This window comes from Mastigoproctus giganteus, chromosome 6, assembly GCF_048544385.1.
Source record: "Mastigoproctus giganteus isolate SK-2022 chromosome 6, ASM4854438v1, whole genome shotgun sequence".
Lineage (NCBI taxonomy): Eukaryota > Metazoa > Arthropoda > Arachnida > Uropygi > Thelyphonidae > Mastigoproctus > Mastigoproctus giganteus.
In genome coordinates, this window is record NC_143580.1 from 226,586,368 (window position 1) to 226,658,456 (window position 72,089).

The 72,089-nt window shown below is 39.1% G+C and overlaps 1 protein-coding gene across 1 annotated transcript; it reads left to right on the top strand.

Annotated features, from left to right (window-relative positions):
• The first annotated feature begins 13,195 nt into the window (after positions 1–13,195).
• LOC150085047 (uncharacterized) lies at positions 13,196–40,148 on the top strand. Its single transcript, XM_090376445.1, has 7 exons — positions 13,196–13,249; positions 14,027–14,133; positions 18,574–18,664; positions 20,539–20,697; positions 26,677–26,817; positions 38,537–38,695; positions 39,882–40,148. The coding sequence occupies exons 1-7, from the start codon at positions 13,196–13,198 to the stop codon at positions 40,146–40,148; spliced, it is 978 nt and encodes a 325-aa protein (XP_090232571.1).
• The last annotated feature ends 31,941 nt before the right edge of the window (positions 40,149–72,089 follow it).

Sequence of the window (72,089 nt, forward strand, 5' to 3'; positions counted from 1 at the left end):
AGTAAAGAATCCAAGAATATTGGTTTGAAGATATGAGTGTTGAAAAGTGCGTCCATCTCACCTTAAGCTTTTCGAGCTTTCTTAACTTTGCGTGTTTGTTTTTATGACACAAGTCCCGTGGCTACCTGCTACTTAAAAATGTAGCTGCAGATTCTTTTCTGTTGATCAAAGTTCTAATTGAACAGGAGAGCTTAGCGCTTGAAAAATTTTCTCCAATAAACCTTGCAGATTCTCGAAAACTTGAAATCTTCTCGTGTCGTGTGTGGAAGGAATTACACATTTATAAAAGGGAGTATCGAAACCACATGAAGAATACTTTAGAAGCTCATATTAAATGGACTTTACCTTTGAATGGACTTTACCTTTACCTTTGAAGAAACTGTTTAATGCTTACCTAACCTTAGATAAGGATCTCACGATCTTCAGATTTCTGAATCCTGCAATTTTCCGTTATGGTTTCTATGTACAGAACCACTGATAATATTCATGTTTCTACAATACCAACAGTGGACACAGCCCCACACCATGATCAGTGCAATTCGGTTCTAAAGTCATTATCACCAGTCCTAATCCGGTCGGCTTTTTTTTGGTCGATTCCCTTCTTTTTCAGAACGAAAATACAGAGTTTCCAGTGAAAGAAACCTTGTCATCCATTCCTCAGACTGACTAACTCGGCCATGGAGGGGAAAAAGCCCATAAACGTCCCTCGTGTCATTGAGAGATAGTCTTCTCCCAAACAGACTTTATGCGAGAAGACTTGTGTTGTGTGTTCCTCTGACTTCATAGATGACTCCAGTACCGGATTTTGCAGGATGGATTCTCGTCTGGTCTTACAGTGACGTTAAAAAGAAGCCCGCAACAGTCCTGTGTATGTACAGGAACACAAATATTCGATGGTGTGGCTTGCTTGTATGGGGAGGTGGCATTTGTTTCTGTGGAGATACACAACGTCGTCAGGGAACGGACCTTGGCTGCACGCGTTTCTAGAGACGAGCTGCTAGTGGCATTAGCAAATAAGGCCATATTCCTCCGGGGATATGTGGTGGTCATTCCCTGACCTTTCCGCATCCTCCGTATTTGGTGATCACGGGCTCGAACTCCTGTCTAAACAAGAAGCGTGTGCTACCACTACTGCTCCTTCCCACTTGGCTACGGGATGGGCAGGAGCAGCAGTGACCACATGCTGACCACCTACCTAATACTTCGAAGGTCCTCCTTTTTGCCCTCAGTACAGTAGCTATCGGTCGTGGAATTGATTCAATAAGATGTCGGAAGCGATCGGGAGGTATGGCCAATCACGTTGTGTGTAATGCACCCAGCAATGCAGGTATGGAGGTGGTTGGTTTATCCAGACGCCTGATATGTCTTTTCATAGTGTCCCACAAGTGCCCTATAGGATTGATAGTGGCGGAGTTCTGGGGGCCAAACGATGTCCTGGAATTCAGAACTGTGTTCCTCAAACCATTCCTGCACAAAAAGTGCCCGATGGCTCGGCGCATTGTCATCTTGGAAGACACCATCGCCAACGGGAAAAAGTGACATATAGCGGGGTTGCAAGTACACAGTCAGCAAGAAGTTGACGATAGCGGAGACCACTGATACGTCGTTCCATATGCACCAGGAGTCCAAGTTAGTCCAGGAGCTACTATTGCAGACCGTCTGCACTGTTCAGAAAACTTCATATCTGCCTGCACAATTACCCCAAGGTCTTTTTCACTCTTTACCAACGACAATGTAGTACCACACAGTTTATACATTACTCTGGGTTACTGTTTCCCATATGCAGTACTTTACATTTGCCAATGTTAAACTTCATTTTCCACCTCTCAGCCCATCTGCTCAACCTTTCCAGATCGTGTTGCAGCAGCGTACTATCATTAGTGTCCTTAACAACCCTGCCAACCTTTGTATCGTCTGCAAACTTGGACATTGTGTTTGATATACCATCATCAATATAATTTATAAATACAGAAAATGATAATGGACCCAACACTGAACCCTGAGGGACTCCGCTAATAACATTAGTCCACGATGAGCAGTGTCCATTGATTGCCACTCTCTCTCTTCTGCCCCTCAACCATCCCTTTATCCATAGCAGGAATTTGCCTCCAATGCCACTTTGCTCCAATTTGTACAGCAGTCTTCCATGTGCAACAGTATCAAAAGACTTTCTAAGATCCAAGTATATAATATCAAAGTTATTCCCTGCACCAGTTCCTTTGTGACTGCATCATAGTATCCAATCAAATTGGTCAGGCAAGGATTCCACTTAAGAAAACCATGCTGTGTCTGAGTTATAACTGAAGAGTTGTCAAGATGATCCTGCAGTGCTTCTTTAACCAGTGCCTCCATTAATTTTCCTGGAACAGAAGTTAAACTCACAGGTCTATAATTATTTGTGTCAGCCTTTGATCCTCCTTTGTGAATTGGGGTCACATTTGCACATCTCCAGTCTGTGGGTACCTACCCTGAGTCCAAGGAAGCTCTCATAATTATGGCTAGGGGTTTGATTACTTCCATTGCTGCCTCGTTTAATATAACTGGATAGATTCCGTCCACCCCAGGTCCCTTTCTTATGTTTAACTTTAATAATTTCTCCTCCACTTTACTCTCAGTTATTACAAAATCATCTAGCTCACTGCCAGAACTTACTTCACCTCTGGCATTCCCCTTCCTCGTGTGAATGTAGATGCAAAATACTCGTTTAGTTTCTTAGCCACCTGAGCAGGATCCTCAACTGTAGAACAATAAATATCCAATGGACCAATCTGATTCAATCCTTTCTTTCTAGAGTTTACATAGGTAAAGAACACTTTGCTGTTTTTCTTTGCGTCCTTTGCCAAAGATTTCTCATAATCTGCCTTTGCCTGCCTAATGTCCTTTGTAACTTGGTTACAGAGCAGGTTATATCTTCCGTGGGCTTGCATGTCACCCATTTAGACCTAAACCTTGAACAATATTTCTTAGTTGGTATGTAAAGCCTAGTAGCTTCCAAGATAATTTCTTTGAATGCTTCCCATTTTGAATTTGCTGTTGGTAACATCATCAGTTGGTCCCACTGTACAGAATTTAAATACCGTCTCAGTCCGTCGTAGTCGCCTTTACGAAAGCAATAACCCTTCCCTTTACCCCTAATGGTAGTTACCTCTTTGAGTAACTCCCACTTCAGCACACTGTGATCACTGCCACCCAGTGGTTCCTGTATCTGCAGATTCTCAATGCATGAAGAATCAATACTGATAATCAGATCAAGAGTATTGCTCCGTCTAGTTCCCTCCCGAACATGCTGGTGTAGAAAACAATCATCCAATAAATCCAGAAAAGCCTTGCTAGTGTGTGAGTGACCAACCCACAAATTCCAGTCAATATCTGGGAAATTAAAAGCTTCCATTATAAGACTCTCTGATTTACTGGCCCACTCTATTTCCCTGTACAGTTCCTTATTATACTCATCAGAGTCATTAGGCCTATAGCACACTCCTACTCTCAATTTTGATCTCCCAATGCTTATGTCACACCAAACTGACTCGACACTGCACTGTCCAGCAATGTCTACTGGCTTCACTTCCTTGGATTTTATGTGTTTCTTAACTAATAGCATAACCCCTCCTCCCTTCCTATCCTGTCTATCCTTTCTGTAGACATTTGTACTCCCCAAATTCCAGTTCTGCATTCCTTATATCTGTGTGACACCACGTCTCTGAAATCCCCACGATATCTGCCTTTGATGTTTTGAGCAAAACCGCAAATTCATCAAATTTATTTACTAAACTCCTAGCATTGGTGTACACGCAAGTATACATGGACCTATTTCTATTCTTAGCTACCCTAACACAACCCATGTGTTTACTTGTTCCGCAATGACTCCCATCAGTTCTGAAATATCCTGCATCTTATTTTCCAGGCTTCTGCTCATTCCAATAGAAGCAGTGCAAGAATCACTTCCACCTCTGCTAGTGGCTACTGTTAATCTATTAGTCCTTGTATCCCCCCAAGCTAGTAGTTTTCCGACCCACCTAACACTGCCTCGATAGCATCAGCAAATATTGTTGCACCCTTTCTATTTAAGTGTATCCCATCCCTGTAGAAGCAATCTCTCCTGTTAACAAGTACAGTCCAGGCTGAAACAAATTCTACCCCTTGAGCCCTGCTCAATCTTTCCAGGGCCGAATTGATCGACAAGGCTCTCATCATATACATCCCCTCCTATCGTGTCTGGGCAGAATTGCAGACACTTTCAAATTCAACCCTAATTCACGGCTTTTTTTCGACAGTGACCTGTACTTGTTAAGTAATTCTGCCGTTGTCCTACTCTTGATATCATTCGTGCCCAACGTGTACAACAATAAGGAGATGGCTGTGGTGAGATGTTTTAGCAAATAGGAAGGAATGAAAAATTAAACAGAGTATGGGGATTGGTTTCGGGTTCTTGGGGGGTGGCTTTCTAAACTTGAGGGAAAGAGTAAATTTCGGTGAGGCGGAATGAAGAAAGTGTCCACTCTGTATCTGATTTCTCTGTGGTCTAAGGAAAAAAAGTCGTGAGTTCTGGGTTGAAGTGGGAGTAGAATTTTTGGTGGTCCAAGTTCACATCTTGTGGTAGCAAGATGAAGAAGCGTGGTGCGGCATCCGAGGGCAGTGATAGAATGATCGGCGTCTCCAAGAACGAAATCGCAAGATGTACCTTCGAAGTTTTGTCGTGTAAGGGAATACACTTGTGTCTAGGGTCCAGACGGTTGAGAAATGAGAATAATTTGCTATGAATGTTAATGATTATGAAATAAGGTAAGGATGGTACAGGGGTAATAAAAAAGAGAGAAATAATAATAAGGAATTAGTGAAGAAAACATAATCGTAGGGGTAGTAATTCGAGGATATGTTAATATGTATCATTAATTTAGATAAGGTGTCCACAAATGATAACTTAACAGATACCGGTTGTAGAGAAAGAAAGAACGTAGACTACACGTTGGTAAAAAATACAATCCTTATAAGATAGAGACCTGGCCGCTAAGCCTCCTTTCTTAGATGAACCCTATTCATAATTATTGGTATGCACCAATGGTGGAATTGCGTGTTCCAGTACTGGACTTATAATTAATGCAAGATTCACTACCGATCTGTTTATGAACAAATCTTTCACAACAGCATATGCTATGTTCATTTTGATTTTTATTTCTGAAACAACGTTCTATTTTATTGGAGCTTATTTTAAACAAATGTATGCATAGCAACTCTACTAGATAATTCCAAAAAAAAACACGAATTTTAAGCATCAGTTAGAATAAAAAATAAATATGTCACGAAATCCACGACGAGTAGATCATGTGACCATGCAAAGGTCAGGTAACCATGGACACACATGGAACTCTTTGATGTGTTTTGCTTAGTTGTCCACGTTCTAAAACTGCCAGGTCAATATAAAGCATGGTCAAATAGCTGGGCTGTTGGCTAGTAGATTCTGTGTTCTGTACAAGGCTGCAAAGAAAAACATCACAGGGGATTCGGGTCAGGTGACAAAGCAGGTGGAAAATTGTCCCTCATTTAATCATTGGTGAAAAAGAGGTTAAAATATATTGCGCAGCTACGCACTTGAATTATGAATATTCTTAAACTATTCTTGAATCTATCTGGTTGTGCTATAAATAGTGATTTCTGCATCGAATTACTACAAGGTGGAGGTTCATATCTCAATCCAGCCTAGAAAGCAAGATGCATATATGGGGAACGGAAATGTTCCTTAATTTTCTTTTAATGTTTTTAAAAGATCTCCTACTGAAGCCTGAAATAATAATCGTTATCAACCCTACACCAGGTATGTACACATTTTATTCTTTGGCACTCATTTAAACTTATTTGCATGAAGACAACAAGGAGGAATTTCCACATCACACCCCACTCAACTGAATATTCACTTAAAGTTTTAAGGCGCGTTATCATACATTCGTAAAGGATCTGCATCGAATTACTACAAGGTGGAGGTTCATGTCTCAATTAGATTTATTATGTGGGGGTGGCGTTTTAATGATGAAACAATCTATCTCTATTTATCCCTAGCTGGGTCGCCAATTGTGGGGGTGGGGTTTCTTTTTCTTATATATATATATTTATATTACTTTTTATTTTGTTATTTATATTTATTATTAATTATATTCTTAAAATCCCCACTTTGCATCTGACTTGTTATCTCACAGAAGAATTCCGGCTCTGAGGGAATTTCTATATTAGAGCACTCCTCCTTTGGGCTTTGCTGTGTGTTCAGAAATGACCAAACACTATTTGCATTAAGTAAAATACAATCAGTTTATTATACATACTTACAAATAAAAGATAAGACAAATCATTACACATTATTCACTTCATATATAGGTACAGGGCATGGATCACGTTCCTGGTCATTAGGCTCTCCCATCCATCATCTTCTTCTTACTATAGGCCCACTAACATCTCGTACAATCAGTTTAATTTAACTCTTTCTTAATTACAATTGACATTTATTATTTATTTATTTATATCTTCCTTTTTCATACCTATCTAGCACAATCCTACATTCTTCTTCATGGTTGAAACAATTCTTCTTCTGGAATCGTGTCCACTCTACAAACTATTCTATTCTATTCTATTCTCTCCCCAGTACTTTAAAGTTACATGTAAATGAAATATACCTGGGATTATTTATTTCTTCATTCCCTCAAGTAAACTCCAGCATTTAGCGACTAATTTCTCTACATCAGTGACATTATATAAGTAACATACAACTGTACCTGCTCTATAGGCTAACCCGTCCAAAATTATTACTTTTCCTCCATTAATTAATCAGTAAATAAATCATAACTGTAAACCAGCCTTCATTAAACTATTTCTATGATATTTTCTTACTTATCTATACCTTAACTTAACTCTTAACTGTATGCTTCCCTAAATCTCACTTAATATCTATCTATCTTCCCTGCAGTCCTTTGCAATTACATAGAGGTAAATTCGTTGTTTACCCACTTACTTCTGGGGATTTGGATCTTACCGCTAATACAAAGTGTGGCCAGTGACTTTCTGCTCTGCATCGGGTCCTCCATTGGTTTGGGAACTTTCATCTGGAATGCTCAACTCTGCCAGGGACACTTTTCGCTTTGCCGATCATCCTGGTCTCGTATCCTTCTTTGCTGTGCCGGATCATTCAGTAGGGGCCGCTTCCCATCGCTTTATTTCCACAGGACGGTACGGTGTTCTTCTCGCTGTCCTCCTTTCAAATATATCTCTCGGTGGACGCTTTCGGACTTCTATGTTTCATCTCGAGAAAGTTCCCCTTTCTGTAACTCATCTATACTTCATTAAAACTATCATAATTTAGTGAACTCACCATAACTGTTTCCTGGGCCTATCTTTCCAAAAAATCACTCTCGAAGAAAACTTTATCACCTTCCGAAAAACTTTATTATCTCCAAAAAAACTTTATCACATCTCGAAAAATCATCTCCGAAAAACTTCATCACATATCTAAAACATCTTATCACACATTTTCACCCCCTTTTTTTTTTCTTTCGCGCGCTCTTCCCCTTTTATTTCCCAAAATTTAGTAACGCCCCTCCTTTCCTCGACCAATCATTTCTATCTGACCATCATCGTCCCCTTCCGGTGTAGAGATAACTTCCGTTTCTAGAGAATTCTCGAATATTCTGGAAATGACCAGAATTTTCTGGAGCTCGGTACCCATCCGGAAATCATCTGCGTCCATTTTCTTGATTCGTCTCGCATTATTATAAAATGACCACACCTGCTCTGTTTGCAGTAAACAAGAACGCCCCCGCTGGTACCCTTATTGTCATCTCTGGACCAAACCGTCCCTTTGCGTACTATCAGTTGACCCCCCACTGTTCCGTCTTGCTATTTTCGCTTGCTGTTTCCGGTGTGGGCACTGATCGTATATCTGTTTCTAATGTTTTTCTTCAAGGTATATTTGCTTGTACTTTAAATTTAACCTTCTCTTAAATTAATTCCATTAGCGCGAGACCCATTATCTTAAACAATATTAGTGACTTTAAGTGTTTTCTTTTGTGGTTTACCATATCACTATCTAGCGTTCTTTCTTAAATTATATTTAAATTTAACTTGTAAGACTTTGTGTCTTTCAATTAGATTTAATATGACACAGTTAATCATTGAGAATTTATATTTTAGGGAAGTGTGCAGATTGTGAAGATTGGTGATATTTCTTCGACAGATAACTAATTAATTTCTACTTATTCTAGAATTTGCGCACGGTATTCTGTCCCTGCTTCATGAAATGAACATAAAGACAATTTTCCTTTCTTCTTGGACATTCGTTACTTTGCAATCTATAAGAAGAAGGACCATTGGTGATCATATGGATTCGAAAGATATCCATGTTTTCCATTTCTTGGATGACACTTCTTCAGAGCCAAAGGTTTTCAATGACGTAAGATTTATTGCTTATGTACTTACTGATTCCAGCTTCATTTTTTTATATATTTCATACAAATGGTATGCACGTTACATTCTTTCAATAGTATTCGTTAAATTTCGGCATTTTGACATTTTTGTAAATAAAACTTATCCCAGCGTTTTTCCTACGCAAATGATATTTTGGTTGATGGCACCTAGGTTCCTTAATGCTGCAATGAGTATATTGCCATCCATGCATTAGGAAAAAGGAAACATACCTAAGACAGATATCCACAAAACATCAACATCCAGGACAAAGGACAGCAGTTTACCTTGAGTGTTCACTTGTTTAGGTGCACGTAACTAATAGCGAGCAGGCAACCATTTAGCCCTCACAGGAGCCTGAATTCGCCTGCCATACCATACACATTTGCGAATAAAGAATACCAGAAGGATGTCAAATCACTTTGAATCAAATGTTACCCACAGTTTTTGCAAATTGGATGGTTGCAGATCCGAAGATTCCACAGGTGCTCAATTGAACTGAGATCAGTGGCTCGAGAGTCTTCCACAGTAGGTTTAATTAACTCTACTGTTCGAAACCAGTTGTGCATAGTTCGGGCATCGTGATATCACGCATTACCTTATTGGTAGAATCTATTTGGAGATGGACGGACTGCAGCCATGAAGGAATGCACTTGGTCGGATACCATCTGCCGATGATATCCGAAATGGTATCAGATTGTTTCACGAAAGTATTCCTCACACCATTAACACCACCATCAGCATGCATTTTTGATATCTGGAGGGATGTGTGAATGGATTCATACGGTCATCCCAACAGTGTGAAACAACAGAAACCGGTATTCGTCAGACCAAGTAAAGTGTTTCCAATCCTCCACTGTTCTGTATTGGTGTTCGAGAGCCCGCTATAAATATACCTTCTTGTTTATTGTTGACAAAAGTAGACCAAATTCTTTCCGTGACAAGATCCATTGTGCCATACCACTGTTATATACTCAGAACAAATCCATTAACATTTGCCTGGATATTCTTAGATTGATTTAGAAATTTTGATTACTAAACAAATTTAGTTTTTTTAGTTCCATTGCATGCACAGTGTCATCCTCAGAAAGACAAAAAATAAGAGTGCATGGTTTCCAACTTTGAAAACGGCAAATATCAAGTTGATATTAAAAAAACCCAATGAAACCACCGGAAGCCCCTGTTTGTTATAGACCAAATGAACTGTCTGCGCGCACAGTGGTATCGTCACCGTCCACTCCACACCGGGTGGAAAAGGCCTGCATTCGAAACAACAACAAAAGTTGTTGTTTCGAATGCAACAAAAGTTGACGAAGTTAAAGATCTGGGAGTTACTTTTACCGCTACATGTGGGTTTGAAAAACACGTTAGGAATATATTGAACCAAGCGAAAAAACAAATTGGCTTAATTAAACGGCAGACGTACAGATTTCAAGATCCTCAGTTCTCTGTACTCCTATTTAAGACAACTATACTCCCTATAGTGGAGTTTGCTTCGCCTATATGGAACCCACACTATGCATACTTGATACAGCAAATAGAATCGCTCCAGATGAAATTTATCCACTATCTTTCCAGACGTAACCCCATGTTTTACCACAGAATCTTCTACCGGAATCTCTGTTCCTACTTCAAGCTTCAATCTCTGGAAACTCGGCGAACTGTTCTTGATTTAAAACTGTTGTACCACATCTTCGCTGGATCAACTTACCTGCCGGATCTTCTATGCCATATTGACCTTCACGCTCCAGTGGTGGCTACTAGACAGAAGACTACTTTCCACATTGGTAACTCCAGATTAGAGATATCCAGGAACTCCTTCTTCAAAAGAACATTGGCACTCATGAACAAGTTTGACTTGGATATGGCTGTGAACAAGAAACAATTTCACAGATCTATTTGGAGTAAATTGACCGATTGACGGATGAGTTCTGGCCCAAAGATGTCCTCATTAATTCGTGTGTGTGTGTGATGATGTCTCCTGCAGCAAACTGCTTTCTGCGAGTTTACATAGCGCTGGACTTGACGTCATGAATATCTTTTTATTTTTGTGAATTGAACTTTTCCCGTTTCCATTGTACAAAGTATATTAGTCTACCACTTATTTTTATGTTTGTACAACCTTTGCTCTGTTATACACTTTAACTGGGCGAATGCCTGTTGTGTATATTATATGTTAAAAAATAAAATAAAATAAAATAAAAATCGATCTCAGGCGTAGACAGCAAGGTTTTCTCCCCAAGAAACTGGGGGTTTTTATTCAGAAAAACAGACAAATCGACCAAAAAACAACGGCAATTGACAGACATAAGAAACACAGGACCGGCTGATGAATTTAATGATTCGGATGGCCTAAAAATAATAGTTTTTGGTTTGTTTTTTTAGACCAGTTTCATTCCTATTTGTCAGCAAACTATTTGAACGCCTTCTGCACACCCGCATACAGCTAGATTACGAATTAACAAACTTGGCCTCGTCCAACCAGTTCGGCTTTAAGAAAGGTTGATCAACAGTTGATGCACTTCAACATCTCCTGTAAAACGCTAGAAGATCAAATAACAATTACTTTCTTGTGATTTCAGTTGACTCTGCCACGGTGTTCGACTCCTTATGGTGGCCGAGAATCCTGGGTCAACTCCGTAGGGCCAACATCCCCAGCAACCTATTCAACACAATCAAAACTTATTTGACAGAGAGATACATATTATTCAACGCACACAACCGGAAGGTGACGAGGAAAGTATACAAAGGCTGTCCTTAGGGTTCGGTCCTGGGTCCCTTGCTCTAAAACCTGAAAATGGGCATGTCCTTGGCAATTCACCTCGCCGAGGTTCATTCACAAGCCTCCTCCGATGACCTTATTCTCACCATAGCTGCAGCTTCCAGAACCCAACTTGAGACCCTGGAAAACCACTTCCTTTACATCCTGCAGGAATTGCACGGCAACATTATCTGACCATATCACTAGCAAAGACAAACTTAATTCTCCTGAAGGGATAACTAAATACACGAAGATCTCCCCAAATAAAGATAGATAATACCACCATAAAATTTCCAAACAACTAAAATACCTGGGATTAGTGCGGGACCAAAATCTCTCCTTTCAAGAACACTCGAAACGCTTATGCTCCAAAATCAGAAGGTACACAACACTGGTTGCCAGAGTTTCTAGAAGATATTGGGGACTTGGCCGAAACTTTACATCTATTTTACAAAGCCGTTTTTATACCTGCTATTACCTTTGCATCAGGAATCTGGTACATCAAGGCCATCATGAGAGTAAACAAGAGAATCATCGACTACATGCAAAGAGCTATCTTAGTCATTATCACATGCACCTGCTGCACGGTGAGCAACTACGCACTCTAAGTCTTCGCTGGCGTCCTCCCTCTAGATTTGAAGATCTCTCGCGCGCCCTGGGCTTTTGTTTCACCATGTCAAGGGTACTTCACACACTCATCTTAGCTTCACGATAGATCCTACAAACAACACGAATGCGGAGAAGCGACTCGTGACTCACCTGAAGCAGACATGGCATACCAGATGGCCAAATTCCCCCAACCGAGAGATAACCAGGAAATTCGTCCGTGATGTCAGCCTTGTCTTCCCCAGACTCCTTTCTTGGTTTTCGACGGGCTCCACACCACAATCTTTTTCACAGAACAAAGCTCCATAAAAGCCAAGCTTTCAATGTTTGGCCTAGAAGAGGACACATCATGCCCCTGCAGTGAACTTTAGAGTGAATTCCAGCTCTATGAGGATCTCCGCTGCCAGCTCACCGCAAAGCTAACTTAGTGATGGTGCTCCTGTCTTTACCCGAAGGACAAGAGCACCATCTGCTAGATAGCAAGGAAGAATATTTGGCCTTCTCTCGCTTTGCACTAGACCTTCTTGCGAGGCGATGAACCTACATCTCCCTCCCACTGCGACAAGGACTACACCTCCTACACCTTGGGCAACTACCCAGCATGGACAACTACCGGATTTGACCAATTCCGGTAGTTCTGTAAATTACAGCTGATCTATCTGCCGCCATGACTCCTGGTGATCTGGTCAGCCTCCCTTGACTGGAGTACTATTTTCCCTTTCCCACTTCCCCTCTTCTCCTGATGGATCTTCACCCATCCTAGGGGATGCCTTCTTCTATATCCCCTATATTACTCTCTTTTTTTATTAATTTATTTTATGTTTTATTTATTCTTATTTATTAATTATTATCTTTGTTTTTCTTTACTAATTATCTGTCCAGGAAGCTCAGTAGACCCTGGCGAAGAGACCAGCCAGAGAATTATGGGCAGCCTGGCTATCTCCTAATGGTGTGTACGGGCCACGTGGGATCCCAACAGGGGGCCTGCCTACTGCCAAAAGCCAGAACAGACAACAGACCCGAACGCCCTACTTCACATACAACACGTAACACTTTTTCTGGTTTTCACAGTGAAAGCCAGGAAAAGTTTGTCTCCACAGACAAACTCTCTGGAGACAAACTTTTCTTTTTTGTCTGTCTCCACAGACAAACATATGGCGCAGATGTGGGAAAAACTGGAGGCCCTTTTCCCCTAACACAGTGCAAATTATAATGTAGTGTATGCGAATGGTTTTTACATTGCTCACGTTTTTCACATTTTCATTACAGTTTGGAAGGTGCAGGACATTGTCTATGAGATGGATCGTGTTTGTTCAATCTAACTATTCTTCTGACTCCTGGATGTCGAAGTACGCAGCGTCTTTTCCATGCTTAAGAAACGTCATGATGGTATTTGCTACTACGACAACAGATCAGACAATCGTCTTCGAAATACAACAGGTAACGCAGCAAGTCTCATATAACGCGGTAACATTCACGAAAATTGAACCGTACCGATAATCAAATAATGGCAAGTTACTCTTTGATTTCAGATCCAAAACCGCCATTTAAGCTCAACACCTTATCAGAACAGGTGGACCTCCAAAACGACGGTTCGTTAAAGGAAAACAGCTAATTCCAAAGGAGAACAGTCAGCTTAGCCTTAAAAATCAAACCCTCAGGATTACAGTAGTTCCCGTAAGTGGTCCTTTAAATTCATTATCAAGTTTTTCCTTATTTCACTTTTAACATTCAAAACAGTTGCTGTTGTAGTAGGGTTTTAGGAACATCGGTGACCAAGACCACATTGCTCTGTGTACATTGTCTGCAAATTGCCTGCATTCTAAGGTCGATTTTCTGTTTGCTTGAGGAAAAACCAACCTATCTTCTCCTGAGAACGAATAACTCAATTATGAAAAAGGCCCATAAAAATTCCATCAATCATCGACGGGACTTGAACTCAGCTCTTTTCCACTCGGTGTAGGAAGGATGGGATCCTACCAACTGTGCTACCGCGAGGGCTAATATAATTATTATGATATTCTTAACGTACTGAAAATTTATGGACTGTCCTAATTTCCAATTTCTTATGTAGGTGTTGAATCCAGCAACACCTACATATGAAATTGGTATGCCATGAATACATGAGTACACCAACTTTTCAATGTATGCAGTTGTCAGTAATAGATATGCAAACGATAATAAAACTGATAGTTCGTTTTTGTTCCAATATTTTAGGACCCTCATCTGTTTGATGTGAAAGTCGATAAGAATGGACAACTAGTTGCCACCGGAGGAATAGAATATAAAGTTTTTCGAATCTTTTCAGACATTCTGAAATTCAAGTACGTGTGGTGTTATCTTCCAGTGGAAATAGGAACTTCAGTGATTTAATTTAAATGTTTAGTAATTTAAATTAGACCAATACTCTGTGATATATGTGGTCTGTCAAAAATTAATGAGACAGATTTTATAAAAAAATTTATTGTAATTTTCTTCAAGAGAAAGTGGCCGCCTTTAGCGCCTCCAACAAACTTTTCATCCCTGGAAGCATAACTGAAAGCCTTCTTTATGTAAGATCCTTTCCGTAGTTTTTAAAAGGCTTCTAGATAGAAAGTTTGGTTGGGAGTTTTTCCTTCAGACACGAACTCTTTACGCACCATTCTACGCTGATCAAAAGAACAGGTAAACATTGATTTCTTTATGGATTTGCTCATTCGTTCGCTCTATCATTCTTCGTGCTCTCTATTCGCAATTTCTTCTCTCTCACTTTCTTTCTCGATCGTACTCAAAAATCCATGTTTTTTCACTGGTCTCACTCGCTGGAGTATGAGATTCAATACGACCGCCAAAGAAATGCTCTTGTTTAGTTTTGTTTCTGTTCTTCAATGGGAGTTTTTGGTACCATTTCCCCACAGATTTTGCGTATGCCCAAATACGCTCTTAAATGCGATGGACTTCTGGGTGACTCGTGTTCAGCTAGCCTTCCATCAATCTCACGGTCAACCATCAATCAGACACATTTAGAGCCCTTACTCTCTCCACATTCTCTTCTGTTATTGCTGAGAGAGGTCGTCCTACACGTGGTTAATCTTGAACTGCTTTATCTTTCCAAGAAGGCCTTGTGCTATCGGAAAACCTTTCATCCCGGTTTCGTTCAGTTTGAGTCAAAATTCGTGCGCAATGCTGCCACTTCGCATTTTATTAAATCAGTCTCATTAATTTTGGGACCTACACTGCAGCCTAAAATTTTGGAATCACAGCGTATTACAATAGTTTTATTTTTATATCTTTTTTAAGCATTGCAAAATTTACAACAAAAAATATTGAAATATTAATAGTAACAATTGTACTGAATTTTCATCAAAACATCCTCCACAAGATTTTATCGATGCCTTTCACAGACGTGGCATTCTGGCGATTAATTTCATAATGTATCTTGACTAACATTATTCCAAGCGATCTGCACGGTTGCCCATAAATTTTACAATTCGGGCACACTTCACATACTTGATGGTCTATATGATCCCATGAAAGCACTATTGCGTTGGGGTGGCCACACCATTGAAATACCTCCACCTGTTATTTAATCGCTGCACAGCGTAGAGTTGTACTTTGAGCCTTGTTGTAATACAAAATTTCTTCCACAAAGTCGAAGTCCAGTGGATATTTCATCCTGTTCAAGAATATTTTTATAGACCTTTTTCCGGTCAAAATTTAAGGAATTTTAAAATTCCTTCAATTCTGACAAAATCATTCACTACAGAAAAAAAAACAGAAACAAGCCCAAGTCATGATGGAACCACCACCGTTCTTCACTGTAGCCAAAAAAACGGTCATTTTTATTTCAGTTTATTGTCTTACATAAACTGTACACTTGGATCCAAAAATATCAAATTTCGATTCATCCATCCATAGTACGCCTTTCCACGCTTCAATAGTTCAATGTTGATAACTTTTAGCCCAGTCCAACAGTTTGTTTCGATTTTTTAGTTTTAATAAGGTTTTCGAACCGCTACACTACCATGAAGTCCTGCTTGTTTAAGACGAAGTTTTACAGTGAATGTAGACACTGGAGTGTCTCTGTTCTTACTGAACTCAGCTCGGATTTTGGTGTAATGAGCCTTCAATTGCGTTTAGAGATCAGTATTATGGTCTTATCGAGTGCGTCCGGTGTTAAGCGCACTCGTCCTAATCTTGATTTATCCTTTAAACTATTAGAGTCCTTGAATCGTCGAGTGGTAGTTTCTAATCCTCATAGATTATCTATGGTACTGCTTTAAATGAAACAACTATTTTGCCAATACTTCTCAGGGAATAACTTTCTTTATAAGAGTTATAATAGCACTCCTTTTTTTCTTTCAACACCCAATTCCTCATTTCTTGCCAAAATATTACTCCTCAAATTGTACATCATTGCAAAACACTCTAGACTCTTCTACAATCAACAAAGTGTATAAGGAATCGTATTTACACAATACCTTCCTCATTTACCGTCTTAGAAATCGAAGACCCTTCAACATAGTAAGCAAACCCTTAGCCATAATTATGAGAGCTTCCTTGGAGTCAGGGGAGATACCCATGGACTGGAGATGTGCAAATGTGACCCCAATTCACAAAGGAGGATCAAAGGCTGACACAAGTAATTATAGACCTGTGAGTATAATTTCTGTTCCCGGAAAATTAATGGAGGCACTGGTTAAAGAAACACTGCAGGATCATCTAGACAAGACTTCAGTTATACCTCGGACACAGCATGGTTTTGTTAAGGGGAAGTCTTGCCTGACCAATTTGATGGGATACTATGATGCAGTCACAAAAGACCTGGATGCAGGGAATAACTTTGATATTATATACTTGGATCTCAGAAAGGCTTTTGATACTGTTGCACACGGAAGACTGCTGCACAAATTGGAGCAGTGTGGCATTGGAGGCAAATTGCTGCTATGGATAAAGGGGTGGTTGAGGGGGAGAAGACGGAGAGTGTTAATCAATGGGCACTGCTCATCGTGGACTAATGTTATTAGTGGAGTCCCTCAGGGTTCAGTGTTGGGTCCATTCTGTATTTATAAATGATATAGATGACGGTATATTAAGCTTAATGTCCAAGTTTGCAGACGATACAAAGGTTGGCAGGATTGTTAAGGACACTACTGATGCTATGCTGCTGCAACAGGATCTGGAAAGGTTGAGCAGATGGGCTGAGAGGTAGCAAATGAAGTTTAACATTGACAAATGTAAAGTACTACACATGGGAAACAGCAACCCCAGAGCAACGTATCAACTCTGTGGTACTACACTGATAGTGGTAGAGAATGAAAGGGACTTGGGGGTGGTTGTGCAGGCGGATATGAAGTTCTCTGAGCAGTGCAGACGGGCTGCAAGAGTAGCTCATGGAGTATTGTCAATGATATACAGGAATTTTTCCAGCAGGGATAAGGAGGTGATTATTCCCTTGTATAAGCCAATGGTCAGGCCACACCTAGAGTACTGTATACAGGTCTGGAGGCCTCATTTCAAGAAGGATGTAGAGCTGCTGGAACGAGTACAGAGAAGGGCAACAAGATTAGTGAATGGAACAAAGGGGTGCTCTTACGAAGAAAGGCTTAAGTTTTGCAAATTACAGTGTCTGGAGACTAGGCACCAGCGAGGTGATCTGATAGAGGTGTATAAAGCCTTGAATGGTTTGAGCATGCTCAATGCTGATGGGATTCTTCCTCTTGATCAGAATAATCACCTGAGAGGGCATAAATTCAAATTGAGGAAAGACAGATGTGCGGAAATTTGCCTTTAGCCAGCGGATGGTTGGTTGGTGGAACAGACTTTTATCCCTTGTCGTGGAAGTTGATAGCCTAAATAAGTTTAAGGCTCAGCTGGACAGGTATTTCGAACGAACAGAGGGGTGAAGTGGAAGTGGTTATTTTTTATTTATTTTTTTTACTTTATTTTTTTTTTTTTTTTTTGGCTGATGCTGCATAAGCTTGCTTTCTTGCATCAAGAAAGCAAGCACCTCTACTAATGCTAATGCTAATGCTAATGCTAATGCTAAAATGCTAATAAGATCTGAATGGAATAACGTCTTCAAAGATGAAGTAACCAAGAGTGTTCCAACTAATCACTGGACAGGAGAGAATCAACTTACATTCAACTAATCCTGTCCTGAAATTTCCACTTAATTCTAGTTCTTAAGCGAGTGTATCGCAAAAGAAACTTCTCCAATTAGTTTGGTGTGTTAAGTGCTGTGAGGCGTCACTGTAGTAGATCAGTAAAGTGGGTGTGCTCTGATCGATTTGCTAATTTACTGGATGAAAAACCCATGTTTTTTGAGAGAAAACGCCCTGCTACCCTTGCTTGATACTGACTAACTCAACTACTTTGTGAAAAGGCCCATAAATACATCATTGACGGGATTTGAACTCAAGTATCTTCACTTCAGGGTGTGGAGGACAGCGATTCAACCAACTGTGTTTGCCGGTTAACAAACAGAACTTAAGGTTTGGAAGAAAAGTTGAGTCATGATAACTTTGTTCATGAAACTTCTTAGATTGGCCAATGAGAACGCCGATGAGGAATTACTACATAATCAAGGTTCCCAGGAACAGAGCTTATTCCAGTCTTTTCACAGATAATAACAAGATGGTCACTGCTTTCGCAGACACCAACATCTCCTATACAACCAGTATATCGTATGTCGTGTCCTAACTTTCACAGTTTCTAAGAAATCCGCATAATGCTTCACAAGAAAATGTATAACTGCGCCTAATAAATTATATCTGTTTTTCCAGGTACACCATTAAAAAGCAAGATGAATATCAGTGGGGAAGCCGGTTGAAGAATGGGTCCTGGATCGGAATGATTGGCACGTTAGTCAGAAAGGTAATTGTCTGTAAACTTGGACATGCAGTACATGAAGTTCCTCTTATTATATTGACATATTTTTCATTTTTCGTTTCTGCTTTTTTTAAATTTTAAAATGTTTTTCTCACAAATTTTGTGTATTCTAAAATTAAAATTATTCTAAAACTAAAATAACCCAAAAATTCGGGATATATTCCAGTGTTAGTTGTGGACTTTTCATACCTTTATTGCTTTGATCATATATTCTTCGTTTACAAGCCAAAGATGAAGGTAAAAACCTTTGTTTATTTGAATCCCTTTCAACTAATGGTAGGTGGTAAATGAACTTTCCTCATCGATTATGTCATCGGTCCCATCAAGCAACTTTTGACAATTAATTGTTTGATTTGCTTAGATGATAAAAGTCCATCTGATATAAAATTTGCGAAGGATTTTGAAATTGGAGGTGGTACCATACCGTACCAGTATGATAATTTACCGTCCCATATCGGCTCTAATGGCAGGGCCCGAGGGTCAGGTAGTTTGACTATTGGTTGGTATGGCTTATAACAAGCTAGAATTTGTAGCTTCGTTTCTCGGAAGGATTATTATTTTTAATGGATGATCCAAAACAACATAATCAATTTACACTGAAAAGACAGAAATCATGGGATACCTGGTTCCGGGGCAAAGCGACACTGTCACCCCTATCGCTAGTGGACAAACCCACCGTTGGCAGGTATATACGTACACGGCTTCACTGCATTCACGTAGACGGAAATTCGATGTCAGTATGGATAATCGTGATGAGTTAAGGAACTTTGAAAGAGGGATGATAGTGGTTACTCGACGCATGGGTCACTCTATCGCGGAAGTGGTACAGAAATTGCACTATCCCCGTTCGACAGTATCAAGGATGTATCTGGAATACGCCATTTCCGGAATAACATCTCATCGTGAACAGCGCTGTGGGCGGAGAAAGGTGGTGGATGAATGTGGCCGTCAACGTCTGTTTCGCATTGTTTCAGCCAACCGGAGAGCGGCTGTGGCACAATCACCGCTGACTTCAACGAGGGAGGTAACACAAACGTCTGCACCGAGACCATCTAGCGATCACTAGCCGCAATAGGTTAACGGAGCTGCAGATCTAACAGAGTTCGATTGTTAACACCAGGACACAGGACTCTACGCCTCAACTGGAAGAAAGAATATCGGTACTGGACCGTGGATGATTGCAGACGGGTCTCCTTGTCCGATGGGTCCTGTTTCCAATTATTTCGAGCGGCCTGACGGTGGGGTGCGTATCTCGCAAAAACCGCACTAAGCTATCCACCTGTCATGTGAACAAGGAACTGTTGAGGCAGGTAGACTATCGGTAATGGTCCGGGGCGTTTTCAACTGTCACACGTTTGGACCTCTGGTACATCTAGACGCATTTCTGAACGGTCAAGGTTACGTGTCCATCCTTGCAGACCATCTCCAACCCTTCACGGTCATTATTCGCCCACAGGGCAATGGTCCCTTACAGCAGGACAATGCGCCTCCCCATGGAGCAGTGGTAACAAGAACATGGTTCGAAGAGCGTTCTGCAGATTATATCACCATGGAATGGCCTCGCCATTCACTGGACTTGAACCCTGTAGTGCATCTTTGCGATGCTGTAGAAAGGTACGTTCGATCATTGGATCCTCCACTCAAGAAGGCGACGGGATTATGAGGAGCTGTGCAACAAGCATGGATGGAAATACCTGTGGAACTCTTTCGTGAACTAGTGGACTCAATGCCTCGCCGTGGGAGTACCCTTATCGGGGAAAAATGTGGGCCTACCCGTTACTAGATAGGTATCACATGATTTCTGTCCACTAAGTGTACACTTTAACATAATTTCTAACTCTTTGTTCTTAAATTCTCAGGAAGCTGATCTAATCTTGGAGAAGGTGACAATAACCAAAAGCAGAAGTAGAGTTGTGGACTTTTCGTACCCTTATTCTTTTGATCCTGTAATATTCTTCGTTTACAAGCCAAAGATGAAGCCAAAAACCTTTGTTTATTTGAATCCCTTTCAACTAATGGTAAGTGGTAAATGAACTTAGCATAATTATAGCATAGAGCAATAGTAGGGTTTTTATGAGCATCAGCGACTAAGGTCATATTACTCCGTGTATATTTTCTATAAAAATTCTGTTTTCTGTGGTCCATTTGCTGTTTGCTAGAAGAAAAACCCAATTTTAGGAAGAAAAAGCCATGCTATTCTACACCCTGAGACCGATTAACTCTGCCACGATATGAAACAGGCCCAAACAAATTCCTCCCATAATTGACGGAACTCGACCTGAGGTCTTTTCGACGCGGTTGGGAAGGACGGTGATAATACCATTGGCACAATATGGCCTCATTTACTTAAGGTTAACGCATCCACTCACATCTTACCAGTTTTGAACTTTGGAGCGAATGCAGTAATGTACAATGCATACAGCTGTGTTAGAATTAAGGCATGATTATCGTCCTGGAATTAATTTATGGCATATTGGTAGATTAGAGTATGACCGCTTGCTTTTTGCATACGAAATCAAGGACTCCTTGAAAAATTACGGCTGGCAAACTCAAAATAATTCATTGATTTCGTGAAGATTGTACTAAATACAGCAGAGGAAGAACAGATTCCTACAGTTATAGGATATTCGGACATGAAGTTCTTCTAGCAGTGTAGACAGGGTCAAGGAAGGCCCATGGTGTTCCATCGATCATTTGATTGTAGAGACATGGAGGTCATAATACCACTGTACAAGGTAGTGTAAGGCTTCATTTGGAACAATCTCTTCAAGTATGGTGACTTTGCCTAAAAGAGGACATCCAGCTTCTTCAAAGATCTAAAGACTCTCCCAACTCGCAAGGTGAAAACCGCAAAAAGGCGTCCATGTGAGGAAAGCCTTCAAATATGGGGAAGGCAGAGGTCGGTAGTTAATCATGTGGGAGGAGAATTGATTGAGGTGTTCTCTGAGAGGATAGAACTTTCACTTTATAACTGATTACAGAATTGAGAACCATAAATTGAAGTTATGGGGAAAGAGGTTTGGACTGGTTGGTAGGAAGTTTTCTTTCATCCAGCGAGTTAGCAATTACTGCAATAAGCTACTTGTATTGGTATTTAGGCTGACACCTTTGAGAATTTTAAAAGTAACCTCAGTAATAATAAGGCCATAGTGTTCTGTTTGCAGGACGAAAACCCGAGTTTCCGGGATAAAAAACAATGCCACAATATGGCGTCCACCATATTGTGCTCAATCCAAAAAAAGGAAAAAGTGTATCCCGGGTTGAAAGAATTTAATAAACATTGTACTAATTATTGCTAATATGTCTATAGCAATTAGGATTATTGTTTACAAGTATTTATCAGTGCTAATCCTTTTGCTTAAACTGTGTTTTCTTTCCATATTCTAGGTGTGGGTACTCCTTATTCTTTTTATGATTATTGGACCAGTGATGGTGCGTACAATCAGCAGTTTAAACCATAGAATCTTCAAATACAGACAGAAGTCTTTGTTCCTCATTGGATGGTATATGTTTGGATCTTTACTTGCTCAAGGTACCTTGCATAATATTTATTTTTAGTATAACCGGATGGATTCCTTCATTCTCTAGTGAAACGTTTCAATTCTGCGTAGTGTTACCTACGTCTTAACTAAAAAGAATAACCCTTGCGAGTAGTGGCAAGGGTGCTCCTTTTAGTAGCTAAGGGCGATCCTTTTCTGAGTGCTAGATGCAGGCAATGCGATGAAATTAAATTACAATTCAGTGTACTGCAATAAGTACACTAAATCAAAGAGTCAATCTCGCTTAACAGTGTACTGTTAAGCGAGATTGACTCTTTGAAAACGAGAGTGGATGCCCTAGAGAAAATTCGAATCTGACGCTCGACAGTATCCCAAGTGTCTGACTCTATTTCAAGCAAGGGTCTCCCGAAACTGTCACCGGAACTCAACCTTTCAGTAATGCTTTAGTTCCACAGGAAGTAGCCTTACTCGGCAATTCAATTATAATGAAAACTAGAAATATAGTAACACAAACAACCTTGGAGGATACGAGATATATCCCCCTGTTCCCTTGTTTAAAAAGTGGAGAAGTGGTATTCGGACAGTTCGTTAAAGCAAGAAATTCAGTCATAAAGGAAAAGAGCAAATGCGATCATCAAATGTGCTTCTACCAATGCGAATTTGTTAAATCCTAGGATTTACCGGATTGATTTGGATCTTTTAGTACTATAAAAGTAGTAATACTAGTAGAATTACGTAAGGTAGTCGCATCTTCTCAATAACTTATTAATTCATTTTAGGAGGAAGAGCTTCTTTGTGGAAGTGTAACTCGATGAAGATTTTGTGCATTTCTTGGAGACTTTTCGCCCTTATTATTACCTTCAGTTACAGTGGAGCCATTCTCTCGTACCTTATAGTTCCTCAAAGAGAACCTGCAGTGGATACTGTCCAAAAGCTCTACAATGCTGTAGCAAAGGGGACGTACTCATGTGGAACATTGACTGGGACTAGCATATTTACATTGCTTATGGTATATCCACAGTTATTATTATTACTATTATTATTTCTCTATATATTAAAAATGTTTTCTTCCTAGTGATATTTATTCCAGCGAATGCTAGAAGAGGGCGAGGCAATTACGTCACTAATAATGCAATTAATTATTAACAACTGCCACCATAACGTTCACCAACCTCGTGCACGTGCTTCGCTGTCTAACATTCGATGTTCCATTGTAACTTTTTTATATTATTGAATATTTTATATTTTTAAATATTTTAGATATTTCAGTTAAATATTTTAGCCCTGCTCTTTCGGATGCAACAATATTCCTCATGTATTATGGAACCTGAAGCAAAAGGCCTTTTCCTAAGTCACCTAAGTAAACGTAGGTAAATAATTACATAGTGGGTTAAAATCCATTATTTGGGTACCACTTGTCTCCACGCAGTGGGCGTGGTCCTACAATAGAGTGATTGTACGGCCGAGTTCTGTGATTGGGTGATTATTGTGAACTCGTTTTGTTTCTGATTGTTTTGTGTCGTCGAGGAGGGGAGCTGCTTAGTTTAAGTTTTGTGTTTATCAGCTCAATTATCTTTCTCCAACTTTTTCTTCAAGTTATCGAAAGATATTTGAGCTGATTTCGTCGGTTTTATGGATAGGCCAATATTCTGAAGATAGAGGTCACGTTCTTCTATTAAGGCAGTGGCATGGGAGTTGATTGCGTGAGATTTGTCCTTGTGTTTGGACGAGATGAAGAGTTTTATATCATCTGCTTAAGTGCTGAAATCAGGATGCATAGAGAGAAAAGGGTCCAGAGCGGCAGCAAAAAACAGGGCAGAAAGGACACCACCTTGGAGGCTCCTTGGTACGCTTGGAAATTCCTGTGTTCAATCCTCAAATGCCTCTCTTCGATAATGGAGACGGGGACTTTTAATAAGCTTCCTTGAATTCTAAAATTCCTTTCAAAAATTGTCATCAAGGCATTTATTTAGACATTATCGAAGGCAGCATTAAGGTCCAAAAAGATTACATCAATCTGTTCTCCGACGTTCAGAGTCGTTCGATCCGAAATAGGGTGTCTAATAAATTTGTGACAGTCGATCTCTTTGGAATCACAAGGTGTAAATAAGGATTTCTTTCCGCAAACAATGCATGACAAGAATTAACAGCAGAGTCTTCCCAAACAGTTTTAATAAATTGCAGCTTAAAGAGATTGGACGAAAGTCCTTGTCTTTTGGATGTTTGACTTGAGGCACGGGTTTTACAGTGCAATGTTTCTAAATTTCAGGGATAACCTCTAAATATGTATAGCAAGATCTCAATGATAGATGGACTGCTTACTTTCATGGAAAAGAGGGGGAACATATCTCGGTCAGAAGTAGATTTATTTGGGAGACTCTTTAATTCCTGAATTACAATTTCTTTGGTTATGGGGATTCCTGTAAAGAGAGGTCTATTATCAACATTGGATCCGGATGAAGTCATGCTGTTGATGTAATTTACTAACCAGCTGATATTGTCTGCTTCAGGAGAGTTAAACTTTAGTTTAGGATCTGTAGAGGTTCTGAAGATACTTCTCGTCCATTCCCTAAATAAGATTTCATCCGTGGTGAAGTTGGAATTTTTGTTGCTATTCATTCTTTTAGACTGATTAAGCTTTTTGGAAATAGAGAAGTTGTACTCTTGGCGTTTGTGCTTTAAGAAACAGGTTCATACTTTTTTGTAAGCGATGTAGTCTTCAGAGGTTCTGGTTTTCTTCCAATTTCTGTAAGGCTTTTCTTACAGACATTATCTTGATGTCTTTGTTAAACCACCAGTTAGACAGATGTGTGATCCGAATCTCCTTAGACGCCTCTTATACCTCTTTTGTTATGAATGTAGCATCTGATAGTTACAGATGCGGGTGCGGACAGAGAAGTCTGTAGTTGCTCTGCTTGAGTATTATAATTATGTCTCCTCTGGAGCACGCGAGCTTTGTTGTCTTCGAAAGGTTTGATTAAGGTGTTTCGAGGCCACGGGTCCAAACGGTTGGTTGGGATCGCCTGCCTTTGAGACAATGAAAAAGGCATGTGATGCGTGCCTCGTACTTAGTTGTCTTACATCTACTTTGATGGAATATTTCTTCCAACACATTTCTGTAATTGCCTGAATAGTGGTTGTTGGATTTAATCTGGAGGCAAAGATTTGGTCCCCAGACTACAGCCGTTATATTTCAGTTATATGCAGGGCAAGCGATTCGGTGATTGGAACAATGGATAGTGTCTTATATTCTGAATAATGTCTTATATTCGCCTTTTCATTGATGTTCGTTGTAGATGGAGAAAAATAAGATGCACAGCTGAGATTAAGAGGTTGGTTAAGAGGTAACAACCAAAACAACATCCTTCACAGTTGTTGTTTTGGTTGTCTCTACCCTTGGGTCAGACGCCACCGGGGGCTGACAGCGGTACCGTCGGCATAAGATCTCCCAAACGATCGTTTTTGTTGCGGAGCGTTTAGGCTGCATTCGACAACCTCATCGAGTTTATCCCCATAATTTGTACCAGAATGTGTAACGCGCTTTTTCTTCAGACTATCCTTTTCAATGTATCCTCTGTCATCTTTTTTACTGCATGACTTTCGGATATGGGGTTATTATGCTTATCAACACTGCTCTGAGGAGAAAGAGGCGAATGCTTAGCAATTTTTTCCTGTTTGAGGATGACAAAACGTTCTCGTGATTCTGGTATGTATTCACTTCTTGATGAGAACTTCTTGATGAACGTAGGTACGAGGATTTTCACTGTCTCGAGTGTGGCAATACCATCAGTGACCAGTTGTTGGGCTTCTGTTGAGATCGCGTTTGAATCTTGATGTTTATCCGGTTGTTTGTACTTGCCACATGTTGTTCCTTCAGATCTCACTGCATGTCTTTATAAATGCAGATTCATGGTGAATTGCTTGAGTGCGAATACCTCTTGAGAGATTTCTGTATTTTGCCCTCTAAGTATTTGGTTTTCGTCCATCAAAATCGCTAGATTTTCTTGCACCTTCTTCAGATTCAATGCAATACTTCCAATTGCCGCTAAGAGTTGTTCAGGGGATTTTCTTGTGTTCTGCAATTCTATACTTGCTATTCGTAATGCATGGCTACTACTTTCAGTTTCATGCTTTTGTTCAGAAAATGTGTACTGATGTTCTGATGATCAAAGGCTGTTATATTTGTAAGATCTACATCTTACAACGTGGTCTACGTGTTTTGTAAATTTTGTCCAGCAGTGTAGTCACAATATAGAATAGGGATGACTACAGCACACACAACCCCAGTGGCTGCACTGCTAAAAGATCACGTCCTTCACATACAGAAAGAACTGGATTGCAGGGACGATGTCTGAGCACCTCTTAGTAAAATCGCTCTAGTACGAATTAAGAAACCTGTATCATTTACTGGACTTCTATATTTTCTGTTTCATGTTTCTACATCCTTCAGTTTATATTTAAGAACAGAAATTATATTTTAATTATGAATTGTTTCAGGAGGAGACTAGCGGGATGTACTACACACTAGGACAGCCAATGAGAACTCACTCAAATAACATTGTAAGCAGCAGAGATAAAGCAATAGAATCTGTTGTAGAAAGAAAGTATGCCATGCTAGGAAGCAAAGGGTTTTGCGAGGTATTGATTGCTTCATCTGCTTGGAGAAACAATATTCAGCTATCAAAAGATGTGCTTTATGCTGACAGGATTGGGGTCGCTTTCCAGAAGGGTTCACCGCTGAGGAAGATGTTTAATAAAATGTGAGTTTTTCTTCAAGAAGATTTTTCTACAATAAAATATTTGAATCTGTAATTTACTATGTACTAGTGGTTTCTATGGTTACTTTTCTCTATGTGGTACAGATCAAAATCTGTTATATGAGGGCTACCAGGGATTTACCTCTTCAACAAGAGTGTTTTACTTCTGTAAATTACGTGTGTTCTTTGGGTGGATTGCCTGTTTTTCTGGATGAACAACCCGAGGGCGAAAAAATTAAAGGCTAATTTCATAAAATTTCTTCGGGTCATTGATGGAATTCAACCTCGTGTCTTTTTCACCCGGTGTGGGGAGGAGTTTCACTCGTAGCACGCTGATCATAAGAACCATCTTCTCCAATCACATTGACGGAATTCGTCCATGTGATTCCAGAGGATGGTTCTTTGTATAATCTCTGATATGGCTGAGTTAGTTGGTCTCAGGCGAGAAGAACAAGGATTTGTCACTTGCTGAAACAATCGAACAAACCAGAAGACCCGTGCAATTTGAGGTCATAATACTTAAGGAATTCGGCAATGGTATTTTGAAAGATTTTTTTTTTAGCATAGCCATTCTTAGTTAGTAAAGGAAATCAATTTTATAAAGATAGTATTTTCTTAAAGGGAGAATGTGCAAAATTTGTATAAGTGGGTCATTGATGGAATTTGAACAGAAGCAAAATCCACCAGCATGGTATACCTGGTGGGTGCAATCTAAGACAACGTGGAAGAAACACCTAACTCAAAGGTGTTGAATATAAGGCATGTGTTAAGCAACCAAAGGTGAAATGTAATTATAACTTGGTTTTTCCTCCCTAAAACCAGGGTTTTTCGTCCAGCAAACATCAAATTGACCACAGATTTGCCTAAGTTGATGATACGCCTAAAACTCAACAATATTGCATTGCAGGGTTCGATTACTGAGTTAGATATACAAAAATTTATTTTTTTAAAAATTGTTTTTAAACGAATATACATTAACCATGAGGTGTTTCTTAAAAACTTTTCTTATAAGGGTTTTTAATTATTTTATTCTATTCTTTAAAGCAGACTATGTCTTAACTTTAAATGAAATACTTAAATCAACCTAATTTATTGACTGCGTGCTTTAATTTCCCAGCATATCCAGAATTACTCAGAGTGGAATTTATGAGAAGACTGATGATGATTGGATGTTCAGGTTTCATCTGAAGTATCAGGGAGTGACCCAAACTGATGATGAAGAGACCCCCAGGGAACTAAGGCTGCGCGACATCGAAGGTTCTCTCTGGCTGCTGGCCATTGGATATTTGGTCGCCATTTTTGTTTTGTTTACTGAACTCTGTATCAGCAAAATTTTCTGTTAGTCTGGAACTGTATCTATAGCTATACTCAAGTAATATTAGACGCAGTCACATCCAAATTATTTATAAAAAAATAATCATTTTTTTAAACTCTGTAAAGAGAAGTTACAGAGACTAATAATTATAAATGTGATGAATTTAAATATAACTTGAAAATAGATCCTCCACCATTTTCAAGGAAAAGATACTGAAAGGTTTATAAATGAAGAATGCTACTGTTGTGTATCAAATAAGACAAAAAACACCAGTCCTCATTCAGAAAGAAATCGTCCAGCGGATATAGCTCAAATCTATTTCCAGGCTATTCCCCAAGTGTAAGACCATGCATTTCAATACATTAAAACATAGCGTTTTTCTGACCATTCTCGAAGCAAGGTGCACGGTTTCCCGATCTGGTCCTTCGTTTGTCCTAAAGGATTCTCAGAGAAGACCTTACCAGAGGGAATCGTTCTAAATGTGAAGTTTGGCGGAGCCTGACACCGTCTAGGGCTGTTTCTAATGGTTTTGGCTCGGATCATTGGTCAACGTTCCTGAAACAATGAATATCATGAGGTACATTGATTTTCTGTCAACTTTACCCTTCCTATACTGTGGCAACAGTATGGGGCAGGATCCGACTCTATTTCAGCGTGACAATATACCATAACCTGCTGCAACCTGTAGTGACTTGGTTTGAAGACATGGGGGGGTAGCAGAATTCATCGTTGTTATGAAGAAGAGAGATAAAGGAGATCAAATAGCGTCTTCGGGTTATAAAAATTTCTAGGGAGTTCTTGATGTGGATGTCCAATTAAGGCCATAGGTGGGCGAACAGAGTATAACACACCGTATAAATAAAGAGTTCTTTAAAACATTCGGGAGTCCAGGAACTTTGGAATTATAGTGTACAAACAGATAGACCATTAGCATAAGCATTGGCAATGATGCAATAAAGCAAGCTTATACAGCATGAAAAAAAAAAAAGAAAAAGACGCTTCCTATTTCACCTGTGTTCATTCCCTCTAGTTGTTCCAGTTGTTCCTCGAATTTATTTAAGCCATCAACTTTCACAACAAAAGATGGAAGTTTCTTCCAGCAATCATCCACTCACTAGCTAAAGGCCAACTTCCTCATATCTGTTTTGCAACTGTCCTTCCTCAATTTGAATTTGTGCCCCATCATGTGCGTAGGCTGAGCAAGAGGAAGAATCCAATCAGCATTGAACTTGCTGAATCCATTCAAAACCTTAAACACTTCAATCAGACTACGTCGAAGGTGCCTAGTTTCTCGACGCTGTAATTTGCAGAACTGAAGATTTTCTTGGTAAAGCACCCCTTTGTGCCCTTCACCAATCTCGTTACCCTTCTCTGTACCCGTTCTAGTAGCTCTACATTCTTCCTAAAATAAGACTTGTAAGCAGCACACAAGATGTGGACTGATCATTGTCTTATAACAATGAGATAATCTCCTCCTTATCACTACAAGCAAAAATTTCATATATATCATTGACAATACCCCATGAGCTGTGTTGGCTGCCTGTTTGCTTGCTCGAAGAACCATATCTGACTCCACAATTTTCCCCAGGTCTTTTGCATTGTCCACTACCCTGAAGAATTACCACACAGTTCGTACGTTCTTCTAGATTTATTGCTACTCATATACAATCTTTTGCATTCGTCAATGTTAACTTTATGTTGCCACCCCCTCAGCCCATCTGCCCAACATTTCTAGTCCAGTTGCAGTACCATATCATCATTACTGTCCTTAACCATCTTGCTAACCTTTGTAACATCTGCAAATTTGGACATCAAACCTGATACACCTTCATAAATATCATTGAGAAATACTGATTACAAAACAACAATGGGCCCAACACCGAAACCTGGGAGACTCCACTAATAACATCAGTCCACAAAGAGCAGACCATTGCTTACCACTCTCTGTAGTCTCCCACTCAACCATCCCTTTATCCATTGTAGCAACTTACCCTTAATGCCATACCACTCCAATTTGCACAGCAGCCTTCCACGTGCAACAGTATCTAAAGCTTTCCTGAAATCCAATTATTTGATATGAATATTATTTTTGTCATTCATTAGCATTAGTAGAGGCATTTGATACAAGAAAGCAAGCTTATGCAGCATCAGCCAAAAAAAAAAAAAAAAAAAAAAAAAAAACACTTCCACTTCACCCCTCCGTTCGTTCAAAATACCTGTCCAGCTGAGCCTTAAATTCATTTTGGCTATCAACTTCCACGACAAGGGATGGAAGTCTGTTCCACCCACCAACTACCCGTTGGCTAAAGGCAAATTTCCGCACATCTATTCTACATCTGTCTTTCCTCAATCTGAATTTATGCCCTCTCAGGTGATTATTCTGAGCAAGAGGAAGAATCCCATCAGCACTGAGCATGCTCAAACCATTCAAGGGTTTATACAACTCAATCAGATCACCTCGCAGGTGTCTAGTCTCCAGACACTGTAATTTGCAAAACTTAAGCCTTTCTTCGTTAAAAGCACCCCTTTGTTCCATTCACTAATCTTGTTACCCTTCTCTGTACTCGTTCCAGCAGCTCTACATCCTTCTTGAAATGAGGCCGCCAGACCTGTATACAGTACTCAAGGTGTGGCCTGACCATTATCCCGGAATAATCACCTCCTTATCCCTGCTAGAAAAATTCCTGTATATCATTGACAAGACGCCTTGAGCTACTCTTGTAGCCCGTCTGCACTGCTCAGAGAACTTCATATCTGCCTGCACAATTACACCCAGGTCCTTTTCATTCTCTACCACTGTCAGTGTTGTACCACAGAGTTGATACATTGCTCTGGGGTCGCTGTTTCCCATATGTAGTACTTTACATTTGTCAATGTTAAACTTCATTTGCCATCTCTCAGCCTATCTGCTCAACCTTTCCAGATCCTGTTGCAGCAGCATAGTGTCAGTAGTGTCCTTGACAACCCTGCCAACCTTCGTATCGTCTGCAAACTTGGACATTAAGCTTGATATACCATCATCAATATCATTTATAAATACAGAAAACAATAATGGACTCAATACTGAACCCTGAGGGACTCCACTAATAACATTAGTCCACGATGAGCAGTGTCCATTGATTACCACTCTCTGTCTTCTCCCCCTCAACCACCCCTTTATCCATAGCAGCAATTTGCCTCCAATGTCACACTGCTCCAATTTGTGCAGCAGTCTTCCATTTGCAACAGTATCAAAGCCTTTCTAAGATCCAAATATATAATATCAAAGTTATTCTCTGCATCCAGTTCTCTTGTGACTACATCATAGTATCCAATCAAATTGGTGAGGCAAGACTTTCCCTTAACAAACCCATGCTGTGTCTGAACTATTAATGGGGTCTTGTCTAGATGATCTTGCAATGCTTCTTTAACCAGTGACTCCATCATTTTCCCTGGAACACAAGTTAAACTAACTGTTCTTTTAGATTACAGCGTAGTTTAGGGCTAAAGCCTCAGGTTAGGAAAGCAGTTGCCCACCCACTGATGACGAACCAATAAGCCCGAAACGGTGCCGTATGGGTGATGGCATCCGCTGAGAATAAGCATAAAAAGTCTTCTTTTTTGTTGAACCTTTACTCATTCGAGGTAGTGAAATATTATGGTAACTCGTTGTGAAGGTTTTCACAATATGAGATATATTTAATGATGCCATTTTATAACTACTTAAGTAGTTGGCTACGGACAGAAATTAAACTATCGCACTAAATGGTACACTAACAGGTCTATAATTACTCGCGTTACCCTTTGATCCCTTTTGTGAATTGGGAATACATTTGCATATCTCCAGTCTCCGGAGTGCTCCCTTAAATTAAAACAATTAAAACTCTCTGATAGATCCAATACATGGTTATGTTCGCACTATAGCCATAGCAGCTAATGCGCCAATAAACACCCTTACCACACAGACACACACATAGTTATGTGCCGAAGTCCGAGAAGCATTCAAGAGGAAACAAAAAGCATTCAGAATATGCAAAAAGTACCATAACTCAGCTGACTACCAGATGTACAAGAAAGGGCGGGCAACCTTCCTCAAATGTAAACAATATGCAATCCGGCAGCTGGTACTCAACAGAATAAACCACTCCAAGCGTATTACATCCAAATGCAACAAAGATTTCCATATCGATGAGAAGGTATTTCAGGAATGGGTATCTTTGACTTTCAAACAGATATTATTTGACCCAAAAACCCCAAACCTAAGTGATTTCGTCATGCACTCCGGACAGCCCCTTTCCACTATAACCCTAACAAAACAACACCTTATAAATACCATCAATAGACTTCGTAATAAATCTACAATTGATCTTGACGGCTTCCCTCTCTTCATGGTTAAAGTGTGTAATGCCTTCATTGGGGATCCCCTTCTTGTAATCTTTAATCTCATATTGAATTCCGGATCAATGCTGACAATGTGGAATCACTACAGGGTACAAACCATACCCAAAAGAAGAAACCCTAAGAACCTAAGGACTTGAGACCGATCTCAGTGGGCTGCTCTCTATTAAAAGTGTTTGAGAAAACTATGTTATTAGCACTGATAGATCAATGCTTCTCTCATAGACCCAAACATCTGCATACTGTGATACCCCAAAAGATCTACATTTACAAACCTACTGGACACCCTATTTAAAATTCAAACTGCTCTCAACAGTAAATCTCAGCTGGACGTCATCTTCCTAGATATTTCATCTGCTTATGATAAGCTCTCATCTACATTCTAGAAAAGTACTTTGGCATTACAGGAAGCCTGCTAAAAACCATCAACCTCATCCTTACACCAAGACAACTCATCATCAGCTATAAATCCTTCCAACAGGAGTGCATTATAACGAGAGGAGTACCACAAGGAGGTGTTGTCCGGTCTACTGTTCGCCGCTGCCCTTGAACCCTTCCGCGCAAGGTCCACTGATTTCTCATCGTATGCAGACGATCTCAAATTATACATAACATCTAAAGAAGCTGAACAAACTCACCTGATAAATCAGCGAGTCTCCGTCCTGATCGACAGCCTTGTAGCCTATCTACTGCAAATGGGTATGTAATTAAACGTATCAAAATCAACTCAACTTACGTTCACAAAAAAGAGAATCAAAAATGACATCAGAGCCTATCACAACGGATTACAGATTAAGGAAAGCGAAGTCTCACACTGACCTGGCATGACTTGGGCCGAGGGCCTCACTTTTCAGACCCATTTTTCGACAATGAAATCGAAGACTTTCTCAGTGATGTGGGCAATTCGACAAGAGCTGACGGGGTTACTCAAAGTCGATGTAGTCGGTGGATACGTCCAGCGGTGCCCACAACCTATCGCACTGTATTCATCACCAATCTGGTCTTCTGCTCCGACGTCGTACATAAACAGATACTTGGCAGTGGAGTAGTGGGCAATGCGATGGATAAACAGGGTCACGGGCAACGCATTCGCCAATTGACCCCAGAGCCATTTTATATACCAACTTAAATATCATTCCCTGAAGAGTTCACATTGCATCCAGGAATAATCTTCTTTTGTCTCAGATGCTAACTGGTGTGATTGACGCCCCCAATCTTCGAGGACTTATCTCTACTCCACATGCTGGACGCAGTAATGACAACCCCTACCAACCTTTATACTCTATACTGTCCAACCTGTGCTGTCTGAAGAATTTCTTCCCAAACAACTCAGTCAACCTTTTCAATTCATTGGCCTGTGACCACCCTGTGAAATACTCCGGAAGCAAGCAGTAGAGAGTAAAGAGCCTCACTGCAGCACATCAGTTGGTCCCACCGTATAGAATTTAAAAACTGTCTGAGACCACTGTAGGCTCAGTACTTACTGTAGTACCACTGTAGTCCTAATGTATAGAACAAGGAATAACATCCCAATCACATTGTGGTGATCAACCACCGGCATGATGCCAACGCGCCAACATAAGAAACTAGCAGCAACAGGCCTCCCAGAGACCACTTGCTTGGACTCCAGAGGGCCACCATCCTGAAGACCTGTAAGATAGTAAGAGAGTTACTTGACCACCAATAATTAAATTTAAATTTCACATGCATTAAGATAACGCATGATAAATGTATGATTTAGTTAAAAGCTCAATAAACTATCTTAATATTCAAGAATTTTTTTAGTATTAGTATTATACATGGCCACATGGTGGCTAGCTGCCTAGTTTCCAAGCTTTGCATTCCACATATTCGAAGTCTTTCCTCATATGGACACCCTTTTGCTGATCTTACCAGGCGAGTTACCCGTCTTTCGACCCTTTCAACAATCACAATGTCTTTCTGTAGGTGTGATCTCCATACGTACCAAGTATTCCAAGTGTGGTCTAACAATAGCCTTATACAATCATATCATGACCTCCTTATCTCTACTAGCGATTGTTCGATAAATCATCAACAGGACACTATGGGCCTTCCTTACAACCATGTGGACGTGTGTTGTGTCTTATGTAAGGCGGCCCTTAAAAGTTAGTTCATCTCCGCCATGGCTTCTCTGTGATGATATACAGAACTCTGTACCACGGCCAGCATTGAGTGTAGTGCTATGTTAGCGAAGTCTGTGTGTTGTTGTGTTGTTTAGTTGTTTCTGGCCGCTTTGCTACCAGGAAGCAGCGATCACCAGGAATGCTGCTTCCAAGTAACCGTCCACGCCAAGAGGAGACGGACAAAATTATACACGTACTAAACAAAATGTAATATTTCCAGCATCCATAGAAAGAAGCGCAAGTCCTTTGGGTGCAGCAGTCTCCTTTAATCACGTACAGTGGTGAATACCACAAAGAATCGCCCATTCACTGCAGAAAGTGTAATAGCAATGGATGCCAGCAGTTACAAGCAGGTGAAAATCCCGTCTAATAAACTGGAGCCCAAGGAATCCTGCCCACGAAGGCGATAGCATAAAAATAAAAAATAAACTGTTCCCAAAGGGACTAGCATAATTAACAGTTTTAGGGAAAAAATATTTTAATGGACAAAATATTATTACGTTTCAAAAAAAATAAATAACTAATAATAAAAATAAATTTAATAAAATAAAATGTTAAAAATATAATAATTTTTAAGATTTTAAGAGACTTGTCAGACCACGTGATATTTTTCCATTTCACAGTTCGCAGTTGGCGTTGGTTGGCAGCACCACTCCAGTCGAATATTTCGATTGTTTTACAGAAAGAAGTGGCGATGGTATTAGCCACACAACTACCCAATCCCGGATGTGTTCACTCCCTCCGGATAGTTAGATTGGAAATGAATCTTTCTTTGCTTAAGGAAAGAATCTTTAAGAAAAGAAACTGATCAGAGATTGCCCAACGGTGACTGTTCTCACCCTAGGGCAGTCAAAAGCTTTCGAACTGGTAGTTGCCTTGAGCTTTTAATGTCTCCTCAATAGGGTTAGAAAGAACTCTTGCAACTCTCTTTTTTTAAGTGAAAATACTTTCTTTGCAGCACTCCCAAGTCTAGAGTTAATTCGCATGGATTTTTATCAGGAAACCCACTGATCTAGTTTCTGGAAGGATTTGCACATTTATAAAAGCGAGTATCGAAACCCCAAGAAGAAGTCTTTTACAAGCTGATATTAAGTTGACTTTGCCTTTGAACAAGAAACTATTTAATGCTTACATTACCTTAGATAAGGATCTCAGGATCTTCAGATTTCTGAATCCTGGAATTTTCCCTTATGGTTGTCGTGTACACATCTACTTTATACCACGTTTGGGTCTGGGAAGTTCGGTCAGTGCGTGTATACACTAGAAGGCATTCATTTGTTGTTTTGTGTGATTTGAGTAATAAAATGAAATAGTTTCAGGACTTACATCCAAATAAAAATTGAGAATTGCTTTTAATCCACCTTATTCGATATGTTTTTCGATTCAATGTTACACGCATTCTCACTTTCACATCCAGAACAAAATGCTAACCAGAAGTCAGCTTTACAGGAAAAGTTGGTACTCAAAAACAAAGCAATTCAAAAGTACAAAACCTCATACAGGAAACGAGTTCAATCTTCTTACCCTCAGAGACAAAGAATTAATTCTCTCAGCAGTACCAGTAAGTTTTTCTCAAGTTTAGATAAAATTAATTTCAATGGCGTGCAGTACAAGTTAAGCCTAAAAACCTTTCAGAAGCAAAATTGGACATAAAAATAAATAATAAAAATTAAAGGGCTTTACAAGGATTCTGCAGTATTTTCTTTCTCTGATAAATCCCTTTTTCATACAAAGTTTTAAAAAAGTAAACAAATTACGATATAAATTTAAAAATTACGTATTTTTAGGTTAAATATACCTTTGACATACAAGATAGTAAGGATGTCATTCTTGTGTCCTCTGGAGGCAGTGAATGTAAACTCTTACAGCTAATTTCAGAAAAACTGAAATTCGGTTAAGTGAATTAAAAATACAGAATTTTAATTAATTTAATTCTAAACCTTTGTAGCGATATTCATCAAAATATTTGGTAGAAATTGTGCGATTTTACACTCAAAGATTCATTTAATAATGAAAACAAATAACAATCGCCGAATAAATACTAATTACTTTTTTAAAACTTCACACCAGATATTCAGTTGTTACTCCCAAGGATTTGCAGTGGGGAACTCGAATGCCCAATGGGACCTGGACTGGACTGAACTGTAATGAGGAAGGTATGTACATTATGTTTCCATTAGTTGCAGAGGTTGCCTGGAACTAGTGAGTTTTTTGCGATAACTGAATGCTCAGTTAATTAGGAACATCTCAATAAGAGGAAGTCGAACAAACCGTTTCTGATATGAATCGATAACAAGCTTCTATACACCCGAGCAAGGGCAAATCGTTATTCTCCTCGAGAAATTGAGTCCATCAACAAGAAACAGTGATTTTCCTAAAAAATTGTGCTTTGGGCACATTGTACATAGCAAGGTCTCAAGATTTGTGAACCTGAGAGCTACCAAAGGTAATCTTCGCATTTGGTGATTTCGTCCCTTTTACTAGAATATATAAGGAAAATCATCGAATAGATAAGGATGCGATTACGCTAAAAATCAACAGATTTACTTTGGCTGACTCTCCGTCATTGTCCTACTTCCATGTGGTATCCATTTAAACAGACCAAGAAATCGAATTTAACGAAGAATTTTAAACACGAATATTTATGCGTAACTTGTTCTTTGTATTGGGAACCCTGCAGATGTCTATTATAGGATTTTGCTGTTGACTGTTTCCCGTGGAGAATAAAACATTGGTATTGCTACAAATGTCAGTTAGCTGGAATGGAAAATAAAAAAAAAACGAAGAGTAACAAACTTGTTAAGCATTTTATGCCCATCGTAATGAACAAAAGATCTGGTTCGAATCCCGTTAGGATCGAAGGAATCTTATGGTCTCATCGGCACTATAGCCGAGCTAGTCGGTCTCGAAAGAGGGAATACGTTTTCTCCCCAGAAACTTCGGTTTTTTTATGAATAAAAACCCGAACCAGTGAGTCTACCGTACTCAATGATATACAGGAATTTTGCCACATCGGTGAGGTGATTGTTCCGTTGTACAAGACAATGGTTAGGCCACATGTTGAATTTTGCATCTGGAGGCCTCATTTTAGGAAGGATGTGGATTTGTTGGAACGGTGCGGAGAACTGCGACAATTTTGGTCAGCGAAACCAAACGGATGCTCTTCAGTTTCTATAAATTTTAATATCTGAAAACAAGGCTCCAGATATTGCCATTTATTCTAATAAGGTATTTACGATTTTGAAAGGATTGAGTTAGCTAAATGTTGATGGTATCCTTACTCTTGCTAGAAAACGCACGTGAGGGGACACAAATTTAAATTAAGGACGGATGGCTAGAGGTGAGATCTGAGGAAATTTGATTTCAACCAGAGATGTCAGAACAAACTTCCATGTGGTATTGTGGAAGTGGATAGTTTGAATAAAATGTCCTTACGCAGTTTTAAAATTTAATTGGGAAATTATAAGTACGATTGAAAAACAGTTTCCTGCATATACGGATTACAATAAATGTGGGATTATTTTAAACATGGGAAAATTCGAAATTTCATCAACAGGCCACGCGGAAAGCGATTAATTTAGAAATATAAAACAATGGTAATTTTTTCAGCAATACCTTCTATTCATAAGGCTGTGATTCTGAATGCCAAATGTAGTTTTGTTAAAGCAGGGATTTAATATTCTATTAATAGAAATTAATAAATAATTAGGATTTCCCGATGCCAATTATTAGATATGTAATGTTTCAATTTTTTAAACATACAGGAAGCTGATCTCGGTATGGAAATGTTTACTCTCACAGAACTGAGAAATACAGTCGTGGACTTTTCTTTCCCATATCTGTACGATGCTGTCACTTTCTATGTTCACAAGCCGAGACTTACTCCAAAAACCTTTGTCGACTTGCAATATTTTCAGAAAAAGGTCAGTAAAAGTCTCGAAATAATTTGTAAAAATATCAAACTTTGAATTTTTCTTATAACAAACACTACATTACTTGACTTCTAGATATTCGCACTAATAGGCATGATATTTTTACCAGAAACTCGGGTGTTTTGGTTTTTCATCCAGCAAACAGAAAATCGACCAGACAATTCCTATCACTTGTTCATTAAAGCTGTGTCCCCAAACTTTGTTCTCTTCTGTGTCACCTTTTTTTCACTTTCTTACTCCACTAGTGTTTCCCCCTTCTGCTTGGAAATTTCCATCTAAGCAATTCCTAAAAGAGGGTGACAAATCCTTCCTCTCCAATTATCGTCTCATTGCAATTACTTCTACTCTTTCTAAAATAATGAGAACTCTACTAACCGGCAAATCTTAAAATAAATAGAAACCTTCCCTCTGATCAGGAAGGATTCTACTGGGGATATATTGGTTTATTTTCTCATTTTTCGAAGAATTCGATGAAAAAATGATTCTTCTACTCCTATGCTAATCATCGATGACACTCAGATTTCCAGACAAAATCACATCTCTCTCTCTCTCTCTCTCTCTCTCTCTCTCTCTCTTGGTATAAGCCTATCACGGACATTTCTCCATCTACATCTAAAAAACTGTCTTTTGGCTTCGTTACTTTCCTATAGACATTTCAATGGGTAAGAGATCGTTTTATCTTTTGAAGATCAGAACGCATGACGCTCTGATGGCTTTATAGATTTTAATCGACAAAGACGTGGGGTGTAGCCTTCCTCAACCGGTATTATCTTTTAAAATCACCATTTTTGTTTATCCTAAATTCTCTTTCCTTGACTTGGATAATTTTGCTTTTTCTATTTCTCTTTTCCCATAATTCCTAGGAGGAAATAGTTCTTTAGAAGGCGGCCTCTATGAGAATACTGTTTGGCTCATGGAGCATTTTAGCATTTTTTTTTACCTGCAGTTATAAAGGAGCCATTCTATCTCACATCCTTGTTCCAGAAAGAGATGCAGCAGTGGACACAGTCTATAAACTTTATCAAGCTGTCTCTGAGGGCTGGTACACCTGTGGAGCGTTCTTTGGAACAAGCAAATATGAACATCTGTGGTGAGAGATATAATATGCTTTGTGTTTCAAATCATTCCTTATGAATTGCGAAATGTTAAATAAGATTTATGTTATGCTGTTCTGTAGGAAACAAGCAGTGATATATATTATACCCTCGGCCAGTCGATGCTGAAGGATCCAAGGGAAATTATTCGGAAGGAGGTGGAAGAAGTGCAACGTGTCTTGGAAACCAATTACGCATATATCGAAAACAGCTTCTTCTCCAAATTGCAGATGAGTATCTCAGGACTTAACCAAGAACTGATCCTGGCCAAAGTCATATTTTTCCTCGATATGATGGGAGTGATTTTCCCTAAAAATTCTCCACTGAAGGAAGCATTCGACAAAATGTGAATTCTTGTGAAGCTTTCTTAAAATAATTAATTATGCAAATTAGATTATTCTTGTAATAGATAGAACATAAATAGTATATGCGAGAATTTATTCCCAGAAGTTCCGACATATTACAGAAATACCTTTTTTGTGTGTGTACCACAGGATATCAAGAATTGTTCCAAGTGGTATACCAGAAAAATTGCTTCAAGACGAAATATTCATGGTCCAGCTACAAAATGGAGTAGCCACATCAAGCGATGAAGAAAATCTACCAAGAGCATTGACTCTTGAAGACATCGGAGGATCTCTCTGGTTGTTGATGATTGGGTGTCTGACTGGGACGCTCGTCTGTCTTCTTTGTAGAATTTTTCAAAGGAAAAGTATGCTGAATAATTTTATTAAGAGGGAAAGAAAGTTGGAAATGATTTCTGACGATTTTATAAATCTGAATATGAGGGGGTGATTGCTTTCTTATCATGAAACTAAAAGTTTGCAATAAGAGTTTATTTTTCATTATTTAGCTCACTGATATTCTGTATATCCAGAGTTTATAATCTTTTATTTAAGTGCCATAATTACAAACAAGAGCTTCTTTTATTTTTACATATATTTTATATGAAAAACATTTCAAGAAGCCCTACCAAGGAGCCTGCTATCCCAGAAGCCCTATTTTGTTTCATAAATTATAAACATAAAAAATTGTATGTCCAATACAGTTACATTTGACACACCACATCATGAAAAGTCCAACAACATACAGTATAAGAAATTAAAATGTAAACAATTATTTTGTTCTTCGTTTTACCATTTTTCCTTTTAGTATTTCCATTAAAAACACAAATGTGGCTGCCAGATGCCCAAACATTAACAACCAGAACGAACCTTCAATGTCTTCAATCGATAAAGGCCGTCGATTTTCCTCATCATTGAACGGTGACGGAGCCCCTCTTTGGTTGCGCAAGAATTCCTTTAACATCTCATCTTCATAGAATTTTTCAGCAATGTAACTCTGAGAAAGCCTTCCTATTCTGTAACACAAATTAAAAATTACTAATTTCTTAAAGACCATAAATTAAAAGTTTAAACTCAATTATACAAAGTATTCAACATTTTAGAACTTGACTAAATTATCAACTGAAGGGCTACTTCAGTTGTTAATCTGAAATGCCATTGGTAATTTTACGACAAAGAAGAATGACTTCAACTAATTACATTAAAAATTTAATGAAATTTAACATTAAAAAGAATATCTACAACAAATATTTGAATTCGCACATCTTTCAGATATCTGTATATAACGATACTGAGAAATACTCACATCGTGTTGAATGTATCCGTCAGTGGAGATCCCTTTTGAAGAGCGACTCCTGTCATGGCGAAATGAAAAGCGTCTTTGGACAATAGAAATTCGTCCCGAGTACTCAGAACCATTCCCATATCATAGCCAATCTTCCTTGCAATGAGGGCAAAATTTCCTTGCAAAATACGAATTATGCATTCCTCTTTGGACGTCAGACTGTTCCCTGGTTCCTTCATCGATTGTCCAAGTGTGTAATACATGCCACTAGTAGCAGTCTGAAAGGTAAAATGTATGAAATGTTATCACTGCCTGAATAGTCAAGGAACTTTTGAAAAAAAAGTAATTATTTTAGATTACCGTGAATTCAGTATGGACCGGAGACCCTCTATATGCTCCACAGGAAAAAGAACCTCGAGAAACAGCTAGATAGAGCTTTTCAACTGTATCGATTGGAATATTTCTTTCTGGAATGAGGACGTAAGATAAAATGGTTCCACTATAACTGCAAGTGAAAACAACAGCAGAAATCCACCAAGAGGCACATATAATCCTCATGGATCCAGACTTCCAAATAGATCCTCTTCCTCCTGAAACAAAAGCGGTTGTCCTTGAATAAATATTTTCCTCATAACATGATAATTACATTATGAAATGAGACAAATGTTTTTTCCACTAACGTTTCAAAGATAATTTCCCATCTTCTTCCCCAGAATACTGATTTAATACGTTTACGTAATTTAAAAGTTTTCATCATCGTCATCATTAGCCATTTACAATCCACTGCAGGATGAAGGCCTCTCCAGCAACTTTCCAGTTCCTTCCATTTTGTGCAATGGCCATTCATTTACTACCCACAAACTCATGAATTTCAGCTATAGATCTCCGGCGTTGTCTTTCAGGTTTTTCTAGCTCCTATTGGGTAAAAGGTAAAGTGCAGCCATTATCAACCAGTGCAGGATGGAAGCCTTCTCAACAATTCAGGCTGAGGGAAATGGACCATAATGTACCACTCTTGTCCATTGCGGGTTGGCAGATCGACCGTATTCAGCAATCAGGGGCTTGAACCCCGGTCTACTCAAAGAGCGTGTGCTACTGCACTCCGGCTACTGACCAGTCGGCTACGGAGGCCTATGGCCTATCCTCTTAGGTACCATTCTGTTATTTTCTTAGTCCATCTGTCATCATGTCTTCGAGCTATGTGTCCTGTCCAAGAACATTTTGGTTCCTTCGTTTTGATAAGAATATCCTTTACTTTAGTTTTTTGCCTAATCCATGCGTTTCTCTTCTTATCTAACAGTCTGATTCCAAATATAATTCGTTCCATTCTTCGCTGTTTAGTTCTCAACTTCTCTTCCATTCTTTCGTTGAGTGCACAAGTTCCATACGTCATGGTGGGGAGCATACATTGGCTCATTATTTTACGTTTCAGACAAACTGGGATTTTGCTCTTCAAGTATGTGAAGATATTTCTTGAATGCCATCCATCCAAAATTTATTCTTCTCTTGACTTCCAGCCATTTATCGTTATTACAGCTAATAAGTTGTCCTCATTTTTGATTTCTTGCAGATAAATATACCAATCCACCTTTTCAATTTCTGCCCCTTCAATGATTACATACATCCCTTTCTGTGGCATACTTGTGCATCATTACTTTTGTTTTAGCCGTATTCAACTTTAGTCCGAAATCCTTGCTAACTCTGAATAGCTCATTAAGTTTTACCTCTAATTCTTTGGAATCATAGCTTATTATACTACCCAACAAAATTTTTTTTCTTCATACCTCTGGAACAAAAGTTGTGTATTCCGAACAAAATTAATGTCCTGATTATGAAAATATCAACCTTTTTGGTTCTGTCATTGTCTACATCAAACGATATACGCATTTATTAAAATTCCTTGTTTTTATACAATATCAGCATAAATGGTTATAATTATTACGCACAATATATGTTATTTAGACATGTTTCCCACTCAATGATTTCCTTTTATATTCCAGATTGATTTCCCGTTTAAGGAACCAACAGCAATCTCCCATCCTGGCAGAGTTCCAGCGACCTTGGTATTGTTTTTCTATTGCAGATACGTCCTGGTGGAAGCGCTCTCCTTGTTCATCACTGACACCTGCTAAGTTTTCAAGAAAGAAATCCAGATGGGAATGAAGAAAATGCATTTTCATTTTGAAATTCGGAACCCCATGTTCTTGTAACATTTCAGCAAGTATGTTACCAGTTGCTCATAGTTCTCTTCTTTTCTCTTTCGAGAAATCCGCGTACAACAGACTTGGAAGATCTCCATGCAGCCAGTTCAACATCGCTCAGGCTTCTTTGAAATTCTTCATTTTCTGTGTGAAGAAGAAAATTAAATTCTTCATTTTCTTCTTCATTTTTTTGCAGGGAATGCAAAAAAATGAAATTCTTCATTTTTTTGCATTCCCTGCAAAACCAATGGAACATTGCTTTTGCAAGGAATATATTCATCTCTCTTGTCCCAGTATTGTACGACTTAGTGTTTGGCTATTGCACGATTATCCCAGAAACACAGGAAACAACACCATTTAATGAAAACACCTTGCAACCCAACAAAAGCAGTCCAAACACGTTGAGATCACTACAAATATATCAACCATAGTCATGGTAACGTACAGCAGCAAGTATCTGGGACATACTATCGTAAGTTTCTTTCAGGTCAACAGCATGAACAAGAAATAATTGATGATACAGTATTTCCATTATGAAGCCATTAATTACAGTGGCTTCATGATAGAGGTATTGTGATCAATGTTCAGTTCGTTCAAAAGACCAAAGATGTCTTTGCAGACACACATGTTGTTTTCCTTTGGCAAATATCTTAAAAACTCTTTGTTTCGCTTACTGTATATTGTAATGTTTTTCCTTTGGCAAGTAAGTTCCACTGTTCTAGTCTGGTTCCGAGTACTTCAGCCTTCTCTTTGGGTAAGCCCAATTCTTTGATCAAGTCTCTTAATTCTTCTAGTTCAATGTAGTGTGGGGCCTTTTCGTTTTCTGGCTCGTAGTGCACGTCACGTGAAATACATGGTCCCGCTACATCTGGTAAAAAGATTTCTTGTGTACCTTCATCACTACTTCCAATTGCCCAAAATTTTGGGGGCACAGATACTGGCAGTTCTTTACCGTGTGGCACTGGCCTAATTGCTGATGGGATATTTGGATATTTGATATGGTGCTTGCTCTTTTTGGAAATACCTTTTATTTTTGTAATTCAGAAATAGCAGCCGTTGAAATGGTTCGTGGGCTCGCGCCACACCATAGGGATGGTGTTGCGCGAGCCCAAGAATCATTTCGACGATTTTAGTCATTTCGCCGAGCATTACCTTTCGCCAACACAGCAAAAGGTAGATGAAATCAACCTTTTGCTGCCTTGGCGAAAGGTAAAGCTCAGTGAAAAGGTAGAGGAAGATCAAAAGTTGGTTCTGTGAGTTTGGTTTGAAATTGGACAGTAAATGGATGTTGGTTGGTGGCAGCACGTGATCGGACTGTTTTGAAAGAGAGAGAGAGAGAGAGCGGGAATTATAGAAGCCAATTCAGAAGAACAGTGCCCATGGAAGTATCTGTAGAAGTGGCATGCAGCAGAAACAGTACGTCTATGAGAGCGCGAGTGGAGAAACCCTGTTAGAGATGAATCATTAATTAACTTAACTGCCCTCTTCTGAATGGAATCAAGAAGCCTGAGAGAGGTTTTGGGGGCACCACCCCAGATGTGGGAACAAAATTCCATGGCAGGGCGGATTTTCGATTTATACAGAGTGAGCAGCTGTTTGGAAGAAAAGTAACGCCGAGAGCGAGAGAGAAAAGCAAGTTTTTTAGATGCAGAGGAAGCAATATTTGTAATGTGCTTGTGCCAAGAGAGATTAGAAGTCAGGGTAATCCCCAAAAGAGATATATCATTTTGCCTAGACATCGGAGTGTCACTAAAGGTAAGCATAGGAGCAGAAGAATCCTTTTTTGCGAGATATAAGACAAGACTAAGTGGTCTTTGTCCCACTGGAGAATTACCTAAAGATCGGCATTTAAGGAAATGGTGGCGGATATCCGAAACATTGAAGCTGATTAAGCTGGGCAAGGTTTCTCAAAATGGAAAGTGGAATGCAATGTGCTATCATCGGCAAAACTATCGATAGGATTTCCAGTCAATGCAAGAAGGTCATTAATATACAAGACGAAAAGAGTGGCGGAAGCAACTGAACCTTGGAGGACACCGGCATTAGTGGAGAACTTAGAAGACAGAGAGCCATCTACCATCACCCTCAGTGAGCGATCAGAGAGAAAACTGGTTAACCAATTACTAAAAACAGTAAGCCAGAATATCTCCAGTGGATCGCCACTGACGGAATCGTTGATCAGACGGAAGGTAGTTTAAGGGTTGGCGGTTAATTGATTTCTCCACTACTTTAGAAAAAGTAGAAGTAATTGCAATGGGACGATAATTGAATGGGAGGGATTTGTCACCCTTTTTAGCAACTGGCTGGATATGAGCAAATTTCCAAGCAGAAGGAAAAACACCTTTGGAATAAGAAAGTGAAAAAATGCGGCAAAGAATAGGAGTAAGTTCAGGAGCACAGGTTTTGAGAGCAAATGTAGAAATACCATCGGGACCTGTAGCTTTCTTAGCATCAAGATTCGTCAAAATCCTTCTGACGGAAGACTACAGGAGGCATTGAATGGAGCGTCTTGGGAATGGTGGGAAGTGTTTTACCAAGATCATTAATACATGAGTTAGAAGAAAAATGGGATGCTAGCATTTCAGCTTTATCCTTGGCTGAAGTGACAACAGAACCATCTGGTTTGGAAAGACGTAGGAGCAGAGATGGGCAAAAGTTGCGGCCTATTCCTTTGTCAAGAGACCAGAATGGTAGGCTACCATTAGGGCAAGAAGCAAGTTTTCTACTCTTAGCCAGTTGAAACTCTAATTTGGACTGATTAATAACTGCTTTACAAATGTTGCGAGCTTTGGTGTAGGCAGAAAATGAAACTGCAGAATTATAAACTAGCCAATTACGATATGCAACATTCTTCTCTAGAACAGCCTGAGCACATTTATTTGAAAACCAAGGTTTAGATAAAGGACGAGATTTTAAAGTGGAGTGTGGGATAAAGGATTCCATTCCTGCAAGAATAATTTCACTGACACGATCTGAGCAAACGTTGACATCAGAGGTTGTGAAACAGTAATCCGACCAAGGAAAAGAAGAAAAGAAATCTCGCAGGTCATCCCATTTTGTATTCTTGTAATGACAAACAACACGAGGTTGGGAATAGCTATGAGGTAAAGGCTCCATTGGAGAAGATACAATCACCAAGTTGTGATCTGAAGTGTCTAAAGACCCACTTCGACCGTGTACGTAGAAGGTCTGTATGATTACATAGTCCGGTATTCTTGTACGTAATTGAACAATCTGTGCAAGGTCATTAGTAATTGCAAAAATCCTCAGCATCTCAACCAGCTGTGTCGGTGTGACTAGAAAACTGAAGTCCGCTGGTGTAGTGAACATTAAAATCACCAAGGAAAATTACCTCACTGTTAGGAAAGTTGGACTGGAGAAAGAAAGTTTGCAAAGAGAGGAGGTCAAAGAGCTCCAAGTGATTAGTGGAGTTGGGAGAACAGTAGGGACAACAGATGAATTTGACTCAATGAGGTAGAGAGACTTTAAGCCAGAGAAGATCACAGAGAGAATATTCCAAATTGCCAATTCTCTGACAGGGAATATCAGAACGGACATATGCACAAGTACCACCTTTGAGGCGAAAGGAATCATACAGCGAATAATTTGGGCATCTGAGATGAGCAGTAGTTGAGTCAACCGATAACTGAGATTCTCTAAGAAAAAGTACATGAGGTTTGGCAAACTGCAAGTGGAAATGGACATCGTTGAGATTAGAATTGAGACCACGTATATTTGTGAAATTAATCAGGAAGGGCTTACATAAAACTTGACCGGAAACAACCATTGATTTGCTGGAGGCGAAAATTATGTTGGGTAGGGCTATCACAATGTCATCTGCAATTCCTAAATGATTTAGGTACGCTCTATGGTGCCTCCGTAGCCAGGAGGGCAGGAGCAGCAACACACGCCTCTTGATTACACCGGGGTTCAAACCCGTGACCACCAAATAGAGAGGATGCGAAAAGGTCAGGGAATTACCACCGCATATCCCCGGAGCAATATGGCCTTAGTTGCTAATGCTCCTGAAAACAAAATAACAACCTGCGGTACTCCCCATTCTCATTGCTTCAAAGTTTATATACCCGAAATCTTGTCCATGATTGTGTTTTATACCACCGTCTTATATGCTTACACGTCACCATCTGATCTTTTTCACATTTATCTTGTTACAACAGGTTTATGATGGAGTTCGACGCAGCTATGCCCCGTGACTTCATCAGAAATTGCATAGGGACAAGAATAAAGGAAAGTGAAGTTGAATTAGAAAAAAGTACCTGAAAAATTGATTTATAGAGGGTCTGGATTGTACAAGACACTTGAGATGCAGGTAGGTCTATTGTGGTTAATCGTAAACTAAAAGTAAGAGTATCAGTATACGTGAAGTACTTTTCTATTTAAATTTCAAAAGAATGCAAGAATCCAGTTTTAAAATTTCTTACCTTGTGAAACGAAAGATCCAAACAAATACCACATTATTATAGTTAGAGAGTTTTGTGTACACTTGAAGATACAGTGGGCCCAGTAATTCACCATGTAGATTATAGGGGTTCCAATGAATATTGAAAGGATGGCACCTGACCAGACCTTTAAAGATTTAAATTCTTTGAGAATCATTTTGTTATTATTAGACCACCAGATTTAATTATATTAAATGCAATTTTCAATTCATATAATCCGATGTCTCCTTATTACAAATTATTAAATAATTTAAATTTTCAACGGTAAAACTATCCAAAATATAATTAATTGTTGAATAAAAATGGCAGTTAGTTACCGTTTTCTGAAAAGGGCGTAGGTAGACGAAGGTTTTACTTTTCAGCCCAGGCCTACGTATAAAGAAGATAACTGGATCAAAATGATATGGATGAGAAAAGTCGAAAGCCTTCCATCTTGAGTCAGTGATAGTAAAGGAATCAATGCTGATGTCCGCTTCCTGCGAAAGATCAAATAACCAATTAGATTTTGGATTAGTATTTTGGACAAGCATATCTTCAAAATTGAAAATAACACGAGTGTGACAGAAATGGAAGCACATCCTTTTCACCTTTCTGACTATCATTCCTGTTATTCCTGTCCATGTTCCATTCTTCATCTGAAAACCCCATTTATTTTCTTTGGGCCTGACAATTTTATACCTAGTTTCATAAAATAATTTTATTTAAAGAAACGAAAGTATCGGCCATTGCTGTAACTTCAAATACCACGCTACATGCATCCTGTTTATTGAATTAGTACTAAATTCATAAAAATCGAAGAACTTTAGTAATTATTAGAATATTTGTACTATTTAAATTACTCTTTCTGCTGTAAATAAATTAAGGAGAACATACCTAAACTGCAGGGTTTCTGAAAATAGTTGAAGGAGCTTATATTCAAATCCTCCAGTTGGAATGATGCTTCCATCCTCTCCAGTTTTCATTTCAAAGATAATATCAAACTGAAAGTAATCCTAATATTAAATCGGAAATTATAATCAGAATAATTTTTTTATATAACTAATACCTAAGGATCACCATTATTAAACATCAATATAGTGATTTGAAATTCTGTGTTGAATGTGTACTTGGTTTGCCATTGATATATACCCTCTGCAATTTCCCTTTTTTTTTTAGGGTTAATGCTATAGTCGAGAGATAGTGACCAAACTTCAGCATGCTTCTACAAACTTGATTCTGAATTATAGGGACAATGGTTGAATCTTTTGGACCTGATTAGTATTTTAGATGGTCATAATATGATACGCAGTTTAGATGGATTTCCAAGAAGGTTTCTAAAGTCTTTGCAAAACCGATAACAGAAACAACATGGTTTCTTGTGGAACTCCCCTTCGAGTGGTGTAGTTGCATTAAGTTGTGTTCCTGAAAACTTTCATCAATTGGGACATTGTAATTTAAGGAATTTAAAATTCTAAATAATCTATAATCATGCATTTCACTCTTAAAGGTTGTCTTGAATTCGCAATTGCAACCTCTCCTAAATTCAGATCTGTTTATACAAACCCAATCTTACCGGAACTGCTGCAACCGTCAGTGATTTTCCTGTGAGATTAACTAAAGCCTCTTCCTTTGGAATATGGTGATTTCTGTGAATAAACCGTTTCTTTTGAGGATTCCACCTGTTTGTATATCGACTTGCAGGTAATATTTCGTTCTTTATCTGAAATAAAGATATTTATATGATACTTTACCAGTTCAAGGATGGTTCTAATGAAGACGAACTCTCCAACAACTAAGGTTTATTGAACTTTCTGTTAACCAAAAAATATCTTAAACAAATGATATCATGCAATTACCTGTAATATTTCGAACGTTTCCACTTCTCTTATTTTGACAACAGGATAGATTACCGTGATGTCGAATAGGCACGTTGAGAATGGAGTCAGTTCAGACATCCACAGATCAGTAGAGTTCTTCGATGAAAGAAAAACAAACCAACGGATAGAAAGAGGATTGCATTCTTCGTATTTATTCTGAAAATTTGAAGAGTTTCATATTTTAATGATGTTAATGGTCTAAAGTGATAATTGGGAACTGTTTCCCATTCATAAACTGGAATTAATGTTAGAAATTTTGACATGAATAGATAAAAAATGATGGTATCAAATATTACCAGAAAATAAGCAAAATGGGAAAAACAGTTCTGGAAACTTTCAACTGTAGAACGGTTTATTAAACATAGTACCAAAATTTCAAAGTCATAAGGACTTAGTGATTAAAATTTATTGTCTTGTTTCTTTAAATTATTAGCACCAAAAAAAAGGCATTCAATGTTCTCGAACCCTGCAATATTTCAATGCACCTATGCCGTTTTCAAAGGAATTAATTGTAATTTAAACTGGGGTATTGGATACGATTATTTAAATATCCACTCCATGCTTAGCCTTTTTTGAAAAAAAAAAAAAAATTAACCGATAGAAACCAACGTGTCAATATGTTCCTGTGACATAGGACAATAACAATACCCTGAAAACTTGGGTTTTTCATCCGGCAAAACAAGCACTTACATGCAACCAATCCAGGGCAACATATTCCCATATACATACAGTATTGAAAATCCTATGAATACAGAAAAGGAAGATTAAAAAACTTTGGTCAAGATCTAGTAGGGCCATATTTTGCTCCAACTTCAGCCATGCTCGAAGAAAATGAGTTCCATTAGTTGTTTGTTGAAGCATAGCTCCAGATTTCACCATTCTTCCATCAGGATATTTCTCAACTGTGGTGAGTAGACTGCAAAGCCTAACTGCGACGTTTCCAATATATATCCCAGACATCCTCAGTTCGATACAGATCCGGACAAATTAGGCAGTCGGTATAGTTGTTTTAAATATCAGGAATATTAATCGAACGTTTCATATAAAATTTTTGCAAGGTGAATAGTTGCGTTTTCGTCTATGAAGAATGCATCGCAATCCAAGTAAAACTGAAGCATTCCAAAGTGAATTTGGTCCGATACATCAGAATCATATTCGTGTTAGTGCAACCCTCTAATGTGATTACATCTAGTCCTTATAACCAGAACATACCCCACAGCATGATACAACCTCCAGAAACTTGAGTGGTGGATAAGTAACAGTATGAATAGCATGGGTTCATGAGGTTCACTCCACATTTTCCGTTTATCATTGATGAAAAAATATAAATGAAGATGCGTCAGACCATATGAGCTTTTCTTTTTTTTCTATGCTACAGTCCAGTCTTGACGTTGACGCATCATTCTGTTCGTTTTTCTTCAAAATATAGAACAGAATGACTCACATATACTCGTAGAGCGATACTTTGAGAGGATTGCTTTTTAAAAATCAGTGATTTCCTTTGTTTCCTGGATTGTGTCTCCAGTTAAACGTGCTCCAACAATAACACCCTCTGAAAATCGGAAATATCGCCTATCTTGTCCCTGATGAGATCGATAAGAAGCACCAGGAAAGTGAACAGTAGTTATGTGATTCCAAGAAACTTCTGACCATACCACGTGACCACTTACATTTGCATGCCGTACGCTTAATTTTCTGTTGCAGTCAATTGCAAAAGGATTCGAATATTTTTTGGTTAACGAGTATAAGTTTACAAGGCCTGGACAGTTTGTGATTGGGCGGTTTTGTAGGAAACTACCTCTTTGTGAGCAAAATATAATGATCAGCAATCTTACAGAGATAGTAGGCAGAACGATATTGTCCGATCTGCTTAAATTAACCCCGACTTCGAGTGTGAAGTGGTAGTTTTAAAATGATTAAATGAATAAATCTAGAAATTTTCTGGACACACTCTGAGTGTGCTCCATCGAGTCAAAGCAGTTTACGATATAGAAAGAATACAATAACATCACCTAGTCCAGCAGTCACATATGCTAGACCCACAACCAATTCAAGAAAAATTTTAGGTAACCAACAGTGGCAGTGTCCAGCAGTCAAGTTTCTGGTTTCATTTTATCTTTTGATAGTGTATGAAAATGGATATTAATAAAACTAATAGTTAACGCTTTTAAAAACAATAGTATCATTTTAATAATAGTACAGAGTGATATACCCAGATGAAGTTATTCGATGCATTAGAAAAGTCATTGTCAAAATTGAAAATATGTAGATATTTGGAGTCCCTTGGTCCAATTCCGTAAACTTCCTTTTTTGGTAAATATGCCTTCGGAATCCAGGAAGAAAACAAGATGGTCTTGATATTTGAGTTATGCAACAGAGACTGGATATTGTCAACGGAATCTGAAAAAAACGTCAAACAGGAAGTTAATTAAAATTCATGACTTATTGAGACATTTCAATAGATACTTTCCCTAATTCAAAATAAATACAAATACAAATAAATAAGGACAAAAGTGAAGATATAATGACCAAAAGTGCACAAATTTGAATAAAAAAAATTGAGAATGGAACTGAAAGTTTTAAATTCTTTTTTAATCATAGTAATTAAAGGGGTGCATACCGAATCTTGAATTCATGATGACGATAACATCGGGTCTGGATAAAAGATCCCGGGAGAAAGCCAAAAGAAATTTAAGGAAAATTTCCTTTCCCCACATATTCATCGTGCGATCTAGAACGAAAAAATAAAAGAAAAGTTTCCCTAATTATAATTATATAAATTTGTATTGCATTTAGCTCTTGCTGTACTTTATGGTGAGGACTGCGGTACATGGACCAGTCTGACAGTCGCGCCTGGAAGTGGCTGGTACCAGGAGAAATCTACTTTCCGTACTATATCATCCCTACAATCAGGTTTGGTGAAGGAGCGGTTCTCTTAGGTAGCACAGTTGGAAGAATCGATGTCCTTCTCACACCAGATGGGAAAGAAGTGAATTCAAATCCCAGAGATGACTTGAAGAATTTTTATGGGTCTTGTTCACAATGTGGCGTGAGTTAGTCGCTCTCAAAGAAGGGTAGCATCCTTTTTTCTCCCGGAAATTCGGGTTTTTCGTTCAGAAAAAGAAAATGGACGACGGAACAAACGCAGTTTCCATATATATCATATAGGGCACAATATGAACTTAGTCGCTGATTCGGCTAAAGTTCTACAACAAGAACAACAACAACAAAGGAGACAGTGTGATGGTTTTGGACTGTTTTACATACTTTCGGTAGGGACATATTGGTTCTTTCGGACAAAATCATGGGTGTTGAGGTGCAATATATATCCTAGACAATAATGCCTTACCTACTTTAGTTATTCTACTCGCGTGGCGATAGTTTGATTAGCAGAGGCCTATGATGCAAAAAGGCAAGCTGATACAGCGTCAGCCAAGAAGACAAAACCTTCCCATTTCACCCATCCATCACTCCAAATGTTTGTATGGTTCTGCCTTCGAATTTATTTAAGCTGTCGACTTTTACAACGATGGGTGGAAGTGGAAGTTTCTTCCAGCAGTCGATCACCCGCTGGCTAAAGGACAATTTCCGCACATCTATTCTACAACTATCTTTCCTCAATTTGAATTTATGCCCTCTCAGGTGATTATTTTGAGCAAGAGGAAGAATCCCATCGGCATGCTCAAACCATTCAAAGCTCAATCAGATATCATCGCAGGTGTCTAGTCTCCAGACACTGTAATTTACAAAACTTCAGCGTTTATTCCTAAGAGCACCCCTTTTTTTACATTCACTAATCTTTGTGCCCTTCTCTGTACTCGTTTCAACAGCTCTACATCAGTGGCGTAGATACCGTATAGGCAGGCAAGGCAATTGCCTCCGTGCCCTGGCGCCCTTTAGAGGCATGGCACCTTTGGATTTCTCCTGTTTTGCAAATTTCATTTATTAATTAGGGGCCAGAATATGTTCTTTGCCTCCGGGCCCGAAAAAGGGTAGCTACGCTACTGCTCTACATCCTTACAAAAAGGAGGCCTCCAGACCGGTAGTCAGTATTCAAGATGTGGCCTGACCGTTGCTTTATAGAAGTGGATAATCACCTCTTAGAAAAACGGTTTGAGCATGCTCAATACGGCTGGCATTCTTCCACTCGCTCAGAATAATCACCTGAGAGGGCATAAATTCAAATTGAAGAAAGACAGATGTAGAATAGACGTGCGGAAATTTGCCTTTAGCCAGTGGGTAGTTGGTTGGTGGAACAGACTTCCATCCCTTGTAGTGGAGGTTGATAGCCTAAATAAGTTTAAGGCTCAGCTGGACAGGTATTTTGAACGAACGGAGGGGTGAAGTAGAGGTGGTTTTTTTTGGTTTGGCTGACGCTGCATAAGCTTGCTTTCTTGCATCAAATGCCTCTACTAATGCTAATGCTAAAAGTATTACTCCCTCTGGTTGCCCCTTGAACATGCTGCTGCAAAAAAACATTCATCCAATAAATCTTGCTAGTGTGCGAGTGACCAATTTAAAGTTCCAGTCAATATCTGGAAAATTAAAATCCCCATTATAAGACTCTCTGATTTACTGGCCCACTCTATTTTCCTGTACAGTTGTTTGTTACACTCATCAGAGTCATTAGTCCAATAACACACTCCTACTCTTATTTTTGCTTTCCCCGTGCTTATGCCACACAAAACTGACGCAACACTGCACTGTCCAGCCATGTGAACTGGAGGCACTGACTCATTAGCAACTCATTTCTCACACTCCTTACATCAAGCGCACACAATGACGTTCTCCTTGGCAATATCATGGCCCGTTCCTGATAGCTCACTGTTGAAAAAAATCCGTGAATTAGGGTTGAATTTGAAAGTGTCTGCAATTCTGCCCAGACACGATAGGAGGGAGTATATGATGAGAGCCTTGTCGATCAATTCGGCCCTGGAAAGATTGTGCAAGGCTCAAGGGGTAGAATTTTTTTTCAGCCTGGTCTGTACTTGTTAACAGAAGCTACTGCTTCTACAGGGATGGGATACACTTAAATAGAAAGGGTGCAAGAATATTTGCTGATGCTATCGAGGCAGTGTTAGGTGGGTCTGAAAACTGCTAGCTTGGGGGGAGACAAAGACTAATGGATTAACAGTAGCCACTGGCAGAGGAGAAAGTGATTCTTGCACTGTTTCTATTGGAATGAGCAGCAGCCTGGAAAACAAAATGCAGGATATTTCAGAGATTGCTGGGAGTCATTGCAGTACAAGTAAACACATGGGTTGTGTTAGGGTAGCTAAGAAAAAGAACAGGTGCATGTATATTTGCGTGTACACCAATGCTAGGAGTTTAGTAAATAAATTTGATGAATTTGAGGTATTGCTCAAAACATCGAAGGCAGATATTGTTGGGATATCGGAGACGTGGTGTCACACAGATATAGACAGTGCAGAGATGGAATTTGGGGAGTACAAGGTCTACAGAAAGGATAGACAGGATAGGAAGGGGGGAGGGGTTATGCTATTAGTTGAGAGATACATAAAATCCAAGGAAGTGAAGCCAGTCGACATCTCTGAACAGTGTAGTGTCGAGGAGTTTGGTGTGATATAAGCATTGGGAGATCAAAAAAAAATTTTTTTATGAAAACCCCAAACACGAAAGGCATCAAAACCTATAGTACCTAGTACCGTGCATGGGTTGAAGGAGAAGTATTCGGAGAGAGGGATGCCGGAAACTTTGCTCTAGAGACTAAACGTGGGTTTCATCACTTCAAGCCTCCAATAAGCAAAGTGGTGGTATTTCACCGGTTGAAGAAAGTCATCTACCACCTATAATTTGAGAGTAGGAGTGTGCTATAGGCATAATGACTCATGAATATTAGCTTTAGTAGAGTAATATGATGCAAAAAAGAAAGCTTATGCAGCATCAGCCAGAAACAAAATCAAAAAAACTTCCAATTGACCCCTCCATTCGTTCGAAATACCTGTTCCAACTTAGCTTAAAATTATTTAGGCTATCAACTTCCACAACAAGAGATGGAAACGTGTTCCACCAACCAACTACCCGCTGGCTAAAGGCAAATTTCCGCACGTCTATCCTACATCTGTCTTTCCTCAATTGGAATTTATGCCCTCTCAGGTGATTATTCTGAGCGAGAGGAAGAATCCCATCAACATTGAGCATGCTCAAACCATTCAAGGCTTTGTACACACCTATCACATCACTTCGCCGGTGCCTAGTCTCCAGGAGCTGCATTTTCCAAAATTGAAGCCTTTATTCGTAAGACCAACACTTCGTTCCATTCACTAATCTTGTTGCCCTTCTCTGTGCTCGTTGCAGCAGATCTACATCCTTCTTGAAATGAGGCCTCCACGCCTGTATACAGTACTCAAGGTGTGGCTTGTCCTTTGCCTTATACAAGGGAATAATCACATCCTTATCCCTGCTAGAAGAATTCCTGTATATCATTGACAATACACCATGAGCTACTCTTGCAGCCCGTCTGCACTGCTCAGGGAACTTCATATCTTCCTGCACAACCACCCCCCATGTCCTTTTCATTCTCTAACACTGTCAGTGTAGTACCAAAGAGTTGATACGTTGCTCTGGGGTTGCTGTTTCCCATTTGTAGTACTTTATATTTGTCAACGTTAAACTTCATTTGCCACCTCTCAGCCTATCTGCTCAACGTTTCCAGATAATGTTGCAGCAGAATAGCATCGGTAGTGTCCTTAACAACCTTGCCAACCTTTGTATCGTCTGAAACCTTGGACATTAAGTTTGATATACCATCATCAATATTATTTATAAATACAGAAAACAATAATGGACCCAACATTGAACCCTGAGGGACTCCACTAATAACATTAGTCCACGATGAGCAGTGTCCATTGATTACCACTTTCTGTCTTCTCCCCCTCAACCAACCCTTTATCGATAGCAGCAATTTGCCTCCAATTCCACAAAGCTCCAATTTGTGCAGCAGTCTTCCATGTGCAACAGTACCAAAAGCCTTTCTAAGATCCAAGTATATAATATCAAAGTTATTCCCTGCATCCAGTTCTTTTGTGACTGCATCATACTGTCCAATCACATTGGTCAGGCAAGTCTTCCCCTTATCAAAACCATGCTGGGTCCGAGCTATAACTGAAGTCTTGTGTCGATGATCATGAAGTGCTTCTTTAACCAGTGCATCCATTAATTTTCCTGGAACAGAAGTTAAACTCACAGGTCTATAATTACTTTGTTGCCCGTTGATCCTCCTTTGTGAACTGGCGTCACATTTGCACATCTCCATTCTATGGGTACCTCCCCTGAGTCCAAGGAAGCTCTCATAATTTTGGCTAAGGGTTTGCTTACTTCCTTTGCTTTCTCCTTTATATAACTAGATAGATCCCATCCACCTCAGGTGCCTTTCTTGTGTTTATCTTCAACAATTTCTCCTCCACGTTACTCTCAGTTATTACAAAATCATCTAGCTCACTGACAGAGTTGAATACACCTCTGGCATTCCCCTCGGTGGATAACTCCTCATGTGCGAATGTCGATGCAAAATATTCATTTAGTTTGTTAGCTACCTGAGCAGGATCATCAACAGTTCAACCATCGATATCAAGCGGACCAAATTGATTCATCCCCTTCCTTCCAGAGTTTACATAAAAAAATAATTCTTTGCTGTTTTTCTTTGCATCACTTGCCAAAGATTTCTCGTAATCTACCTTCGCCGGCCTAAGCTCCTTTGTAACTTAGTTACAGATCAACTAGTATCTATCATCCATTTTGGCCTAAACCTTGAACAATATTTCTTAGTTGGTATGTAAAGCCTATTTTCCAAGATAAGTTCTTTGAATGCTTCCCATTTTGAATTTGCTGTTGGTAACATCATCAGTTGGTCCCACTGCATAGAATTTAAATACTGTCTCAGTCCATTGTAGTCGCCTTTACGGAAGCAATAACCCTTCCCTTTACCCCTAATGGTAGTTACCTCTTTGAGTAAATCCCACTTCAGCACAATGTGATCACTGCCACCTAGTGGTTCCTCTATCTGCAGATTCTTGATGCATGAAGAATCACTGCTGATAATCAGATAAAGAGTATTGCTCCCTCTTGTTGCCTCCCGAACATGCTGATGTAGAAAACAATCATCCAATAAATCCACAAAAGTCTTGCTAGAGTGTGAGTGACCAACCCACAAATTCCAGTCAATATCTGGGAAAATAAAATCCCCCACAGTATAATAAGAAATTTTACAGGGAAATGGAGTGGACCAGTAAATCAGAGAGTCTTATAATGAGGGATTTTAATTTCCCAAATATTGACTAGAATTTGGGGGTTGGTCACTCGCACACTAGCAAGGCTTTTGTGGATTTATTGGATGATTGTTTTCTACATCAGCATGTTCGTGAGGCAACAAGAGGGAGCAATACTCTTGATCTGATTATCAGCAGTGATTCTTCATGCATCAAGAATCTGCAGATAGAGGAACCACTAGGTGGCAGTGATCACATTGTGCTGAAGTGGGATTTACTCAAAGAGGTAACTACCATTAGGGGTAAAGGGAAGGGTTATTGCTTTCGTAAAGGCGACTACGATGGACTGAGACAATATTTAAATTCTATACAGTGGGACCAACTGATGATGTTACCAACAGCAAATTCAAAATGGGAAGCATTCAAAGAATTTATCTTGGAAGCTACTAGGCGTTTCATACCAACTAAGAAATATTGTTCAAGGTTTAGGCCTAAATGGTTGTCAGATGAACTAATGAGGCATATGGCAGAGAAGAAAAATTCATGGGATACATATAAATTAATGGGAGATATGGAAGCGTATGATAGATATAAGCTGGTCGGTAACCATGTCACAAAGGAGGTTAGGCAGGCAAAGGCAAATTATGGGAAATCCTTGGCAAAGGATGCAAAGAAAAACAGAAAATAGTTCTTTCCTTATGTAAACTCTAGAAGGAAAGGATTGAATCAGATTGGTCCACTGGATATTGATGGTTCAATAGTTCAGGATCCTGCTCAGGTGGCTAACAAACTAAACGAGTATTTTGCATCAAAATTCACACATCCGGAGTTATTCAGGAAGGGGAATGCCAGAGGTGTATTCAACTCTGTCAGTGAGCTAGATGATTTTGTAATAACTGAGATGAAAGTGCAGGAGAAATTGTTGAACATAAACACAATAAAGGCACCTGGGGTGGATGGGATCTATCCAGTTATATTAAAGGAAGCAGCAGAGGAAGTAAGCAGACCCTTAGCCGTAATTATGAGAGTTTCCTTGGACTCAGGGGTGGTACCCATGGACTGGAGATGTGGAAATCTGATCCAAATTTATAAAGGAGGATCAAAGGTTCACACAAGTAATTATAGACCTGTGAGTTTAACTTCTGTTCCAGGACAATAAATGGGGGCACTGGTTAATAGAGCACTGCAGGATCATCTAGACAAACTACACTTATAGCTCGGACACAGCATGGTTTTGTTAATGGAAAGTCTTGCTTGACGAATTTGATTGGATACTATGATGCAGTCACAAAGGAACTGGATGCAGGGAATGACTTACATTGATTTCATATATTTGGATCTTAGAAAGGCTTTTCACACTGTTGCACACGGAAGACTGTTGCACAAATTGGAGCAGTGTGGAATTGGAGGCAAATTGCTGCTATGGATAAAGGGATGGCTGAGTGGGAGAAGACAGAGAGTTGTAATCAATGCACACTGCTCATCGTGGACTAATGTTATTAGTAGAGTCCCTCAGGCTTCAGCGTTGGGTCTATTATTGTTTCCTGTATTTATAAATGATATTGATGATGGTATATCAAGCTTAATGTCCAAGTTTGCAGATGATACAAAGGTTGGCAGGGTTGTCAAGGACACTACTGACACTATGCTGCTGCAACAGGATCTGGAAAGGTTGAGCAGATGGGCTGAGAGGTGGCAAATGAAGTTTAACATTGACAAATGTAAAGTACTACATATGGGATGTAGTAACCCCAGAACAATGTATTAACTCTGTGGTACTAAACTGACAGTGGTAGAGAATGAAAAGGACCTGGGTGTAATTGTGCAGGCAGTTCTCTGAGCAGTGCAGATGGGCACCAAGAGTAGCTCATGGTGTCTTGTCAATGATATACAGGAATATTTTCAGCAGGGATAAGGTGCTGATTATTCTTTTATTTGAGGCAATGGTCAGGCCACACCATGAGTACTGTATATAGGTCTGGAGGCCTCATTTCAAGAAGGATGTAGATCTGCTAGATAGAGTACAGAGAAGGTCAATTATTTGCATTCCTAATTAGTGAATCATAATTAGTGAATGGAACAAAGGACTGCTCTTATGAAGAAAGGCTTAGGTTTTGAATTTGATTACCAATTTGATTATCCTTTGTTCCATTCACTAATTATGATTCACTAATTCCTAATTAGTGAATCATAATTAGTGAATGGAACAAAGGACTGCTCTTATGAAGAAGGGCTTAGGTTTTGCAAATTACAGTGCCTGGAAACTAGGCTCGAGCAACGTGATGTGATTGAAGTGTATAAAGCCTTGAATGGTTTGAGCATGGTCAATGCCGATGGGATTCTTCCACTTGCTCAGAATAATCACCTGAGAGGGCATAAATTCAAATTGAGGAAAGACAGATGTAGGATAGAGGTGCGGGAATTTGTCTTTAGCCAGCGGGTAGTTGGTTGGTGGAACAGACTTCCATCCCTTGTCGTGGAGGTTGATAGCCTAAATAAGTTTAAGGCTCAGCTGGACAGGAATTTCAAACGAACGAAGGGTTGAAATTTGAGTGTTTTTTTTTTTTCTTTTGGTTTTGGCTGATCCTGAATAATCTTGCTTTCTTCCAAATGCCTCTACTAATGCTAATGCTAATGCTAACATAAAACAAGCAGTACACTTCGATAGGCTGTGATTCAGAGGACAACCACTCCGGCAGTTCTCCTCTTAGCCACAGCCCTTCCACTATCAAGTTAGACATCATCAGGTTGTATATATTAAGTTATAACGTGACCTTTGTAAAACTAAGTAATAATAATAATAGTTCGAAAATTGAAGATCTCTTAAAGTACCATTTATAACTGACACAAATTAATAGCGTAGCTTAATTTAATTTATTATGGTACTCACCTTTTTATAATCTGCATTGATTTTAGAATAAAATGGATGATTATTTTAAATTTAAGTTAGCGTGAATACGTTAGGATTTAAAAACAGAATTAAAATATGCGCAATGAAGTAGAAGTGCACGTCTTCGTCCTTGGTTGTCAAAGTTGAAATTGGAACAATTGAAGTTATATGGTTGAAAACAGAAGGCCAATAGCCATTATTATTGGCTATAATTGGCCATAATTGGCCAATAGCCAATAGCCATAACAAATGGCTTTCGTTTTACACGTCTTCAGTTTGCAATGGTAGAATGAGGGTGAAGGCGTGTATTTAGTATTAGTATTAGTATTAGTAACGGCCGCATGGTGCAAGAAAGCCTATGGCTTATGCTGCACCAGCCAAAAAAAAAAAAAAAAAAAAAAAAAATCCGAACAAAACAATGATAAAAACAAAAAATAAATACATAAATAAATAATAACAATTAATAAATAAAAAAATAAATAAAAAGGAAATTAAACCTATCATCCTATGCGCTTCCCTCACCCGAAGGTACTATCCAGATGACCTTTGAATTTCCCCAAACTGTCGGCCTCTACCACCCATGTAGGCAACTTATTCCAGTAATTTATAACTCGCTGGCTAAAAGAAAACTTCCTGCAGTCCAATTCCTAAACATTTCCCCCCGTAACTTGAATTTATGTCCCCTAGTTCTAGCATCATTTATAATCTTGAAACTTTTGTCCTCATTCATTTTACTGATGCCTCTCAGAGCCTTAAACACCTCAATCAAATGTCCTCTAAGGTGTCCAAACTCTGCAACCCACATATTCGAAGTCTTTCTTCATAAGGACGCCCTTTAGCCGATCTCACCAGGCGAGTTACCCTTCTTTGCACCCTTTCAAGAAGCTCGATGTCTTTCTTTAGGTGCGGTCTCCATACTTGAACACAGTATTCCAAGTGTGGTCTAACAAAAGCCTTATATAATGGGATTATCACGTCCCTATCTCTACTTGCAAAAGTTCGATAGATCATCGATAGGACACCATGGGCCTTCCTTGCAACCTGTTTACAATGCTCAGAGAATTTCATGTCTGACCGTATCGTAACACCCAAGCCCTTTCCTCCAGTACTGGCTTTAGTTGAACTCCACCAAGTGAATACGTTTTTTTGGGATTACTGTTTCCCAGGAGTAATACCTTACACTTTGTTGGATTAAAGCACAGCTGCCATTTTTCTGACCATTCCTGAAGTTTATCTAGGTCTCTCTGAAGAAGCTCAGCTTGACAGTGATCATTAACTACTCTACCAATTTTAACATCATCTGCAAATTTAGACATCACGCCCTCTATCCCTTCATCAATGTCGTTTATGAAAATTAAAAACAACAGTGGTCCTAATACTGATCCTTGGGGAACCCCACTTCTTACATCAACCCAATCTGAGGAATAGCCATTTATCACAACCCTCTGCCTCATGCCCTGAAGCCATCCTTCTATCCATCTAAGGATTTTCCCAGTGATTCCAACCTGTTCCAGCTTATAAAGCAACCGCTCATGTGGGACTGAGTCAAAAGCTTTGCTGAAATCTAAATAAACAATGTCGAAATTATTCCCTAAATCCAGCTCGTGAGTGACCCTTTCGAAATAGCGAACCAGATTTGTTAAACATGATTTTCCCTTTACGAAACCATCCTTGAGAATTTCGATTCGATCCAAATGATCCTGAATTCCACCCTTGATCATTGCCTCCATGATTTTCCCTACTACTGAAGTCAGACTGACAGGTCCATAATTTCCCACTTCACTCTTAGAGCCACCCTTATGTATGGGAGATACATTTGCACTTTTCCAATCCAAGGGAATCTCCCCAGAGTCTAGTGATGCTCGCATAATTAGCCTCAATGGTTCAGTGCACTCGCTTGCCGCCTCTTTTAAGATTATAGGGTATATTCCATCAACTCCAGGAGATTTTCTGGTCTGTAGGCTCGAAAGTTTTTTCATTAAATAATCTTGCGAAATTTCAATATCATTTATTACATATTTTGTAACTTCGCTCCCACAGTTTCCCATTGCCACAAAAGGCTTTTCATTTGGAAATATCGATGCAAAATAACTGTTGAGTTCATCTGCAACGGCAGCTGGTGTATTTAATACTGTCCCCTTTCCCTTAGGTAAAGGTCCGATCTGGTTTGTCCTGCTCTTCTTGGCATTTTTATATGTGAAGAATTCTTTATCCCCCCCTCTTTGCTCTGTTTGCTAGTGATTTCTCATAAACTGCCTTTGCCTGTCGAACCTTTTCTGTGGCTCTATTACACATCACCTTGTAGGTGTTATAGGCTTCAGTAGTTTTTATTGCTCTGTAACCTTTCCATGCCACCTTTTTCTGCTGAAGTAATGCGGCAACTTCGCTATTCATCCAACTTGGAACCCTTCTCGTGGAGTATTTTTTTAATGGTATATACGCATTCAAGGCATCTGTGATTAATATTTTAAAATCGTACCACAGTTGAAATGTATTCATTTTCTGCGCGATATCTACCCAGTTATTAGAAGCCATGTAGTACCTTAAGGCATCGTAATTTCCTTTTCTGAAATTAAAACCCATTCCTTTGCCTTTTACTTCTGCTACCTCTCTCGTCATCATCCACCGTAGAACTCCGTGATCACTTCCTGCTACTGGTTCCTCTACTGTCAGCCCTGTTATGTCATCTGATTCATGTGTGATGATGAGGTCTAGGATATTCTTTTCTCTAGTACTTTCCCTGACATGTTGATACAAATAACAGTCATCTAGTTGATTTAAAAAGTTTGTTCCCCATGTCGAGTTTCCTTCCCATTTACTCCAATCAATTAGAGACAAATTGAAATCACCCATAATAAGGCATTGACGCTTACTTGCCCATTCAATAAGAAGGATAAGTTCAATTGATGCTCCTGGATACAGGGAATCTCAGATGCATGAGATTCTGGTATCCTATGATTCCAGATGAGATTCCAGACACCGGTCGGGAATCTCATGCACCTGAGATTCCCACATGTATCCATTCGTAGAACTGCCAGAATCTGCCGTATCAATACGAAACACAATGAGGGCAGATTCTAATGCTACTGTCCACAATGCTGGAGGAAATGGACTGTGGTTTGTTTGCAACTACAAGGACCAGTAAAGAATTCAAAAATGGTGTTTTAAGATATGACTGTTGAAAAGTGCGTCCGTCTCCTCTTAGGCTTTTTGAGCGTTCTCAACCTTGCGTGTTTGTTATTATGACACAAGTTCCCGTGGCTACCTACTACTTAAAAGTGTAGCCGCAGATTCTTTTCTGTTTATAAATGTTCTAATTCAACAGGAGAGCTTAGCGCTTGAACGATTTCCTCCAACAAACCTTGCAGAGTCTCCAAAACCTGAAATCTTCTCGTGTCGTGTGGGAAGGAATTACACATTTATAAAAGGGAGTATCGAAACCACACGAAGAATTCTTTAGAAGCTCATCTTAAATGGACTTTACCTTTGAATAAGAGACTGTTTAATGCTTACCTTAGATAAGGATCTCACGATCTTCAGTTCAGATTTCTGAATCCAGGAATTTTCCGTTATGGTTGCTACGTACACACCCACTGGAAATATAAACAAAGAGTCAACATTAAAATCAATAAGTAGATGTGTACATACAGCATGCGCTGTCCAGTAAGAGATTTGTTAAGCAAATAGAGGCTTATTTGAATAATGAACAAAAAATTCAGATTCTGAACACGCACAACAGGCCACATTTGATGCCACTACACAGCCATAATTATTAATATATAATAGAGGTTTCGCACTCCTGTAATGATCAATTGAGGTTAAAATTATTACACCATAATGAAAATATGAGGTGATGCCAAGGACCATGAAAACTGCAGTTAACCTCGGTATAACTCACCAAGAAGCACATAATATTGATTGTTCATTTTAGCATTAGCATTAGCATTAGCATTAGTACAGGCATTTGATGCAAGAAAGCAAGCTTATGCAGCATCAGCCAAAAAAAAAAAAAAAAAAAAAAAAAAACCCACTTCCACTTCACCCCTCTGTTCGTTCAAAATACCTGTCCAGCTGAGCCTTAAACTTATTTAGGCTATCAACCTCCACCACAAGGGATGGAAGTCTGTTCCACCAACCAACCACCCGCTGGCTAAAGGCAAATTTCCACACGTCTATCCTACATCTGTCTTTCCTCAATTTGAATTTATGCCCTCTCAGGTGATTATTCTGAGAGGAAGAATCCCATCAGCATTGAGCATGCTCAAACCATTCAAGGCTTTATACACCTCTATCAGATCACCTCGCTGGTGCCTAGTCTCCAGACACTGTAATTTGCAAAATTTAAGCCTTTCTTCGTAAGAGCAACCCTTTGTTCCATTCACTAATCTTGTTGCCCTTCTCTGTACTCGTTCCAGCAGCTCTACATCCTTCTTGAAATGAGGCCTCCAGACCTGTTTACAGTACTCTAGGTGTGGCCTGACCATCGCCTTAAACAATGGAATAATCACCTCCTTATCCCTGCTGGAAAAATTCCTGTATATCATTGACAATACTCCATGAGCTACTCTTGCAGCCCGTCTGCACTACTCAGAGAACTTCATATCTGCCTGCACAATCACCCCCAAGTCCCTTTCATTCTGTACCACTGTCAGTGTAGTACCACAGAGTTGATACGTTGCTCTGGGGTTGCTGTTTCCCATGTGTAGTACTTTACATTTGTCAATGTTAAACTTCATTTGCCACCTCTCAGCCCATCTGCTCAACCTTTCCAGATCCTGTTGCAGCAGCATAGTGTCAGTAGTGTCCTTGACAACCCTGCCAACCTTTGTATCATCTGCAAACTTGGACATTAAGCTTGATATACCATCATCAATATCATTTATAAATGCAGAAAACAATAATGGACCCAACACTGAGGCCTGAGGGACTCCACTAATAACATTAGTCCACGATCAGCAGTGTCCATTGATTACCACTCTCTGTCTTCTCCCCCTCAACCACCCCTGTATCCATAGCAGCAATTTGCCTCCAATGTCACACTGCTCCAATTTGTGTAGCAGTCTTCCATGTGCAACAGTATCAAAAGCCTTTCTAAGATCCAAGTATATAATATCAAAGTTATTCCCTGCATCCAGTTCTTTTGTGACTGCATCATAGTATCCAATCAAGTTGGTCAGGCAAGACTTCCCCTTAACAAAACCATGCTGTGTCTGAGCTATAACTGAAGTCTTGTCTAGATGATCCTGCAGTGCTTCTTTAACCAGTGCCTCCATTAATTTTCCTGGAACAGAAGTTAAGCTCACAGGTCTATAATTACTTGTGTCAGCCTTTGATCCTCCTTTGTGAATTGGGGTCACATTTGCACATTTCCAGTCTATGGGTACCTCCCCTGAGTCCAAGGAAGCTCTCATAATGATGGCTAAGGGTTTGCTTACTTCCTTTGCTGCTTCCGTTAATATAACTGGATAGATCCCATCCACCCCGGGTGCCTTTCTTGTGTTTATCTTGAACAGTTTCTCCTCCACTTTACTCCCAGTTATTTCAAGATTCTGTAGCTTACTGCTAGAGTTGAATATACCTCTGGCATTCCCCTCGCTGAATAACTCCTCATGTGTGAATGTCGATGCAAAATATTCATTTAGCTTGTTAGCTACCTGAGCAGGATCATCAGCACTTGACCCATCAATATCAAGTGGACCAATCTGATTCATCCCCTTCCTTCTAGAGTTTACATAAGTAAAGAACTCTTTGCTGTTTTTCTTTGCATCCCTTGCCAAGGATTTCTCGTAATTTGCCTTCGCCTGCCTAACCTCCTTTGTAACTTGGTTGCATATCAACTTGTGTCTATCATAGGCTTCTGTGTCATGTGTTAATTTGTATGTATCCCATGCATTTTTCTTCTCTGCCATATGCCTCATTAGTTCATCTGACATCTATTTTGGCCTAAACCTTGAACAATATTTCTTAGTTGGTATGAAAAGCCTAGTAGCTTCCAAGATAAATTCTTTGAATGCTTCCCATTTTGATCCTACTGTATAGAATTTAAATACTGTCTCAGTCCATCGTAGTCGCCTTTACGGAAGCAATAACCCTTCCCTTTACCCCTAATGGTAGTTACCTCTTTCAGTAAATCTCACTTCAGCACACTGTGATCACTGCCACCTACTGGTTCATTTACCTGCGGATTCTTAATGCATGAAGAATCACTGCTGATAATCAAATCAAGAGTATTACTCCCTCTAGTTGCCTCCCGAACATGCTGATGTAGAAAACAATCATCCAATAAATCCACAAAAGCCCTGCTGGTGTGTGAGTAACCAGCCCTCAAATTCCAGTCAATATCTGGGAAATTAAAATCTCCCATTATAAGACTCTCTGATTTACTGGCCCACTCTATTTCCCTGTACAGTTCCTTATTATACTCATCAGAGTCATTAGGTCTATAGCACACTCCTACTCTCAATTTTGATCTCCCAATGCTTATGTCACAGCAAACTGACTCAACACTGCACTGTCCAGCGATGTCGACTGGCTTCACTTCCTTGGTTTTTATGTGTTTCTTAACTAATAGCATAACCCCTCCCCCCTTCCTATCCTGTCTGTCCTTTCTGTAGACGTTGTACTCCCAAATTGCAGTTCTGCAGATTTAAGGGAGGTTTCTACAAAATGTACAAAACTCACAGAGTTGTCCAGAACAGTGCAGTTCATGGCATTTATGGTTCTTCACTACCAACAGTGGACACAGCTTGACACCATGATAACTTCTCCTTAATTCACAGTTTGGATCAATGGAATTCGGCGTAAAATCATTAACACCAGTCCTAATTCGTTCGGTTTTTCTTGCTTGAATCGAAGGTGATCATGTGTAAAAATAAATTGTCATAGTAAGGCCATCCAGAAACTTCATCTTAACATATCCATAAATTGAGTGTGTTCTCTGGTCGATTCCTTTCTTTTTCGGGACGAAAATCCAGAATTTCCGGGGAAACAAACTTTGCCATTCACTCCTCAGACCGACTGAGGACTGACTAACTGAGAAATGGAAGGGAAAATGTCCATAAAAGTTCCACGCGGCATTAAGAGAGAGTCTTCTCCCAAACGGACGTTATGCGAGAAGACCTGTGTTATGCGTTCCATTGACTTCATAAATGATTCAATGACTAAAGAATCTGGTGACGGAACGACTGGGAGTCAGAAGTGTTCAAAGCCGATAAGTGAGTTTTCTTATTTATTGATTGAAATTATTGGTTTTCTAAAAGTTTTGATTTAAATTTAGTAGTATAGCATTATTTTGTGATTTTCTGATTATTCTGGTGTATTTATTCTTTACTGGGCCTTGTAATTCCATAAAGGTATCGGTAAGCGTATCAAATCCAAGTTTTACAAGTTGCAGCTCCGCGGAACGAGAAGTTTTTTAGCCATATTTAGCCGCTTTATTGACCAATTATTACATCAAATTATTTTCTATAAGTAGCTTATAGACCTGGTTAGGATCGTTAGTTTATTCTGAATTGAGACAGCGAGATTTGGAAGTTAATTAATACTTAAGTGTCCATAGATTTACCGTTTGTAACCTGCGCCATTGTTATACAACGTTATATACCGAACTAGATAGCGTAAACTAATTATATAATTAGTTTGCCAAATTTGCCATTGTCAAATAAATTGTACTTTTAACTAAATACATTTAACGACTTAGATTACAAACGTAACATAATTAATACATAACTTTTAGAATTAGCATTAGTAGAAGCATACAATGCAAGAAAGCAAGCTTATGCAGCATCAGCCAAAAAAAAAAAAAAAAACCCTTCCACTTCACCCCTCCGTTCGTTCGAAATTCCTGTCCAGCTGAGCCTTAAATTTATTTAGGATATCAACTTCCACAACAAAGGATGGAAGTCTGTTCGACCGCTGGCTAAAGGCAAATTTCCGCACGTCTATCCTACATCTGTCTTTCCTCAATTTGAATTTATGCCCTCTCAGGCGATTATTCTGAGCAAGAGGAAGAATCCCATCGGCATTGAGCATGTTCAAACCATTCAAGGCTTTCTGCATCTCAATCAGATCACCTCGCTGGTGCCTAGTCTCCAGACACTGTAATTTGAAAATTAAAGCCTTTACTTGTAACAGCATCCCTTTGTTCCATTCACTAATCTTGTTGCCCTTCTCTGTACTCGTTCCAGCAGCTCTACATCCTTCTTGAAATGAGGCCTCCAGGCCTGTATACAGTACTCTAGGTGTGGCCTGACCATTGCCTTATACAAGGGAATAATCACCTCCTTATCCCTGCTAGAAAAATTCCTGTATATCCTTGACCAGACACCATGAGCTACTTTTGGGGCACAGCTGCACTGTTCAGAGAACATCATATCTACCTGTACAATTACCCCCAGGTCCTTTTCATTCTCTGCCACTGTCAGTGTAGTACCACAGAGTTCATGCGTTGCTGTGGGGTTACTTGTACCCATATGCAATATTCTGCATTTTTCAATGTTAAACTTCGTTTGTCACCTCTCAGCACATCTGCTCAACCTTTCCAGATCCTGTTGCAGCAGCATAGTGTCAGTAGTGTCCTTAACAACTCTGCCAACCTTTGTATCATCTGCAAACTTGGACATTAAGCTTGATATACCATCATCAATATCATTTATAAATACAGAAAACAACAACGGACCCAACACTGAACCCTGAGGAACTCCACTAACAACATTAGTCCACGTTGAGCAGTGTCCATTGATTACCACTCTCTGTCTTCTGCCACTCAACCATCCCTTTATCCATAGCAGCAATTTGCCTCCAATGCCACACTGCTCCAATTTGAGCAGCAGTCTTGCATTTTCAACATTATCAAAAGATTTTCTAAGATCCAAGTATATAATATCAAAGTTATTCCCTGCATCCAGTTCTTTTGTGACTGCATCATAATATCCAATCAAGTTGATCAGGCAAGTCTTTCCCTTAACAAAACCATGTTGTGTCCGAGCTATAAGAGAAGTGTTGTCTAGATGATCCTGCAGTGCTTCTTTAACCAATGAATCCATTAATGTTCCTAAACAAGAGTTAAATAACACGTCTATAATTCCTTGTGTCAGCCTTTGATCCTCCTTTGTGAATTGGGGTCAGATTTGCACATATCCAATACATGGGTACCTCTCCTGAGTCCAAGGAAGCTCTCATAATTATGGCTAAGGGTTTGCTTACTTCCTTTGCTGCCTCCTTTAATATAACTGGATAGATCCCATCCACCCCAGGTGCCTTTCTTGTGTTTATCTTCAACAATTTCTCCTCCAATTTACTCTCAGTTATTACAAGATTCTGTACCTTACTGCCAGAGTTGAATACACATCTGGCATTTCCCTCGAAAATAACTCCTCATGTGTGAATATCGATGCAAAATATTCATTTAGTTTGTTAGCTACCTGAGCAGGATCATCAACAGTTGACCCATCATTATCAAGTGGATCAATCTGATTCATCCCTTTCCTTCTAGAGTGTACATAGGTAAAGAACTCTTTGCTGTTTATCTTTGCATCTTTGCCAACGATTTGTCGTAATCTGCCTTCGCCTGGTGAAACTACTTTGGGACTGGGTTGTAGACCAGTTTATATCTATCATAGGCTTCTGTGTCACGTGTTAATTTATATGTATCCCATGCATTTTTTTTCTCTGCCATGTGTCTCATTAGTTCTTCTGACATCCATTTAGGCCTAAATGGTAAATTAAATTAATAATATTAATAATAAAAACAACCTGACTTGAACTCCAAAATAGCATTTCTAGTTTATCCATACCTTTTGAAGCGTGTTTAAGGCTTCCTCTACACTATATGTAATGTAAAGAACAATAAATCTTTGAATTCCACGTTGATTGTTTTCTTTAAAAGGATCTACTAAATGGAATATATATTTGCTTCGATTTCCAAAATGAAATACTTGCTTCATGAAGGGTTTTCGCTATGCACCAAGATGTAGCTGCATCTGAAAATATATTGCGTTTATATAATGTGTAAAAGTGGAAAAATCTAATCCCCGTTCATATTGTAATAATTCTTTTATTTATTTTGTCGAAATTCTCTTTCTCTTTGACTTTGGATAATTATGTGTTCTTGATTAACTGGTTAGTAAGTTACCATACTCTCAGTATTGGACATCAATAAATATATATTGATTGCTGCAAGGTGATTAATCAAATGTATTCCGGTCATATATTGGCAGACTTTTAATATTTGTAACTGAAAATAGATTACGAAAAATGCACACGATCTGCAATTATATTCATTTATAATATTTTTCCTTCTATAATCACATACATTTATATGTTTAGATTAAAATTCTGATTGTGTATATCTTTTTTCGGTGCGAAAATTAAGGTGTGACTCATTCCTAAGTGGCAAGTTGAAGCCCCTGCGCCTGCGAGCAATTTTGGTTCCATCTTATGTCATGATTGGTACTCAATAACAAAATTTTTCTTCAACATTAGCTGAAATCAATGAATATCTCACCGAGAATGATCTTAAGAATTATTCAGATAATTCGTGTTCTTTAGAAGGTGAAATGAAAAATAGATTTTCAGATTTATTTTCTTTTGAAATGAGGCCTTGGATGTTAGATCCAACTGGATGCAATGCGAAGTCTGCTAGTGAAGAAATTCAAGAAGAATCCATTGAATTAAAATGTGACGAAGAGTTCAAATATGAATTCCAAAAAGGTGGAATGGGTGAATTGTGGGGATCAAAAACAAATAAACTTCTTTATCCAATGTGGTCTGATATGGCCAAAGTACGTCTTTGTTTACCAACGTCTTATATGGATGAAAATGGTTTTAGTTCAATAAAGAAATTAACAAAGAATAGAAAGAGAATTGGTATATGTTCAAGAGGAAACATTAGAATTAAACTTACTAACATCATACCAAACATTGAACTTTTAGCTAAGAAGCATCAGGCACAGGGATACCATTGATTAAAAATGAAAGTATAAACTACTTTCTTGTTTAAAATTTCATGAGGCGGGCGATTAGGGAAA

Bases quoted from the DNA above. Each gene is read 5' to 3' on its own strand.
- LOC150085047 (XM_090376445.1), top strand. From the start codon at position 13,196: ATGGTATTTGCTACTACGACAACAGATCAGACAATCGTCTTCGAAATA. The intron at 14,134-18,573 runs GTACGTGTGGTG...CTGTTTTTCCAG, and splicing joins TCAGACATTCTGAAATTCAA to GTACACCATTAAAAAGCAAG. The intron at 26,818-38,536 runs GTATTGATTGCT...TTAAACATACAG, and splicing joins GAAGCAAAGGGTTTTGCGAG to GAAGCTGATCTCGGTATGGA.